Raw genomic sequence first — 72,089 nt, forward strand, 5'->3', positions numbered from 1 at the left:
CATATATTCCTTTTTGATTCCTAAATATTATGAACTTCTTTTCTTAATAAATTCTTTATGATGATATCAAAAAGGAGGATGTTGCATTCTTTTCCAATTTAATCGTTCCCCTCAAGTTTTGCTTTCTGATTCGGACAAACAGTGTTATGGTGAGACGCTTTGTCGGATTGATGAAGAGTCGGGTGGGACGCCACCTAATCATGTGCTGTATGCCATATGGTATGAAAGACTGGCCATCTTAAGTACCAATGTGGTTGTCTCATTTATATTCAAATCATTACTTCTTCTTTCTTTTCAACTTCAAGTTTATTGAATTGTGAATCCTTCTAGTCATTTTGTTATACCGTCGTTCTTTGCAAAAGTTTTTCAAACAAAAGTCAACGTATTATGAACCAAGCGGGCAAAGTTTTATCTACCTCTCATGCATGAAAATGAAACAAGGGCATATGGCGAGGATTGCAAATCACTATCCCCAGTCAGGGATGCACTAAGAGCCAAGGGAATCTACTCCAACAAGGAATACGTCTCCAAGAACGAGAGTTTATGATTTGTCTGTGAAATATGTTATTCAGAATACATATGTGGTGACGTGAATGATTAGTGTGAATACCTTATGCGTTAAAGTATTGAAAGATGTGCGAGCAACTTGATCGTTTATCTCTCAAGGTTTTGTTGATAAAATGAATTACCCTGTTGAATTGATCAGATTATGATTAATGGACTAGCAAGTCAAGAACGTGTAATTGTTAAATAAGTGAGTACCAATGGTGGGATTGAGATTTCTGGCAATAAGTTTGTGAGGATTTGATATTATTTAAGATAGGAGAATTTGACATTATTCTAAGAAATGGATTAACTATTTAAGCGTGATGCCCAGATAGACTGTCTTGATGAAAAGATAATTCTGAAGACATTAACTAAGAATATAATGAGGTATAAAGGAAAAAGGAGGGTAAAGAATTTGTTAACGATGATTACGGTGATCATGATGTGAGCATTATGGTGATTATGTGATAAATAAAAGTCAGAAGCAAACAAAATTTGAAGATTTTATAGAAATTAAGGAGTTTCAAGATATGTTTCCAGATAAGTTATCAACACTTTGTTACAACCGGTATTTTCGTGTAATATTATTTATGGATTTGGTATAATATTAAAGCCGAATGAAATATATTCAATGATTGTACGTTTGTGTGAGTGAAAATTTCTGCATTATAAATTTGCTTTATGTAGTATATGATTTTTTCAAAGCAAGAGTTTATTTAATTTCTTTATTTTTGATTTATAAGGAATATTCTAAGCCTTGGAAATTTTTTCTTTTAAAAGGTATTTTGTTCACAAATTTTGAAAATGATTTTATAAAGTCTCTAAAAATCCAAGTTATTTTATGGTATAAATTTTATAATTTTTGAACTTGTATTTTATTTTATAAAAATAAATCATTATAAATTTTAGTTGTCATATTTAGAAAATTACAAGAAAGCCCTTGCATGCAAACCACCCTCTCATTCTTTTCAAGGACAAAGAGGACAATTCCAACCCCACTAACTCTTATTTTTCTAGCCAATTTCCTTCTTTACCCTTGCATGCAAAATGAACCAAGTATAAGTGGAGGGATAGTCTTGTCAATTCTCCTTTCCACTCAAATTTTGTCAAATCAAATACCATAAAACAAGCAAAGTGTCATGATCATTTTCATACTCCACCCACACCTCACTCTCTCCTCCCTCCCTTCTCCCTCCACTCGGCCCTCCTTCCCCCTCACTCTCGGCTTTTAGCCGAGAACCACCCCTCCCCATTTTTCTTCATTCCTCAACCAAGCTTCTACTCTTTATACAAGTAAATGTTATTTCCCATACCATGATCATTCATATTTCAAAGAGTTTTGAATAGAAAGTTTAAGTTTTGAAGTTGCATGTTAAGGTTCTAGTTGAAACTCAAAGTACAACCTTGATTCTTGTGAGTTTAGGGTTGTTTTTAAGAGGACTACAAGGAATGGAGAAGTGCCAAGTCTTGATAGGGAAACTCTTGATGATTAAATGGCCATTCCCATCCATTTCATTCGGCCATGACCATATGGGAGCCGAATGAATGGTCCTTAAGACTATTCTTGTTGCTTAAATCAATTTTTGTATATTTATGTGATAATGACTTGAATTTTGTGGTGAAAATTTGATAAAACTCTTTGCATGCTAAGTGATCATCTAGGTATAGCTTATGCTAGGCTTGCATGTCAATTTTATGATAGAATATATGTAGAAAATGTGTTTTTTTGGTTTGCAAAACCCGAAGACATGCATGCATGTGGATTTCTCTTAGAATGTTGTAAGATTTTGATCATTTGGAAAGATTTTGTTAGTGAGCCTTAATTTCAGTAGGAATAATGTGTTAATATTTATTTATGCTTCTTGTTGCATGGTAATAATTCATGGTTATCTTTTATAAAAATGCATATCTTGTTGTTTCAAAAGCATGAAGATTTGTGATTTATGAAGTGTAGTTTCTTTTGTTTTGCCATAATTGTACCTTAGGTAAGGATGATCTCACCCAAGGTTATTTTGAGAATAAGGGAGTTAGTTCAGTAGATTACCATGTTTAAGTCTTGGTTTGAGTATTGGGATGTTGGTAGTTGAGTTTGTCAAGTCAAAACCTTGGGGAAAGGAAAGTTATAGTTTCTGCAGAAAATCAGTTTAGAACCCTGAGGTTTAGAGTGAGTTTTGATCATGTCATTGATGTGCACTTTGAGGCCCAAGCCACCAGAAGTTAGTATTGGGAGTATATAAAAGGTTTTAGGTGTTGGTTGGAGGTTTGCATGTCATTTGGTTAGGTGCACAAGTAGAATAACAAAATCTGTCCAGTAGGGGACAGTTTTGTTGCAACTTAGAAATAGGGAGATTTGACCATGTCATGGGTAGGCCCTCATTAGGCCCTGTTGGGCCTTAGTTAGAGGGAGTGTCAGAGAAGTTTTTCCAACCATAGTTCCTTGGATATGAGTTAGAACCATGTGTCACAAGTTAATTCAAGTCAGGGCGTTTTCTGCCCAGAAAAACAGGGGAACCTTGGACTTTTAGCTTAGGCCCAAGCCAGGCCCTTGAGCCACATCAAGTTTTTGAGATGCCCTTAGGTCAGGAGAGTCTTGTGTAAAAGTTTTGAATGAAAACTTGTAGTTTAAGAGTGTCTAATGCACTCAAGAAACCATAGTTGTCATTCTGAAATTTGTACCAGTGAGCACTTTCACTTATCACATAGTTTTAGAACACTTAGAAGTGAGTATTAGGTCGACCACCATAGTTGTAAGATAGTATAAGGTCAGCAGAGAAAAAGGCACAAGTGAGAGTCAATAGGTTTTGGATAGTTTAGGAAAGGCACATCGAGTTAGGAAGCCAAAATTAGAAGACCTTGTCTAGTTTAGCGACCAAGTGACTTAAGTTGTGAGTCGAGATCATCCAAGCCTAGTGTTGCATTATGGTATATATGGTGTTATTGGTATTAATATATGATATGTGATTATGTGGCTATGTGTGTACTTTCATAATTTAAAAGTGAATATATAATTAGGTGCATATAGGCCTAAGTGCCATCCGTGTTTAATTTCGGGTTGTAAATAGGTTAAGTTAGTGAGAATATATTATAATGAGGATTATTATTTATGTAGGATCTCGAGACGAGGGAAAACTTTCCATAAAGGTCGAGTGAAGCTCCAGTTGCTCCTACCAGTCAGACCAGACCAGCCTTTCTCAAGGCAAGTGATTCAACTTGACCTTCGTATTTACTGCTAATAATTCATACATTGCTACAACTATCCCTGTCATTTGATATATTAAATCAAGCGTATCTTACGTTTATCTTTGAATCATATAGAAATGCCATGAACCCTCGAGTACGTATTGCAAGTAGTTCAAAAGTCTTATTCATGATAGTATACTAAACTAATTTGAATGTCATGATTAAGGAAAGAGTAGTTACCACTCTTACTTGATTCTCTTGATTAACATGCTGATGATTCCTAAGTATTGATATCTCATCCTGATACTTGAACCCCTATAGAACCTTACCTTGAACCCTGAAAGTCAGATACTTATCAAAGTGATCCCTCATTGATTGATACCCCTCTTTCCTATCCTAAAGCTTGATAATTCTGATATATCCTGAGCTAAAAATCATATCTTCATACCTTAACACCCTTAGTATTCATGAAGCTTACATCCTTGAAGATCCAGCACTTGAACCTTGATGAGAAACCATTGCTTTAAGCCCAATTTGGCATTTCCCTTCATGATATCCAATAGCCTCACTAAATTGCCTTGTCCAAACTTTGATATATGAAAACCATTCAGTTACTTTAATATAGTATAGTTTTGTGAATCGTGGCCCTGAGATTTAATACCATATTTCCCGTATTTCGAGTTGATATATAATCCCTTGATAAAGATGTTTACTGTAAAAAGAGATTTTGTCTTAATTCGGCATCAATTTTTTTTTTTGAAATGAATAAAATGTGGGTTTTCAGTCAAAGGGGGATAAATGTTTTCTTTGAATGGTGGATTTGGACTGAGACGCGAGTCATTTCCACACTTATATTAGGCTTAAAAGTTGCCTAGGGATTCCCATTAATGTTTTAGAACCCAGCGAGGTTCGGGATTACTTCGCGGCTGATCACCTGCTGTAATCCGTAGCGTCCTAAAATGATTTTGATTAAGACATAATTTTTGAAATTTATTTTGATACAAGTAAAAATGATGCCATTACCCAATGTTTTATCTCTCGTTATCTCAGATTATGTCTTCCCATTGACATTCTTTAATTTATATCTCGATTTATGTTTTGTATCGTACTGTTAGCACCTGTTGAGCATTTGGCTCACTTCTTGCTTTACCCTGATATTACAGCTAGCAGTTATGGTTAGATTCAAGCAGACCGCCCGTAAGACCTGTGATGCTGATGCTTATGTTCGAGCTCAGGTAGAATAAGTAATAATAGTTTGTGTGAGGACTCGGTATTTAAAATCAAATGTAATAGTTGGTAGTGTTGGGCTGTTCCAAACCCTAAACTGTAAGATCTTGGAGTTGGTTGTGTATTCTTCTTTTAAAAATGTTGTAATAGTTAAATTTAATTTGTTGTTTAAGTTGGGGGCGTGACACACTTCCTCCAGATAGAGAAATGAAGCTCGCGATTGACTTAGCATCTGAGACGAAGCCAGTAACCAAGGCCTTACCCAAAATGGCACCAGTTAAAATGAAGAAGTTAGCAAAGCCGATGCAAGAGATGTTAGAAGAAGAAGCGATTAGACCCAGTGTACCCCATAAGGTGCACCGGTATTATTTGTTAATAAGAAAGATGGAAGTATGAGATTATGTGTTGACTAGTGAAAGCTCAACAAGTTTACTATCAAGAGCGAGTATCCGTTACCTCGAAATAATGATTTATTTGATCAGATGAAAAAAGCAGAGTATTTTCTAAGATAATTTGAGCTTTGGATGTTATCAATTGGAGATTGAACCTATGGACATATCAAGGATAATTTTCAAAACTAAGTATTACTGCTATAAAATTCTAGTATTGTCATTTGGATTAACCGATATACTAGTAATATTTAAACTTGATGAAATAATCTTGAAGGAAGATCCGAATAAGTTGTATTTATGTTACTTAAAGTCAAAGAAGGACCATGCAAGTATTTAATGATAGTTGGGAAGTCGAAGAAGAAAGAAGTTGTATGAAAAGTTTACAAGGTGAAAGTTTTGATGGTAGAAAGCATAAATAGTCAATGAGGAGGAGATCAAAGGAGATCCAGTAGAAATTAAAGTTACTATGAATAAAGAAAGACCAAAAGCACCAACAAAAGTAAGAAGTTTTACCATGGACCGGTTATTATTGAAAATTAGTGCAAGATTTCTTGAAAGTTGCAATACCTTTGACAAAGCTAACCAGGAAAAGCAAGAAGTTTATATGAAATGGAGAAGGGTGAAGATAGTTTTGCGGAGTTAAATAAAAGAATGGTTACAGCACCTACTTTATCACTTTGAAAGTATCAAGTAAATTTGGTAGTTTATAGTGATACTTCTCATAAGGGAATATGATGTGTGTTGATGCAGCATAATAAAGTTATTGTATATGTATCCAGACAACCGAAACCTTATGAGCAGAAGTATCCTACTCATAATTTGGGACTAGTAATAATAATATTCGCTTCGAAAGATTGGGAAACATGATATGTACGGAGAAAGATGTGAGATCTATACGGACTATAAGAGCTTGAAGTATGTATTCACAAAGAAAAGCAAATGTAGTGTCAAGCGATAAGCAAAAAAAAGAGGAGAAAACGAACATAAAGACTGCACCAGAAGAATTATCTATGGAATTTTAGAAGTTGGAATTGGAAGTCAGAATTCATAATCCAAAAGGAGCAAGGATGGATAGTATGACCTTTCAGTCAAAATTGTTAAGGAAAGATAGGGATATATCAAGAGAAGATAATGGATCACGATGTTAGCAGTTAGTAGAGGAAATTTATGCGCCCAGGAGAACGATCACGATATTCCCAAGTTTTCTTCCAGCACTTGGATGTTACAAGTAAAAGAATTAAGAGATGAGATCCTACAGGGAATTCACAATATAATGTATTTAACTTATTGAAGAAATGCCAAGATATACGGAAATTTAAAGAAAAATAGTGATAACCAGGTATAAGAAGGAAATTTCAAAATGGATTAGGAAGTGTTGGATATGTCAAAGAATTAAGGCGAAGTATTGGAGGCCTAGTGGATAAGGCAGACCAAGGAGTGGTTTTACAAAAAGCAAATCGTAAAGTGTACCAGTGATGTTGAGGGAGACAAGGAATGAAATTATGAGAGTATGTACTGATTATCGGTAGTTTAACAAAACAACGAATAAAAAAAAGTGACCCCTATAAGGAATTGATTACTTATGAGACCTAATTCAAGAAGTGTGTTATGTCTCGAGGATTAACTTAAGATCTGACTTGAAAGCATATTAGAGATTACGAATAAAATGAGTTATGAGCATTGCAAGCTCTGGTGATTTTATGTGAAATAACAAGTGTATCAGCTGTCTATAAGAAATTAAGGAACATGGTGTATAAGGAATACTCAGATGAGCGAATTGTATTTATTGACAACATCCTCAGCTATTCAAAGAATAAGAAAGTTTGTGTGGAATGCCCAAAGATTTTCCTCCAAATATTAGAAGGAAATCGATTATATGTTGAGTTTTCAAGTATGAAATTTTGACCGAGGATTAACAAAAGATTCTGAATTAATTCATTAACAACTACCTAAACAAAGCCGTATGGTAACAGATGCCTTGTGCAGAAAGAAAGGATTGGATGTAATTAAGATCATTGAGGAGTTAATAAACGAGTTGGAAAGAATGGAATATGAAGTTCAAATACCTAAAGGTGATAATAAGTGAATATATGAGATTACTTTTCAACCTTAGCGGATAGAAACGAATAGGAGATGTTTAAATGTTTGAAAACTAAGTTGAAATTGAACACCACTTATTATCCTTAAACGAAGGGTCAAAGTGAGGAAGCGATTCAGGAAAAATAAGATATGTTGAGAGGTTGAGTTTTAAGGAAAACTGGGATGATCATTTACCATCAATATCAACTTTAGAATGCCACTTTACCAAGCTTTATGTGGACGCAAGTATAGGTCCCCACTATATTGAAATAAAATGGGAGAAAGGAAGTTGTCAAATTCTAAGTTGATTCAGCACACTAAGGGCATAGTGATGTTGATTGAAGCAGCTCAAAGTAGACAAACAAAGAAGGCGAAATGGTATCGAGAGAGAGTATGAGTAGAGAAATAGGACCAGTAGTGTTAGTACAAGTTTCATCTTGAAAGAGACTGGATAAGTCTGAGTAGAAGAGGCAGGTTAAGTCCTAAAATTTGTGAACCATTCGAGGTATTAATAAATATAGATAAAGTTGTTCATGAGTTGATGTGACCATCACAACAGTGTGTACATATAATGTGTTTTTCCTGTCAATGTTAAAGCGATAAGTATCTGATTTAAATTAAGCGATTGATTAGGAGCCAATGGGCTCTTGTCCAAGTTTGTTCTGCATATAGTGATCGATCCAAATTCTTGATCGTTAAAGGCGAGTTCTTGGAAATGAGAGTATATCCATACTAAGTACGTTTGAAATCCTCGAGTAGAATAGTCTACTTGGGAATTAGAGTCAGATATGCTTGACAAATATCCTAACTTGTTTTGTTAGACCAGATTCTGAGGGCAGAATCTTTTTAAGGGGGGGGGGAAGGATATAACGACTCGTGTATTTTTAAATTATTTAATTATGTAATTGTGGAAGTGTCACACCCCCAACTTAAATAGCAAAATAATTATAGCTATTACATCATTTTAATGAGTATTGTACAACCATAATCCAAGATCTTTACAGTTTAGGGTTTGAAACAGCCCAACACTACCAACTATTACATCTGATTACAAATACCGAGTCCTCACACAACTATTATTACTTATTCTACCTGAGCTCGAACATAAGCGTCAGCATCACAGGTCTTACGGGCAGTCTGCTTGAATCTAACCATGGCTGCTAGCTGTAATATCAGGGTAAAGCAAGAAGTGAGCCAAAAGCTCAACAAGTGCAAACAATACAGCGCAAAGCATAAATCGGGATATACCTTTAGGAATGACAATGGAATGACATAATCAATGATAATCGAGAGATAAAACTTACGTGAGTTGGCATCATTTTGCTTGCATCAAAACAAATTTTAAAATCATACTTAATCAAAATCATTTTATGACGCTACGGATTACAGCCGGTGATCAGCCGCGAAGTAATCCCGAACCTCGCTGGGTTCTAAAACATTATTGGGAATCCCTAGGCAACTTTTAAGCCTAATATAAGTGTGGAAAGGACTCGCGTCTCAGTCCAGATCCACCATTCAAGAAAACATTTGTCCCCCTTTGGGACTGAAAAATCCACGTTTTAATCATTTTAAAAACTGATGCCGATTTATGACAAAATCTCTTTTGACTGTAATTATTTTTATCAAGGGATTATAGATCAACTTGAAACACTGGAAATATGACACTAAATCTCAGGGCCATGATCTACTAGACTTTACTATATTAGGGTAATTGAGAGGTTTCCATAAACAAGAACTTAGACAAGGAAATTAAGCCAGGCTATTGGATAAGATGAAAGAGTAATGCCAAACTAGGCTTAAAGCAATGGTTGTAGACAAGGTATAGGTATTGGAACATCAAGAAGATAGGCATCACTGGTACAAATAGGATAAAGGTGTTAAAATATAAAGAAAGTGATCATCAGCTCAGTATATAACAGGATATCAAGCTTTAGGGTAAGGATAGGGTTATCAAACAATCATGAATGTATTTAAGAAATGATTGGCTTTAAGGTATCAAAATAAAGTTTCTATCGAGGTTATTTCAAGAGTTGAATTCAAAGCATCAGGGTGCAACATCAAGATTTCTCAGGGATCAATAGCATGATAAACAAAAGGGATTAATAAGATATTATAACGCATCTCTAATTTATCATGGCATTAAACTATCATGAAAGACTTTTGAACTACTTGCAATATGTACTCGAGGGTTCATGGCATCTCTATGTAACAAAAGATACTCTTGATTTAAATATATCAAAATGACTCAGGATAATTGCATCGATATATATATATGAACTGTTTACAGTAAATGCGAAGGTCAAGTTGAATCACTTGCCTTAAGATAGACTGGTCTGGTCTGACTGGTAGGAGCAACAACTGGAGCTTCACTCGACTTTTATGGCAAGTTTTCCCTCGTCTCGAGATCCTACATAATAATAATAATCCTCATTATAATATATTCTTTCCATCTTAACCTATTTACAACCCGAAATTAAACATGGATGGCACTTAGGCCTATACGCACTTAATTCATATCCACCTTTATATTTTCAAATGTACACATGTAGCCACATAATCACATATCGTATATTAATACCAAATAACATCATATACACCATAATGCCACACTAGGCTTGGATGATCTCGACTCACCACTCAAGTTACTTGGTCGCTAACTAAACGAAGTCTTCGAATTTGGGCTTCCTAACTCAATGTGCCTTTCTTAAATTATCCAAAACCTATTGACCCTCACTTGTGCCTTTTGTTCTACTGACCTTACACTATCTTACAACTATGGTGGTCGACCTAATACTCACTTCTAAGTGTCCTAAAACTATGTGATAAGTGAAAGTGCTCACTGGTGCAAATTTCAGAATGGTAACTAAGGTTTCTTGAGTGCATTAGACACTCTTAAACTACAAGTTTTTCTTCAAAATTTTTACACAAGACTCTCCTGACCTAAGGGCATCTCACAAGCTTGATGTGGCTCAAAGGCCTGGCTTGGGCCTTCTTGGGCCTAAGCTAAAAGTCCAAGGTTCCCCTGTTTTTCTGGGCAGAAAATGCCCTGACTTGAGTTAACTTGTGACACATGGTTCTAGCTCATATCCTATGAACTATGGTTGGAAAAACTTCTCTGACATACCCTCTAACTAAGGCCCAATTGGGCCTAATGAGGGCCTACCCATGACATGGCCAAATCTCCCTATTTCTAAGTTGCAACAAAACTGTCCCCTGCTGGACAGATTTTGTTATTCTACTTGTGCACCTAACCAAATGACATGCAAACCTCCAACCAACTCCTAAAACCTATTATATACTCCCCATACTAACTTCTGGTGGCTTGGGCCTCAAAGTGCCCATCAATGACATGGTCAAAACTCACTCTAAACTCAGGGTACTAAACTGATTTTTCTGCAGAAACTATAACTCTTATTTTCCAAGGTTTTGACTTGACAAACCCAATTATCAACAACTAAATACTTAAACCAAGACCTATACTTGGTGTTCTACTGAACTAACTCTTTTTTTTCTCAAAATACCCTTGGTGAGATCATCCTTACCTATGGTGCAACTATGGCAAAATAAAAGAGACTACTCTTTACAACTCATAAACCTTTATGCTTTTGAAACAACATGATATATATTTTTATAAAAGATAACCACAAATTATTACCATGCAACAAGAAGCATAAATCCATATTATCACATTATTCCTACTGAAATTAAGGCTCACTAACAAAATCTTTTCCAAATGATCAAAATCTTACAACAAACTAAGAGAATTCCACATGCATGCATGCCTTCGGGTTTTTCAACCCAAAACAACCCATTTTCTACATATATTCCATCTTAAAATTGACATGCAAGCCTAGCATAAGGTATACCTAGATGATCACTTAGCATGCAAGGAGTTTTATCAAATTATCACCACAAAATTTAAGTCATTATCACATAAACATGCAAAAATTGATCAAAACAACAAGAATGATTTCAAGGACCATTCATTCGGCTCCCATATGGTCATGGCCGAATGAAATGGATGGAAATGGCCATTAAATCATCAAGATTTTCCTTCTCATGACTTGGCACTTATCCATTCATTGTAGTCCTCTCAAAAACAACCTTAAATCCATAAGAATCAAGATTGTATATTTGAGTTTCACTAAAACCTTAACATGCAACTTTAAAACTTAAACTTTTTACTCAAAACTCTTTGGAATATAAATGATCATGATATAGGAAGTAATATTTACTTGTATGGGAGGTGGAAACTTGAATGTGGAATGAAGAAAAGGGGAGGGGGGTAGGGCTTCGGCAAAAAGCCGAGAGGAAAGGTGGGAGGAGGGAGAGGAGAGGGAGAAAAAATGTAGAAATGGTGGAGTGATCATCTTGATTGTTTGGTTTTTATTTGCCCACAAGTGAGTGGATGTGAGAAATTACAAGAGTAACCCTCTAGCCAAAGTTAGGCAAGTTTGCATGCAAGGTCAAGGAGGTAATTTGGCTAGCAATTTGTGAGTTAGTGGGGTGGTTATTGACTCTTTAGCCCTTTGGTTAAATAGAAGAGAGTTTGCATGCAAGGTTATTCATGTAATTTGATAATTATTAAGCAACTAATTTCCAAAGATTTATTTTTATATAATAAAGTACAAGTTCAAAAATTATAAAATTTATACCATAAAATAACTTGGATTTTTAGAGACTTTATAAAATCATTTTCAAAATTTGTGTACAAAATGTCTTTTAAAAGAAAATTTTTCCAAAGCTTAGAATATTCCTTATAAATCAAAAATAAAGAAATTAAATAAATTCTTGCTTTGAAAAATCATATACTACCCAGAGCAAATTTAAAATGCAAAAATTTTCACTCACACAAACGTACAAGCATTGAATATATTTTTATTTAACTTAATATTATTCACAAATAATATTACATAAAATGCCGGTCGTAACATCCTCTCCCCCTTAAGGGATTCTGTCCCCAGAATCTAAGAGAACAGATGAGGATACCGGGAACGCACATCAGACTCTAACTCCCAAGTCGACTCTTCGACCTTAGGGTTCCTCCAAAGTACTTTCACTAACTTTACTGATTTATTTCTAAGACTCTTTACTTGCCAGTCGAGTACTTTAACCGGTTGCTCCACAAATGACAGGTCTGCCTGAATTTCTACAGGTTCATATTCTATCACATGGCTAGCGTCAGGATTGTACTTCTTAAGCAACGACACATGGAACACATTATGCACATGCTGATACTGAGGTGGTAAGGCCAACTCGTAGGCCACCTTTCCTACTTGACTCAAAATCTCAAAAGGACCTACGTATCTAGGTGCTAACTTTCCTTTCTTGCCAAATCTTATCAACCCTTTCCTAGGTGACACTTTTAGCAACACAGCTTCGCCAATTTGGAATTGAACATCCTTGCGCGCTGGATCCGCATACTTCCTCTGTCTATCTTGAGCAGCAAGCAACCTTTTCTGAATTAACTTGACTGAGTCATGCAACTGTTGTACCAATTCTGAGCCGAGAATTCTTCCTTCTCCTACTTCATCCCAACTTGTTGGTGATCTACATTTTCGCCCGTACAAAGCTTCATATGGTGGCATGCCGATACTGGAATGATAGCTGTTGTTATATGAAAATTCAATTAATGGCAGGTGGTCGTCCCAACTTCCAGCAAAATCGATTGCACAACTGCGCAACATGTCTTCAATGGTTTGAATTGTTCTTTCACTCTGGCCATCAGTCTGCGGGTGATACGCCGTGCTCATATTCAACTTCGTGCCAAGACATTCCTGGAATTGCTTCCAGAATCTTGAGTTAAATCGGGGATCTCTGTCTGAAACTATTGATACAGGTACTCCATGCCTTAATACGATTTCGTGCACATACAGATGAACCAACTTGTCCAGTGACGACTTCTCATTTATTGGAAGGAAATGCGCCGACTTCGTAAGACGATCAATTATAACCCATATTGCGTCATGTCCGGATTTTGTTCGCGGTAGTCCTACTATAAAGTCCATAGCGATATTTTCCCATTTCCATTCTGGAATCTTCAGGGGCTGAATTAACCCGCTTGGTCGTTGATGTTCTGCCTTTACTTTCTGACAAGTATAGCACTTCGCAACCCATTCTGCCACGTCTCGCTTCATATTTGGCCACCAAAAGTTCTTCTTTAAGTCTTGATACATCTTGGTGCTTCCCGGGTGGATTGAAAATTTCGAATGGTGGGCTTCATGGAGGATCTCATTCTTTAATTCAGATACATGGGGAATCCATATTCTGGATGAAAACCTTAGTATTCCTTGCTCATCCCTTTTAGTATTAATCTCTTCTCCAGATAACTGATTTTTCTCTTTTTCCATTACTTCCTCTTGATACTTCTTTATCTTTTCCAGTAGTGTTGGCTGAAAGGTCATTGCATGACAAACTTCTTTGACTTCCCCATAAGCACAAAGTTCCAATTCAAATTTTCCGATTTCTTCAGATAACTCTTTTGATGTTATCATTGCATTCAATCTTTCCTTCCGACTCAGCGCATCGGCCACTACGTTCGCCTTTCCAGGATGGTAATTTATCGAACAGTCATAGTCTTTAATCAATTCCAGCCATCTCCTCTGCCTCATATTGAGCTCTTTCTGAGTAAAAATGTACTTTAAGCTCTTGTGATCCGTGTAGATTTCACACTTTTCTCCATAGAGATAGTGTCTCCAAATCTTGAGTGCGAACACTATGGCGGCTAATTCCAAGTCATGCGTCGGATACTTTAACTCGTGCGGCTTCAACTGTCTTGACGCATATGCTATTACCTTACTGTGTTGCATCAACACACAACCCAAACCCTTATGTGAAGCGTCGCTGAATATTACAAAATTCCCTTGATCATCTGGAAGTACTAACACCGGAGCTGTTACCAACTTTTGTTTTAACTCTTGAAAGCTATTTTCACATTCTGCACTCCATTCAAACTTTTGATTCTTTCTGGTTAACTTGGTCAATGGTGTGGCGATCTTCGAGAAATCCTTGACGAATCTTCTATAGTATCCGGCCAATCCTAGAAAACTTCGCACTTCCGTAGGAGTCCTTGGCCTCTCCCAACTCATAACTGCATCAATCTTCGCCGGATCCACTTTAATTCCATCATTTCCAATAACATGCCCCAAAAATTGAACTTCCTTTAACCAAAACTCACATTTGGTAAACTTGGCATACAACTTCTCTTGTCGGAGTATCTCCAAGGCTATCCAGAGATGCTGCATATGTTCTTCTTCCGATTTAGAATAAATAAGGATGTCATCAATAAATACCACGACAAATTTATCCAAATACTTCTTAAATACTCGATTCATCAGATCCATGAATGCGGCCGGGGCGTTGGTCAATCCAAACGGCATTACTAGGAATTCATAATGCCCATATCTGGTCCTAAATGCGGTCTTGGGAATATCTCCTTCCTTGATCTTTAATTGATGGTATCCCGATCTCAAGTCAATCTTCGAAAAACATTTTGCTCCCTTTAACTGATCAAAAAGGTCATCTATCCTTGGTAGCGGGTAGCGGTTCTTGATCGTTACTTTATTCAACTCCCGGTAATCTATGCATAGACGCATACTCCCATCTTTCTTCTTCACAAAGAGAACAGGTGCTCCCCATGGCGACGTACTTGGTCGTATCACTCCCTTATCCAATAATTCTTGTAGCTGGCTCGCCAACTCTTTCATTTCTGCTGGTGCCATCCTATACGGAGCCTTTGAAACTGGTTCCGTGCCTGGAGCAAGGTTGATCTCGAACTCAATTTGTCGATCTGGTGGTAAGCCTGGTAGTTCGTCGGGAAACACATCGGGGAACTCATTTACTACAGGAATATCCTCCATGCTGGGGCTGCCTCTCTCTGAATCCACTACATATGCTAGGAACGACTCACAACCTTTTCTAAGTAACTTCTTAGCCTGAATAATTGTAAGAAATAGTCGCTCTTGCCTCTGTCCCTTAAATACTACCTTCTCTCCACTCTTCGTCTTTAAATTCACTCTCTTGGTCTTACAATTTATCTGCGCGCTATTCTCTCCTAACCAATCCATTCCTAAGATTATGTCAAACTCTCCCAGCTTGAAGAGTATCAAGTCGGCTGAGAACTTATATCCCGAAATATCAATCTCACATTTTGGACAAAATTGATTCACAGGAATCTTCTCTTGGTTCGCAATTACCACATTTACTACCTCACTCATAACCGTTTTATCACATTGGATCTTATCAACAAAGGATTCTGATATGAAAGATCTTGTGGCTCCCGAATCAATCAATACTTTGGCTTTGACATTATTGAGTAAAAGTGTACCTGCTATCACCTCAGAATTCTGAACAGCATCTTTCATCTTCAGGTCAAATGTCCTTGCTGTTGCTTGCGGGGTTGGTGCGGGTGGTGGAGGTAATGCCAATACCTCAGCTGGCACGCTTGCACTGGTACTTGCCACGTTCATCAGAGCTCTGACTGGTCCTGTTGCCTTACACTCCCTAGCCATGTGTCCAGTCTTCCCACACTTGTAGCACGTAACTCCTGGCCTCGGCATCTTGCACTCATTTGCCAAATGTCCCTTCTGATTGCACCTATAACAGGTCATACTCAGCTTATTGCATACTCCGGGGTGCCTTCTTCCACAGTGCTTGCATTCTGGCCTCTGGAACCTGTTTTCTCCAACTTGCCCTTGGCTTGCCTGATTGTTCCCTTTTGATTCTTGCCTTTTGCCCAAATTTCCTTTCCTTTGAAAATTTCCGCCCTTCTGGAAACCAATCCTCTTTACATTCCGATCTTGCGAACTTCCAGCTTCAGACTTTTCTCCATAAAATGGAACCTTCCTCTTCTTGTTATCCCTCTCTTTCCTTGACTGCATCCCATTATTCTCAATCAGAGCAGCTTTCTGTACTACTCCCGCATAAGTTTCAAGCTCAAACATAGCCACCCTATCTCTGATCCAAGGCTCCAATCCTTGCTGAAATTTCTTTGCTTTTTCTTCCTCAGTGCTGGTATACTTTGTCACAAACCTTGACAACTCAGTGAACTTCTTCTCATATTCCAGTACAGTCATGTTTCCTTGCTTTAACTCAAGAAATTTTAGCTCCATCTGATTCTGCATGTACTTAGGGTAATACTTGTCCAGAAATAACTTCTTAAATCTCTCCCAAGAAATCTGCTGAGTGACTTCCATAGCTTTTACTGATTCCCACCAATAAATGACTTCTCCCTTCAAGAAGTAAGTGGCATACAGCGTCTTCTGATCGTCCCCTAACTGTACCAACTCAAAAGCCCTTTCCATCTCCTTGATCCATGTGTTTGCTATCACTGGATCAGTGGTATCATGAAATACAGGTGGATTCACATTCTGAAAAGCCTTGAAAGTGACAATTTGTCTTGGTGGTACTGGTGGTTCAGGTGGTTGATATGGCTCACGGTTATCTTGGTTTTCAATTCGTTGTTGAAGAGTTAGTTGTTGTTGAGCTATAGCATTGGTTTGCTGTTGCAAGGTTTCCAGTAGTTGAAGAATATTTGGGTCTGTGGTGAAGGTGGTTGTTGGATTCTTCTTTTTGGGAGGCATGATCCTGAAATAAGAGTTGTGTTATAACAAATATGAATGATAAAATGATTCGAGGGTATCGCATGGCATTCTTGTTTACATATGGGGTCAAGTTTCCAGATATGATGACAAAACATAAAATAACAGTTGAGAGCAATTGGAACAATAGCACATAATTATTGAAATTTTAAAGGTCACAGTACATAGGATTGGGACATAGTCTGATTCTAGAAATAACAGGCTTATTTAAAGGAAAGACAGAAACAACTGGGGATTCCTTAGAGTTTGATAGTACAACAACATGAAAGGTAAATGGAAAGAACTAAGGCTCCACTCCATCTGAACGGGGCTTGGTAGACTTTTTCTCTCGAAGCGTCTTCGCAATGCTCTGGAGCTCATCCGCCACCATCTGAATGACATACTGGCTGGTACGGTCCCGGTGCGCTGGCATCTCTTCAAGCTTAGTGTTGACGTACCCAACCAAGGTCTCAAGTCTCGCAATCATCTGCTCCTTGGGCTTCCCTTCGTAGTTTCGGCTGTCCGGATACACGTTCTTCAGTCGGTCTATCAGTCGGTCGTACTTGCCCTGAAGCATGTCGAACTCGCGCCTCAACTCAGCATACACGGAGAAAGCAATAGTGTCGTCCGACCCAGAGGATGACGAGGAATGCGCCCTTTGCTGACAACCAATAAGAGGAGTATTAATAATAATTTACTTTACCTACTCTCTCGCATAGTATCTATAACCTACTCACAAGTCCTATAACCTATTTGGGCTGTTCAGGGACTCTAAACCGTAGCTCTGATACCAAAACCTGTCACACCCCCAACTTAAATAGCAAAATAATTATAGCTATTACATCATTTTAATGAGTATTGTACAACCATAATCCAAGATCTTTACAGTTTAGGGTTTGAAACAGCCCAACACTACCAACTATTACATCTGATTACAAATACCGAGTCCTCACACAACTATTATTACTTATTCTACCTGAGCTCGAACATAAGCGTCAGCATCACAGGTCTTACGGGCAGTCTGCTTGAATCTAACCATGGCTGCTAGCTGTAATATCAGGGTAAAGCAAGAAGTGAGCCAAAAGCTCAACAAGTGCAAACAATACAGCGCAAAGCATAAATCGGGATATACCTTTAGGAATGACAATGGAATGACATAATCAATGATAATCGAGAGATAAAACTTACGTGAGTTGGCATCATTTTGCTTGCATCAAAACAAATTTTAAAATCATACTTAATCAAAATCATTTTATGACGCTACGGATTACAGCCGGTGATCAGCCGCGAAGTAATCCCGAACCTCGCTGGGTTCTAAAACATTATTGGGAATCCCTAGGCAACTTTTAAGCCTAATATAAGTGTGGAAAGGACTCGCGTCTCAGTCCAGATCCACCATTCAAGAAAACATTTGTCCCCCTTTGGGACTGAAAAATCCACGTTTTAATCATTTTAAAAACTGATGCCGATTTATGACAAAATCTCTTTTGACTGTAATTATTTTTATCAAGGGATTATAGATCAACTTGAAACACTGGAAATATGACACTAAATCTCAGGGCCATGATCTACTAGACTTTACTATATTAGGGTAATTGAGAGGTTTCCATAAACAAGAACTTAGACAAGGAAATTAAGCCAGGCTATTGGATAAGATGAAAGAGTAATGCCAAACTAGGCTTAAAGCAATGGTTGTAGACAAGGTATAGGTATTGGAACATCAAGAAGATAGGCATCACTGGTACAAATAGGATAAAGGTGTTAAAATATAAAGAAAGTGATCATCAGCTCAGTATATAACAGGATATCAAGCTTTAGGGTAAGGATAGGGTTATCAAACAATCATGAATGTATTTAAGAAATGATTGGCTTTAAGGTATCAAAATAAAGTTTCTATCGAGGTTATTTCAAGAGTTGAATTCAAAGCATCAGGGTGCAACATCAAGATTTCTCAGGGATCAATAGCATGATAAACAAAAGGGATTAATAAGATATTATAACGCATCTCTAATTTATCATGGCATTAAACTATCATGAAAGACTTTTGAACTACTTGCAATATGTACTCGAGGGTTCATGGCATCTCTATGTAACAAAAGATACTCTTGATTTAAATATATCAAAATGACTCAGGATAATTGCATCGATATATATATATGAACTGTTTACAGTAAATGCGAAGGTCAAGTTGAATCACTTGCCTTAAGATAGACTGGTCTGGTCTGACTGGTAGGAGCAACAACTGGAGCTTCACTCGACTTTTATGGCAAGTTTTCCCTCGTCTCGAGATCCTACATAATAATAATAATCCTCATTATAATATATTCTTTCCATCTTAACCTATTTACAACCCGAAATTAAACATGGATGGCACTTAGGCCTATACGCACTTAATTCATATCCACCTTTATATTTTCAAATGTACACATGTAGCCACATAATCACATATCGTATATTAATACCAAATAACATCATATACACCATAATGCCACACTAGGCTTGGATGATCTCGACTCACCACTCAAGTTACTTGGTCGCTAACTAAACGAAGTCTTCGAATTTGGGCTTCCTAACTCAATGTGCCTTTCTTAAATTATCCAAAACCTATTGACCCTCACTTGTGCCTTTTGTTCTACTGACCTTACACTATCTTACAACTATGGTGGTCGACCTAATACTCACTTCTAAGTGTCCTAAAACTATGTGATAAGTGAAAGTGCTCACTGGTGCAAATTTCAGAATGGTAACTAAGGTTTCTTGAGTGCATTAGACACTCTTAAACTACAAGTTTTTCTTCAAAATTTTTACACAAGACTCTCCTGACCTAAGGGCATCTCACAAGCTTGATGTGGCTCAAAGGCCTGGCTTGGGCCTTCTTGGGCCTAAGCTAAAAGTCCAAGGTTCCCCTGTTTTTCTGGGCAGAAAATGCCCTGACTTGAGTTAACTTGTGACACATGGTTCTAGCTCATATCCTATGAACTATGGTTGGAAAAACTTCTCTGACATACCCTCTAACTAAGGCCCAATTGGGCCTAATGAGGGCCTACCCATGACATGGCCAAATCTCCCTATTTCTAAGTTGCAACAAAACTGTCCCCTGCTGGACAGATTTTGTTATTCTACTTGTGCACCTAACCAAATGACATGCAAACCTCCAACCAACTCCTAAAACCTATTATATACTCCCCATACTAACTTCTGGTGGCTTGGGCCTCAAAGTGCCCATCAATGACATGGTCAAAACTCACTCTAAACTCAGGGTACTAAACTGATTTTTCTGCAGAAACTATAACTCTTATTTTCCAAGGTTTTGACTTGACAAACCCAATTATCAACAACTAAATACTTAAACCAAGACCTATACTTGGTGTTCTACTGAACTAACTCTTTTTTTTCTCAAAATACCCTTGGTGAGATCATCCTTACCTATGGTGCAACTATGGCAAAATAAAAGAGACTACTCTTTACAACTCATAAACCTTTATGCTTTTGAAACAACATGATATATATTTTTATAAAAGATAACCACAAATTATTACCATGCAACAAGAAGCATAAATCCATATTATCACATTATTCCTACTGAAATTAAGGCTCACTAACAAAATCTTTTCCAAATGATCAAAATCTTACAACAAACTAAGAGAATTCCACATGCATGCATGCCTTCGGGTTTTTCAACCCAAAACAACCCATTTTCTACATATATTCCATCTTAAAATTGACATGCAAGCCTAGCATAAGGTATACCTAGATGATCACTTAGCATGCAAGGAGTTTTATCAAATTATCACCACAAAATTTAAGTCATTATCACATAAACATGCAAAAATTGATCAAAACAACAAGAATGATTTCAAGGACCATTCATTCGGCTCCCATATGGTCATGGCCGAATGAAATGGATGGAAATGGCCATTAAATCATCAAGATTTTCCTTCTCATGACTTGGCACTTATCCATTCATTGTAGTCCTCTCAAAAACAACCTTAAATCCATAAGAATCAAGATTGTATATTTGAGTTTCACTAAAACCTTAACATGCAACTTTAAAACTTAAACTTTTTACTCAAAACTCTTTGGAATATAAATGATCATGATATAGGAAGTAATATTTACTTGTATGGGAGGTGGAAACTTGAATGTGGAATGAAGAAAAGGGGAGGGGGGTAGGGCTTCGGCAAAAAGCCGAGAGGAAAGGTGGGAGGAGGGAGAGGAGAGGGAGAAAAAATGTAGAAATGGTGGAGTGATCATCTTGATTGTTTGGTTTTTATTTGCCCACAAGTGAGTGGATGTGAGAAATTACAAGAGTAACCCTCTAGCCAAAGTTAGGCAAGTTTGCATGCAAGGTCAAGGAGGTAATTTGGCTAGCAATTTGTGAGTTAGTGGGGTGGTTATTGACTCTTTAGCCCTTTGGTTAAATAGAAGAGAGTTTGCATGCAAGGTTATTCATGTAATTTGATAATTATTAAGCAACTAATTTCCAAAGATTTATTTTTATATAATAAAGTACAAGTTCAAAAATTATAAAATTTATACCATAAAATAACTTGGATTTTTAGAGACTTTATAAAATCATTTTCAAAATTTGTGTACAAAATGTCTTTTAAAAGAAAATTTTTCCAAAGCTTAGAATATTCCTTATAAATCAAAAATAAAGAAATTAAATAAATTCTTGCTTTGAAAAATCATATACTACCCAGAGCAAATTTAAAATGCAAAAATTTTCACTCACACAAACGTACAAGCATTGAATATATTTTTATTTAACTTAATATTATTCACAAATAATATTACATAAAATGCCGGTCGTAACAGGAAGTATTAAATAAATAAAATACGTGTATAGCTTCTGTCAGCTTGGTGTCATTTTATTATTATCTATGTGTGATTTATGGTGTACCGGGTTGTTCGCGTAATTAATTATGGAATTGTATTGCATTGTTTTCACTTTTAAAAATGGATTTAATGCAAATTTATTTTTATAAATACTTGGATTGTCTGTAAAATTGTTTTTATGATTTTATAATTTCAATAATTATTTTTGGGATTTTATAAAATTTAGAAATCAATATTTCATCAATTATTTAGCCTTGTATGATTTTCTGATTATGTTTAAGTGTAAATTCCATATTAAATTCAAAAATATCTCAAAAATCGTGAAACCCGTATTTTATTAAGTTTGGGTTATTCCGGGAATTTTAAAATTATTTTGGAAATTTTTGAGATTAATTTCACCCGCATGTTGATTCGTTTAATTGATAAAAGCGGGTATAAATTGCTTTTCAGAAATTATTTTAAAATTATGAAAATTACGTTTTTATTTACTCCCGAATATTTCTGACATTTTAAGACTGTTTTGGATTTATTTCGATGTATTTTAACCACACCTTGTTTCGTCCAATCGCTAAATCCGGGTTTTTATTGCGCTCCAAAATTTGTTTTAAAATTTCGAAAGTTATGTTTTTACTAACTTTGCGGTATTTATAATATTTCAAGAATGTTTTGGTATTTTTTTTAAAATTGTTTAAGCGTGACTCTGTCTGATAAATTGCGAAGTTGGGGTAAAGTTTCGATCCCCGGATATTCAGGGACACGTGTCAAATCCTTATTAAAGAATTTGACACATATCCGAATTATTGATACGTTCCCTGTGTAAACTAAATATGCAGCAAGTCATTTTCTTTATTTCTTTTACATCAATCTCTTTATTCTCTGTTTTCTCTCTGTTCATCTCTTCCTTTTCTCTTTTTCTCCTCCCTTCCCTGTTTCCTCCTCTCGGCTGTTCCTGTTCGCTGCCGTTTCATTTTTCCGGCCATTCTCGGTGAGCCGCCGCTTGGATCCTTAGCTTGGCTAGTTCTGATTGTGTTGATAATCTGTATATATGCATATATCCATGCTTGTGTGTGTTACCTATGTGTGTGTGTGTTACCTGTGTCGTGTGTGTGTACGGCGGTGGCCGTGTGGTTGCTGGTTGTGCTTCCTGGTTTCTCGTTGGGCTTGTCCTGTTTGCAGTTGTTGGTCCTGTTAAATTGGGCCTTGCTGTTGATGTTGGGCCTCTAACAGTGAGGCCGGTTGTGTGTAGTTGGGCTGATTATTTAATTCTGATTTGATTCTTTTATTTGCAAGAATTATTTGAATAAACATTTGTGATATTATAATTCTTACAGGAATTTATTTCGTAATCGGTGAAATTACGTTGAAAACCCGAAATTTATCGGGTACCCGTAAATTTTACCGCCGTTAACGATGAACTTCGGTGAGTCAACGGTGGACAGTGATGAATTTATTCTGAGTCCTAATTTTATAAAATAAATAAAATGAGTCATGTAATTAGTTTCGTATGTGAATGGTTGTGGAATTGTGATTTGTTGTTACTGACGTCGATTTTGTTCGACGGGTAGTTCGATAAACAAAGGAGACGTTGCCCAAATTCCGGAAGCGTACCCTGTAAAATATCGGGAATATCAGTCGAGTGTACATAGTTATATACTTATAAATAAATGTTGTGCGAGCCTACCTACATATTGTGGTATATGGTTAATAACACTATTTTACGAAATGTACCTGCGTGTCGTAAGAATATATTTTATAAATTATAGCCGACAACCCTGTTTTCTAAAGCGACAAGTATATGTGTTTTCCGAAATCGGTAACCAAGTCGAGTTTTGAGTACGTGAACCCTGATTTCTGTATGCATTATAATAATATATATAATTACGAGTCGGAAATCATTATCGTCTTGGTAAACTCTCTAACGAGGATATGTCAAGCATAACTGGGTGTCTAACATATAGTATTTCGACCCTGTAGGTTCTAGTTGGGAAACCGAAAGTGGATGTTGGACTAAAGATAACCTAATGGTCAGTCGACGAGCTCAGTAGAGTTTCAACAGAAAAACCTGAGTGTCGAAGTCGAATCCAATGTGATCTAGTGGTTGGACGTTAAAGCCTGAGCGGCAGAGTCGGCTCAGAGTTGATCAGTAATAGTTGTAAAGCCCTGTAAGGCAAGTACTTCTAAACCTTTTTCGAAATATAATGCAAATATTTCTAAATTCTCTCGTGACATATTGTTCAGTATTCAAAATAGCTCTGTTTTATATTGTAAGTACTTTGAATCCTTCAGCCTTGAACCCGAGCCACATCATTTAATCTTTGAACCGTAAGCCTTATTTTTTATGAACCATTTCTTGTTGATTTACCAGATACTAAACCACACAAATACGATACTACTCCATAAATATATACCCATCATATATCAAACACTGGAACATAATTGTTTGAACATACATAAACTTTTATACGCAACCATACCTTGTGGCATCAAAGAACTAAACCTTATAAAATCATGGTTCCTCTAAATACCTGATTCTTCTACAGGCTGAAGGCCATTTCTTTTATATACTTTGACATACCCTCGTGGTACCCATGAATTGGATCGGGCTAGCAGGAGCTTATTATGGTAGTGGGATAGTAAGATGGTATGAATAATTTCATTATCAGTTGTAAGTTAAATTAGTTTGGATTTGGTACGTTGTAATAAAAGTTAAGGTTGTGGCTTGTTTTCATACTTTAACCTGTTGCGATCCGTGGTTATGTAAAGCAGGGTCATTGCCAATAATATTTCATATACAGGTTTATATATTGTGTATGTGTTGTGGACCCCAAACTTCTGACCCGGGTTCGGAGGGCGTCACAATATATATACCATATTAACATGCTCCAATATATCGTAAGATTTGCTAATAACAATCATGCACTTATCTCAAGATAATGCATCAATATATTTACATGACAACAACAGTATAACGGGTAGAAAACTTGCCTGAGTATTCCGGGGTAGGCTTAAGCTTAGAGTGGGTCTGGTAACCTATGAATAATAACATAAGCTGGAATTAGACCAAGATTGCTTAAGAAACTTGTCAAAACTCACTCATACCCTAACGATCTCTTATGGTCGCTTATACACTTAACGATTTGCGTTAATCGCTCGCGTACCCTCGGCTCCACTAATTTTAATAAATTAACCGTTATGAATTTTTAGGCGACTCTTTTGCGAATACTCTACCAACTGACCAATTAATCTTACATAATTGTTTTGTACTTCAATTAGTCATCTAAGGACCTTAATCAAGGTTTTTAAAGTAAAGTGAGGGGTAATGGTTCATTCACAAAACGCCGTTACTTAAAATGGTCATTTCTCCTAAATCGTACATCGGAGTGAACCACATACCAAAATGAAGCTTACGACATGATAAAACTAAATATGGCAAGGTTGCAGATTGGTTAGTGAGCTTTCTGTCCCGAACACTAAGTACAAACAGTTGAATAAAAATGGGCATTACGACGGCTATGTTTACGCGAAAACCAATTTTTATACTACTTCAATTAACCACCAAACAACCCATAATCATCAATACAACAAAACCTCATCTAAACCATACCACATCAGCCCATATTCTCAAAGTTTTTCAACTCAATCAACCACAATCAAGACCTATGAACTATAATCAAGATTCAATTACCAAATCACTTCCAAATCAAACCAAACTACTAATAATCATAATCCATGCCTCTCATTCACAAAACCAACCATTAAACTTACTAACAATTAAAGTAAAGGCTAGGGTTTGAAGTTTATACCTTCCTTGGTGGGTGATAAGTTTCTAAAAAGCCTTAGGAGCCTTGATCTAACCTTAAACAAGCTTGGATCTCACAAACAATCAAGAAAACACAAAGTTAGTTTCTTGAAGATACTATTCATCAAGAACTTTGATGAATTGACTATGTTAAACATGGAATCTTGAGCTCAAACTTATGGCTCAACTAAGTTATGAATTATGGAATCCAATGAAACAAACCTCTTGATTTATGATGGAGTGAAGCTTGAGTTTTGATTTTCTTCTTCTTGCCTTTTCATGAAAAAGCCGAAGCAAAAAGGGAAGAAATGGGAGTGAAATGCTTCTTTGATCCTTGCTTGGTTAATTTGTGCGTTGTTTTTATTTACTTGGTTAATTCAACCTTGATTTAATTAACCAAGGTTCCAATACTTGGCCATAATTTAATCTTAGTGAAAAGTGGCATTTTATACCACTTAGAGCGTCTCATAACGGCTTGAATTGGTGTCTTGAACTCGAGTATTTTGTGTATTTGACGCGTTTTCGAGTGTTTTTGTATTTCAGGGTATAACTTGCTTAGATAGGTGGATTTCATCAAAATAAGCTTAAGGAAGTGCTTGGGATCAGTCTAGGGATGATGAGCGAAGAAATCAGCAAAACAGAAGCAAACCAGGGATTTTTCCACAAAGGTTGCAGGCGCCCGCCTGATGGGAGTAGGCGACCGCCTGCTAGCAGGCGCCTGCGTGGAGGATGCAAGCGGCCGCCTGTGTGCGGAAAATTAGAATATGGATTATAATTCGAGTACGATTGGGCTTCTGTTGACGCTGGTTCTTTTGGGTTATTATATAAACCTTATGGGAAGACGTTTTCTTTTTCGAGAGCGAAGGCAAGAAGATCGAGAAGACCGTTTTAGCACGCGACAACGAAGAAGAGGAAGCATATGTTTATCTTGTAATTCTTTTAATTAATTGTAACAGTGGATGCTAGTTTTCTTTATGCTTTGAACCTTAATACTCTTGTGATGTACTTCATTATTTATTAAGTATTTTTATTAGTTTATATCATTGTGTTATTATCATGCTTTCATATAAACCCATGGTGACGATGAGTTCTATTATGGGCTAATCGTGATCATGGGATCCTAGCGGATTTACTATGGATTTCTTTAGTTAATTGTTTAATAACTTGGTATGTGGTGATTGTATGATATCTAGCATAGGTTGTGCTTATTCATCTTATGTACGTCGCGAACATGTAAGATAGCCTGTTAATCTCTTGTGAAGCGACAGTGAATCTTGAGATTTAGAACTTACCATGCTAGCATAGGTTCGTGTATTGTATGCATGATTAGTGGGTAACTCTAACCGTTTTACTTGCCCTGTGTAATCATAATGAATAATTTGTGCTTAAATCGTTATGTTGTCAAATTCTGTAGACATATAGGGTCTCAACATAATTGATGCCTATTCAACTTCTATCTTAATTGTGGATGCTTAGTAGAATGGTATTCGTACAACGAAAGTTGGCATTTATCAGTTTCGTGTTGTTCGATTAATATCATCATCATTACATGCTAAGGGTAATAACAATAACTATTGAATGAAGTAGTAATGAAGTCAGGATCTCATGTGTGTTTAATATTGTTAATTTAAGTGTTTAATTCTCTTAGTAATTATTAGTTAACCAATCTTAATTGTTATTGTCTTGACATTGAAGAATAATCATACATTGGTGAGTAAGTGTTAATTAAATATAATTAATTAGAGTCTCTGTGGGAACGAACTAGAAATCATTCTATATTACTTGCGAACGCGTATACTTGTGTGATTATTTAGCGCGTGCTTTGTGCCTAACAAGTTTTTGGCACTGCTGTCGGGGACTCAGTGTTAATTTGTTTAGTTTATGTACTTGCCATCAGTGGTCATTAGGATTCATTGATTAAGACTTGTTACTTACTACTTCTGGTTGTGTTTCAGGTACTCTAGCGAGCATTTATGCAAACACGTTCTCGCACTCGCAAGAGAAATCTGGATAAAACTGAGGAGACATATACAGCTCTTGACTTTTCGGAGAAGATAGTTTTTGAAGATTCGGATAAAGAGAGTGAAAAGAAAGAACCTGAAACAATGGGTGATCGTGTAGTTCAAGCTGTTCCAGCTCTTATGGACTTTTCTCAGCCTAAAATTGATGACATTCAGTCAAGCATCATTCATCCGGCTATTCAGGCCGATACTTTTGAAATCAAGCTGGGCACTATTCAGATGGTGCAGAATTCCGTTTCTTTCGGAGGTGCTGCGACTGAAGATCCCAACATGCATATCAGGAATTTATCGAGATCTGTAGTACTTTCAAATATAATGGTGTTACTGATGAGGCTATCAAGCTGAGGCTTTTCCCATTCTCTCTGAGGGACAAAGCTAAGGAATGGTTACATTCTTTACCAGCTGGGTCCATCACTACTTGGGAAGATCTTGCACAAAAGTTTCTAGTGAAGTTCTATCCAATGGCCAAAACTGCAACTATGAGGAGTGCTCTTACTCAGTTTGCGCAGCAACAAGGAGAATCTATGTGTGAAGCTTGGGAGAGCTACAAGGAGATGTTGAGAAAGTTTCCACATCATGGTTTGCCTGACTGGATGGTGATCACTTGTTTCTACAATGGTTTGGGGGCCCAATCTAGGCCCATGCTCGATGCAGCTTCTAGAGGCGCCTTGTGGGCCAAAAGCTATACTGAGGCATATAATCTCATTGAAATTATGTCTGTAAATGAGTATCAAAACCCAACTCAAAAGATGATGCATGGGAAGGTAGCAGGTATTCTGGAAGTTGATGCAGCTATGGCTATTGCAGCACAGCTACAAGCGCTGTCTATGAAGGTCTATTCTTTAGCCAACTATGGAGTTCATCAAATAGCTAGTGTATGTGAGCTTTGTGCAGGCTCTCATGCTACGGAACAGTGTTCTCTTGTTAATGAATCTGTTCAGTATGTGAACAATTTTCAGCGACCGCAGTAGCCTGTGCCCGCTACTTATCATCCGAATAACATAAATCATCCCAATTTCAGCTGGAGCAATAATCAGAATGCTGTTTAGCAACCATATTAGCAAGCTACAAGTAAATAGTTTAATCCACCTGGATTCCAACAACCTCAGCAATTTGCTCAAAGGCAATCATATCCTCAACAAGGAGGTGCTACTCCACCTTCTAGTGCTGATTTTGAGGAGTTAAAGCTGTTGTGCAAAAGTCAGGATGTTTCTATCAAGACCTTGGAAAAATAGCCAATGCATTGCTCAATCATCAACCTGGCACACTTCCCAGCGATACTGAAGTGCCAGGAAGGAAGGAAGCTAAAGAGCAAGTCAAGGTTGTCACCTTAAGGTCTGGAAAAGTTGCTGATGCTGAAAAAGCAAAAGAGGTAGAAGTTAAAGTTAAGGATGAAGAAGAAAAGCAAAAGGAGAAAGAGGGGGAACCAGGGAAGACTACTGTTGAACACACTCTTCCTGAGGGTAATACAAGGGCAAAATAGCTCTATCCTCCACCATCTTTTCCTAAGCGATTGCAAAAACAAAAGCTGGACAAGCAATTTGGTAAGTTTCTGGAGGTGTTCAAGAAACTTCACATCAACATACCTTTCGCTGAGGCTCTGGAGCAAATTCCTAGTTATGCGAAATTCATGAAAGGTATTCTTTCAAGGAATGTGAAACTGGATGATCTTGATACCATTGCTCTGACGGAAGAGTGCAGTGTCAACAAAAGTTACCTCCAAAACTTAAGGATCCAGGTAGCTTCACCATTCCTTGCACAATTGGCAAGTTGTCATTGGACAAGTTCCTTTGCGATTTGGGAGCAAGCATCAATCTGATGCCGTTATCAATCTTTAAAAAGCTGAATGTTCCTGATCCGAAGCCCACCTACATGTCTCTACAATTGGCTGATCATTCGATTACATACCCACGAGGCATCGTGGAGGACGTGCTAGTAAAGGTGGACAAGCTCATCTTTCCTGCAGATTTTGTCATTCTGGATTTCGAGGAAGATAAAAAGATTCCCACAATCTCGGGAAGACCTTTCTTGGCTACAGGCCGTACCTTGATAGATGTGTAAAAAGGTGAACTCACTATGAGGGTGCAAGATCAAGATGTGACATTCAATGTGTTCAATACAATGAAACTCCCTATGGAAGATGAGGAGTGCTTCAAGGTGGATTTGGTCAATTCTGCAGTTATTTCAGAACTTGATCATGTGCTAAGGTCTGATGCCTTTGAAAATGCCTTATTGAGGGATTTTGACAGTGAAGATGATGAAGGCAATGAGCAGCTATAATACCTAAATGCTTCTCCTTGGAAACGAAAGCTAGACATGCCATTTGAATCTCTGGGAAATACTTATCTCAAGAATGCTGAGGGAAAGCTCAAATCATCTATTGAGGAAGCACCTACTTTGGAGCTTAAACCATTGCCTGAACACTTGAGGTATGCTTTTTTAGGTGATACATCTACTTTGCCTATTATTATTACATCTGACCTTTCAGGTAGTGATGAGGAAAACCTCTTGAGGATTTTGAGAGAATTCAAATCAGCCATCAGATGGACTATAGCAGATATAAAAGGGATCAACCCTTCGTACTGCATGCATAAAATTCTGCTAGAGGAAGGTAGCAAGCCAACTATTGAGCAACATCGAAGGCTTAATCCTATTATGAAAGATCTGGTGAAGAAAGAAATTCTAAAATGGCTGGATGCAGGAATCATATATCCTATTTCTGACAGTTCTTGGGTGAGCCCCGTGCAATGTGTACCTAAGAAAGGAGGTATTACTGTGGTAGCAAATGAGGAGAACGAGCTCATCCCCACTCGAACAATCACAGGATGGAGGGTATGCATGGACTATAGAAAGTTGAATAAATCCACGAGGAAGGATCACTTCCCTCTTTCATTCACTGATCAGATGCTTGACAGGTTGGCTGGTCATGAGTATTATTGTCTTCTGGATGGCAATTCGGGCTACAATCAGATTTGCATTGCACCAGAAGATCAAGAAAGGACCACCTTCACTTGTCTATTTGGCACGTTTGCTTTTTGCAGAATTTCTTTTGGCTTATATGGTGCACCTGCCACTTTTCAGAGATGCATGATGGCTATATTCTCCGATATGATTGGAAATAATGTCGAAGTGTTCATGGATGACTTCTCTATCTTTGGACATTCGTATGATGAATGCTTAAATAATCTCCATTTGGTGCTCAAAAGGTGTGTGGAAACCAATCTGGTGCTCAATTGGGAAAAATGTCACTTCATGGTGCAACAGGGCATCATTCTTGGGCATAAGGTCTCCAGTAAAGGTCTTGAGGTGGATAAAGCCAGGGTGGGCTTTATTGAAAATCTTCCGCCACCTATTTCTGTGAAAGGAATCCGTAGCTTTCTTGGTCATGCGGGTTTTTATCGGCGTTTCATCAAGGACTTCTCTAAGATATCTAAGCCGTTGTGCAACTTGCTCGAGAAAGATGTGCCTTTCAATTTTGATGATGAATGCTTGGCAGCATTCGAGACTCTCAAGAAGAGTTTAATCACCGCACCAGTGATTACGACACCGAATTGGAGAGAACCTTTTGAGATGATGTGTGATGCAATTGATTATGCAGTAGGAGCAGTTCTTGGGTAGAGAAAAACTAATATCTTTCATGTAGTTTATTATGCTAGTAAGACGCTAAATGGAGCCCAAATGAACTACACCACTACTGAGAAGGAGCTCTTGGCTATAGTTTTTGGTTTCGAAAAATTTTGATCTTATCTACTTGGGACAAAGGTGATAGTGTTCACTGATCATGCTGCCATCCGCTATCTGGTCTCAAAGAAAGATTCGAAGCCTAGACTTATTCGTTGGGTTCTCATGCTACAGGAATTCGATTTAGAGATCAAGGATCGAAAAGGTACTGAAAATCAAGTAGCTGACCATATCTTTAGATTGGAAAATCCCGAGTCTACTTCACATGATAAGACATTGATCAACGAATCTTTTCCAGATGAGCAGTTGTTCGTAATACAAGAGGAAGAGCCATGGTTCGCAGACATTGTGAACTATCTTGTTAGCAATATAATGCCTCATAATATGAATGCGGCTCAAAAGAATAAGTTTCTGCATGAGGTGAAGTGGTACATGTGGGATGAACCATATTTGTTTAGACAAGGAGCTGACCAGATTATCAGGAGATGTATCCCATTCTATGAGATGGAGGGGATATTATGAAACTGTCATTCCACAGTTTATGGTGGACATTATGGTGGTGAAAAGACAACAGCTCGTATTCTTCAAGTAGGTTTTTTCTGGCCTACGTTATTTAAGGATGCACATCAGTTCGTTTTAAGGTGTGATCATTGCCAAAGAGTAGGGAATCTTACCATAAAGGATGAGATGCCTTTAAATGTGATGCTTGAAGTTGAAGTCTTCGATGTTAGGGGAATTGATTTCATGGGACCATTTATCTCGTCCTGCAATAATCAGTACATCTTGCTGGCAGTTGATTATGTCTCGAAATGGGTAGAAGTCAAAGCTCAACCAACTAATGATGCAAATGTAGTATTGAGTTTTCTTCATAAGCAGATATTCACAAGGTTTGGAACGCTATGAGTTATCATAAGTGATGAAGGGTCGTATTTCTGCAATCGTAAGTTCACTTCTATGATGCAACACTACAATGTGAATTATAGCATTGCTACTGCCTATCATCCGCAAACTAATGGTCAAGCCAAAGTGTCTAATAGAGAGATCAAGCGCATTCTAGAGAAAGACGTTTGTCCATCAAGGAACGATTGGTCTTTGAAGCTCGATGAAGCTGGTTGGGCTTATAGAACAGCATACAAGACTCCACTTGGGATGTCCCCGTTTCAACTTGTCTATGGTAAGGGATGTCATTTACCTGCGGAGCTTGAACATAAGGCTTATTGGGCATGGCAGAAGTTAAACCTTGATCTAGATGCAGCTGGGAAGAAGCGAATGCTTCAGTTAAATGAACTTGATGAATTTCGACTTCAAGCGTACAAAAATAACAAAATATACAAGGAAAAGGTAAAAAGGTGGCATGACAGGAAGCTATCGCCTAAGTCATTCATGCCGGTGCAACAAGTTCTTCTATTCAACTCTCGTCTCCGACTTTTTCCTGGAAAGTTGAAATCAAGGTGGTCTGGACCATTTATCGTCAAACCTGTGTTTCCACATGGAGCGATGGAGATTTCTGAGAACGATCCGGGCCAAGCATTCAAAGTAAATGGTCAGAGATTGAAGCACTATTATGGGGATACGGCAAACCGTGAAGTGGTTAGTGCGGTTTTATTGACAACTTGATCGCATTACTCTACGTCAAGCTAATGACATAAAATAAGCGCTTCTTGGGAGGCAACCCAAGATATGAGACCATAGGACACCATAGAATTTAGTACTTCATCCAAAAACCCAAAAAACACAAAAAACAAAAACAAAAACCACAACACCCATTACCCCATTAACCCACGATTTCTTCCCCAATATTAGCCACAATTTCCACTCCTAATCAAATTCAACCCCTAATCTTGATATATATATACATACAAGCTCTCCATACACATCCCATATACTTTCAACTCTACAAAATCTCTCCTACACACCCTCCAACTCTTATTCTCAGTTTTCATGGCCCCAAAGAGATCACGAACTGTGGGTAGCAACAGCACCAATCCGACTGCTACTGATTCTTCGATGAATACTGCTGCGAGGCCCCGATTGTTGGATGGGGCTGCTGAAGAAGAGTACACCAAGCTTCTGACTAAGCCTATTATGAGGGAGAGGGGGTTCTTTCCATCAGGGAGGGATGGTGATTTGTTACTGATGATTGCTGAGAAGGGATGGATTACATTCTGTGAGTCACCTGAGCCGGTTCCGATGAGTATCATTCGCGAGTTCTATGCGAATGCCAAGGCCGACAAGAATGGATTTTCTGTTGTTCGTGGGCTTACTGTTGATTATCAGCCCGAGACGATTCACCGGATAATTGGATAGCGATAAAGGAAATTACAAGAGGAGCATTGGAATGAAAAGTCCCCTGAGGACTTTGATATGGACTTGATTATTGCTACTCTCTGTCGGCCGGGCACGGTGTGGAAGTTCAAAAGGGGAACCAACGAGTATCGTAATTTCCCTGTTGTCACGATGAACAGGTATGCTCGTGCTTGGAATGTATTTATGTGTGCTAATATTCTTCCTTCTGTGCATTCACATGAGGTTATAGTGGAGAGGGCGAGGTTGTTATGGGGAATTCTGAATGATAAATATTATGTGGACCTTGGTGAGTACATCTACCAAGGGATTTTGAAGTTTTTGAGGGGGAAATCGCAGTACTCTATCCCGTATGTCTCTATTGTCACAAAGCTTTGCAAGGCATGTGGAGTCCAGTGGCCTTCTTATGAGCAGCTGCAGATGCCGGCCGCTCATATTGACTCATCAACGTTGAATACAATGCATGGGTGGATGGGTGGAGAGCCCGAGTCACATGGTTTGGGGTATCACCTTCCGGGAGGAGTTCCAGTAGCTGGTGCTACCATGGCTAGGCCCAGTCAGGCTCAGGGAGAGGCAGGTTCTTCGAGAGCCCAGGGAGGAGATGATTCGGGATTGGCTAATGTCCAGTACAGGAGGCTTTCCAGGAGGATGGATGCGATGTATGAGTCGCAGAGTCGGTTTGCGCAGAAGCTCACCCAAGTACTTGGGACTGCATTTAGAGGCCTTGGAGCTAACATCCAGTGGCCTGTGTATGGTGAGGATTCTGCTTATCCACCTCCTGACACCCCACCCTCTGAGGGTGATGATGATGATTCGTCTGAGTAGGTATACCCTGTGTTCCTTTCTATTGCCTTCACTGGGGACAGTGAAGATTTTAAGTTTAGGGGTGGTAGTTAAGGAACATATTTGTGTGTGCATCATGTAGTTGCATATTTTTGCGCATATTTTTGCCATATAGTTTTTTTATATAGAGTTTTTTTTATCTTTTAGTTTTAATTATCATGTCACATAGCTCATGCATATACCATGATCCCCTTGTGTTGCTTTACCGATTAATATGTGATATTGATGCGAGTGTAGTGATAGCGTTAGAGTGATGTTAAATCTTGTTAGGTTGACATGCATGCTAGAAACACTTGTAATTTCACTAAGTCTTAGAGTATGCTTAAGGACTAGATTGTTATCATGGTTTGATGGTTTTTGAGGTTAATCTATTGCTTATGCTTAGAATGCATGATAGGCTCTTAATGATAAAAGACATGAAAAGACAAAAATTGGAGAAATTTTTTTTGGAATTCATCGCTAGTTGTGGCTAGGCGTCAAATGGCTAGTAGCCGGCTCGTATTGTATACGAGTAGTCTAGGGTTGATGCCTATTCAACTTCTATCTTAATTGTGGATGCTTGGTAGAATGGTATTCGTAGAACGAAAGTTGGCGTTTATCAGTTTCGTATTGTTCGATTAATATCATCACCATTACATGGTAAGGGTAATAACAATAACTATTGAATGAAATAGTAATGAAGTCAGGATCTCATGTGTGTTTAATATTGTTAATTTAAGTGTTTAATTCTCGTAGTAGTTATTAGTTAACCAATCTTAATTGTTATTGTCTTGACATTGAAGAATAATCATACATTGGTGAGTAAGTGTTAATTAAATATAATTAATTAGAGTCTCTGTGGGAACGAACTAGAAATCATTCTATATTACTTGCGAACGCGTATACTTGCGTGATTTATTTAGCGCATGCTTTGTGCCTAACACTTAGCTAAATATCTTTTCACCATGCTTGCATCATCAAGCCTATGTCATCCTTTTAACACATGTTTCTTCATTGTGGTTTGATGATGTCATAATCCTTGGCTTCTTGTACAAGCTTGTCTCTTGGTCGCTTATTTGTTCTATAGTTCGCTTAACTCTCGTTCTCGTTAATAGTTTGAGGGATCATATCCGGGATCTTATTACTTGGGCTTCCCTGAACCTTTATTAATTTCTTATATTCCTTTAATGATCCTCTTCTATAATCCTTAAATAAAAATTCTTTTAATTATGTTACCTTATACTTAATCCTTTCGGTATCTAGTGGATTTTCGGGAAAAACCAAAGTGTTCGAATCCGAATTCTGACGACCTTTACATACACTTATTTACTTTATGAAATACTAATACGATCTCAGAATTTTCATAACAGTACTCCTATATTGTGTGGTTTGATAATTTGTTACTATTTATCAGGGTTTCAAATATTTCCAAAAATTGGGGTTATTACATGTATGCTCCCAATCTTGGCTCACTAACAGTCTTTTTACAAAGGTGAGTTAGATGATTTGTAGAGCCACATTTATGACACTGTTTCCTAGGAGCATCTGTAATAGATGGAAAGTTGTTACTTTTGTTTATTTCAACCTTCCCATTTATGTTTTCTTCTTCTTTCATGCATTCTCAGTCTTAACTTCCCTGATAGATTTCTTGGGAGTTTGTTTTACCATGGGCTTCTTCTCAGTTTTAAGAGTTGGGGTTGTTTCTGTGCATTTCTTATCATTGTCCTCATTAGCCAGTTCTTGCTTTATGATCAAATCTTCTTCACTAAAATTTACTTCACATACTTTGAACAGTGGTGAATCAACCTTTCTCAGCATAACTGAAACATCTTAATTTATAGTTGTCTTTCCCTTGTCACCTTCAACTTTCTTGTTGATGTTCAATGCATCATAATACAATCCAATAGCTATGTTAGCACATGTCTTGTTCTTCTCATGGTATTGACCAACTAGTTGAGATGCATTCCTGAATGACATCAGTTTCACCTCATCTTTCTCTATCTTTTCTCTTAACGCAACTTCTATTTCACTAGCATAATTGAGCTTGTTCTTTAGATATTTATTTTCTTGCTTGACTGTCTCAAGCTCCACAAGCAATAGCTCAAACTTTTGTTTCTCACCCTTAAGATTCTCATTAGCTTTTGATAACCTACTGACCTCCTCAATAGCTGCAACCATGCTAGTATGAATGTGGAACATTTATATACTCATCTTTTCAACAGTCTCCTTATATTGACTTTTATTTAAATCAATAGTGGTAAGAGTTGGTAAATGTGATTTTGATGAGGATGACTCTCCTTGCTCCAAGGCCATGAGTGCATAGTTTCCTACTTTCTCATCATCACCATTATCTGAATCATCCCAACTCTTTCCTTCTGCAATATAAGCTTTACCCTATTGCTTTCTTAGAAGAGCCTCATATTTTACTTCCAGTTCTCGATAGGCCTTGTCATTTTTCACTTTCTTTGGCTTCCTGCATTCTGTAGCAAAATGGCCCAATTCATCACAACTGAAGCACCTAATCTTTGGCATGTCAACAGATCCTGTTTTGTAGCCATTTTTGCTGCCAGAGTTATAATGTGTCTTTGTCTTCCAGCTGTTGTCCTTGTTGGATGTTTGTCCCTTATTTTTGAAGAACTTTAGCTTTTTTACTCTGATGTTAGAGAATTTCCTTGCTAAGTAAGCCATGGCCTGATAACTCATCCAGTTCATCCAAGGTATAGAATTCATCCTCTTCTAATACAAGAATAACTTGCTTCTGTGGTTCCTTGTTCTTTTGCTCATTTCTTGAAACAATTGGAGTCTGGATTTCTTGTTCATCATCAGATGACTGGCTATCATTAACAACTAGGAAACTTGATCCATCAGCAATGTGCCCTTGACCAGCTCTTAAAGATTTTCTTTGAATCATTTCCAGTTCATAGGTTTTTAGAATTCCATACAAAACCTCCAGTGTCATTCTGCTCAATTTTCTCCCTTCTTTTATAGCTGAAATGTTTTGTTCTAGATGGTCAGGAAGGATGAGCAAAAACTTTAAGTTAACTTCCTCAACTTCATAGTATTTGTCATGAAGCTGCAAGTCATTAATCAGCTTGTTTAATCTTTCAAAGACATCAATTATGCCCTCCTTTGGTTTAGCCATAAAATCCTCATATTGAGATACCAAAATCCTCATTTAATTTGACCTATCTTCCTCTGTTCCCTCACATAGAATCTCTATTTTCTCCCAGATCTATTTAGCTTTGTCACAGTCGATAATGTTATTGTACATTACATTGTCAAGTGACTTTATCAGAATTAGTTGCAAGCTATTATCCAGAGAGATTTTCTCCTTTTCAATCTCAGAGTACTTTGAGGGATCCTTAGGAGCATAATGAGCTGGGATGACCATGTCTCCATCTATAGATTCCTCAACTCTTTCCATGGGAGTGAAAGGGCCATTCTTGAGAATCTGAACATATAATGGGTTGGCCATCTTTATAAACAACAATATTTTCTTTTTCTATAATGTATAGTTGGCTTTGTCAAAGGCTGGTATCTTGATACTACTTAGCTTCTGTATATTCATTCTTCCAAGATCTTTAATCTGTTTGCTTTCAGATTTTGCTCTGATACCACTTGTTAGGTAATGAATACAACACAGGGGGGTGAATGTGTTTTGGCTAATTTTAAGGCTTTTTGAATGTTTGTTTCTTGGTTAACAAAGCACATTAGAAATGCAGTAATATTATGTTAGCTGAAAAAAATAGTACACATAATATTTCAAAACTCACTGAATTTTGTATTAAAATTAAGCTAGTGTTCTGCTACAAATCCTGGGTTCTTTGTAAGTAAAGAACTCAGCTTCTTCCTTGAGAGTTACAAGAAAAACTAGATATGTTTGATGCAATTTGAAAGCAAAGAACCAGTGTTTACTTTATTGATTAGTAAACACAGGTTTACACATCATGCAATAAGATGTACTAAACCCTACTTTAAGTTATCTTTTAAACTTTCCATTTCTGGCTTAGTGAATCCTTGCATATCTTGTAGATCTGTGAGTTTCCTTTGTTAGTTAATCTTGGCCTTTGATCTTGTACTCTTCAAACTGCTTTTGTAGACTTTTCAATCTAAGTGATTAGATCGTTTGTTGATTGATAATCTTGAATATTTAACTTGTCTGCATTATGTACTTGAGGTTCATATCAAGATCTCAAATTTGTTCTAAAGAGAACTGACATCTCGATAAGAATAATGGCTTATCGAGATCTCTTAGTTCTCTATAAGTGTCTTTGACTTGTCGAGGTTTCTTAGTTCTCTATAAGTGAACTTGGCTTGTCGAGGTCTCCAAATTTCTGCATGTAGAAATGACTTGTCGATATCTTTAAGATCTCTATAAGCATTTTGATTTGTCGATATCTCTGAGATGTCTAATGAGAAAATTGACTTGTCGGTATCTCCAATCTTCACATCTTCATTTTGACTTGTCAATATCTCCGAGATCTCTAATGAGAAAATTGACTTGTCGATATCTCCAATATTCACATCTTCATTTTGACTTGTCGATATATCAAAGATCTCTATATACATTTTGACTTGTAGATATCTCTGAGATCTTTAGTGATAATTTGACTTGTCGATATCTCCGATCTTCATGTCTTCATTTGGTTTGTCGATATCTCTGAGACTTCTCGATAGGCTCATTTGGACTTCTCGATAAGTCATTCTGGAGTTCTTGAATGACATCTCTATATAACTTGATTTGTGGCTTGTAGATATCTTGACTTAGAACATTTGCCCTAAAACAGATTTATTCAACTCCAAGCTTCTTCACAATTTCTCTGAGGCATGATCTTCTTGATCTTCTTCCAGAGTTTATTCTTAGGCTTGAGACTATTTACAGAAAAATACTCCAGTCTAATCTTTGACATATTTACAGACTCAAGTAATACTCTAAAAAATATAAATTTAGATTATCTTACAACTAATTCTTAAGGCTGTCATTTTGACTTAGTCTTGTTATGACATAGGCATGTCTTGCACAACAATATCATTACAAGAAATAAAGCAATACTGGTTGCAAAGGGCTATTCACAACAAGAAGGCATTGATTATGATGAGACTTTTGCTCCAGTTGCAAGGCTTGAGGTAATCAGAATTTTCCTAGCATATGTTGCTCACATGAAGTTTAAAGTGTTCCAGATGGATGTGAAGAGTGCATTTCTGAATGGTGAACTTGAAGAGGAAGTTTATGTTGAACAACCTCCAGGGTTCATTGATCCAAAATATCCTGATCATGTCTATAAATTGGATAAAGCACTCTATGGACTAAAACAAGCTCCAAGGGCCTGGTACGAAACACTTGCGCTATTTCTATTAGAAAGTGGTTTCACAAGAGGTACGATTGACAAAACTTTATTTAATAAATACCATGGTAAGGACTTGTTATTAATACAGATATATGTTGATGATATCATTTTTGTTCTACTAATGATAAACTCTATGAGAGGTATGCAAAGCTAATGCAGTCAAGATATCAAATGAGTATGACGGGAGAATTGAGTTATTTTTTGGGTTAACAAGTAAAAAAGACTGATGAAGGGATCTTCATAAATTAATTCAAATACACTAGGAATTTGCTCAAAAGATTTTGAATGCAAGAAAGTTCAACTGCAATTACTCCAATGGCCACTGCAACCAAGTTAGATTTAAATACTGGTTCATTAGTAGATATAACTAACTACAGAGGTATGATTGGCTAAATCCTATATTTGACTACTAGGACACCTGATATCATGTATACTACCTGTCTCTGTGCAAGGTTCCAAGCTGATCCAAGGGAACCACATCTATTAGCTGTGAAAAGAATTCTTAAATATCTCAAAGGAACCATAAATCTTGGATTATGGTATCCTAGAGATTTAGACTTTAAGGTAATTGTATACTCAGATGCTGATTTTGCAGGATGTAAAATAGACAGGAAAAGCACTTCTGGAAGCTGCCAATTTCTTGGTGGCAGATTGGTTTCTTGGTTTAGCAAAAAATAAAAGTCAATCTCCACATCAACTGCAGAAGCTAAATATATTGTTGTAGGAAGCTGTTGTGCTCAAATTATATGGATGAAGAATCAGTTACTGAATTATGGGTTAGAGTATTCTGCAATTCCTATATATTGTGATAATCAAAGTGCTTTTACAATGACAGGAAATCCAGTATAACATTCAATGACTAAACACATCAGTATTAGGTACCATTTTATAAGGGAACATGTGATGGAATGTGCAGTGATAAGTAGATTTTATATCCACTTGGAATGCTTCATTACAAGCTTAAATTGGTGTTTTGGACTCAAGTTGTTGGTATTTTGATGTGTTTTTATGTTATTGCATTTCAGGTATCAGTTAAACGAAGAAAGGAGCTTTTAAAGGAAATATGATAAAAAGTGATCAGAATTGAAAGCCTAGGCCATTGTCAAGTTGTAATTAGCTTCGCGTGGACAGTTGAATCGCCTAATTCTGACGAGTAGAACTTAAGTTAAGGGCAAAATAAGATTCATCAGAATTTTTCCAGAAAGGCTGCAGGCGCCCGCCTGCTGCTGCAGGCGCCCGCCTGCTGATGCGCGGCTGATTTCACTGAAAAAGCCTTTTTGAGTAGAATTTGACGATTTTAAGGGTCCAGGTCCAATATGGGCTTATATATACTTTAAAAAAAAGGATTTTCATCATCCGGGAAGATAAGGATACCAAGGAGAAGACCTAGAAGCACAAAACAACTCCAAAAAAAAAGATCTTATTTTCAACTTGTGATTCTTTGAATTAGTTGAAACTTTGGATGCTCGTTTTCGTTCTTGTTGAACCTATATCTCATTTATTTGCACTTTAATTATTATTTAGTTTATTAAGACCTTGTTTACACCATGCTTTCATTGGAACCCATGATGACGATGAGTTCAATCATGGGCTAATCTCATTTACTTATGAATTTTAATAGTTAATTGTTTTGATATCTTGGTGTGTGGTGATTGATTAATATCCTAGTATTGGTTGTACTTATTCGTCTTATGTGCGTAGCTAACATATAAGATAGTGTGTTAATCTCTATTGAAGCGACAGTGAATTTAGAGATTTAGAACTTGCCATGCTAGCATAGATTCATGTATTTGTTATGCATGATTCATAGGTAATTTTAACAATCTTACTTGCCCTATGTAATCAAGATAGATAACTTGTGATTAAACCGTTATGCTGTCAAATTCTATAGACATATAGGGTCTCAATATAAGTGGTGCCTATTCAGCTTCTATCTCTTTTGTGGATATCTGGTAGAATGGTACTCGTGCAACGAAAGTTGGCGTTTACTAGTTTTGTGTTATCTGATTAGTGTCATCACCATTACATGCTAAGGTTAAGAACAATAAGGCTATTGAATGAAGTATTTAATGAAGTTAGAATCCCATGTTTGTCATATATAGTAATTCAACCTCAATTCTCTTAGTTAATGTTATTTAGTATAATCTCTTAGTTTAATAAAAACCCAATTTGTTATTTGTCTTAGCATTGAGCGATAACCATACATTGTTGTATAGGTGCATAAATTGAACTTAACCTAAACCAGTCTCTGTGGGAACGAATCTGATTTATATCTTATACTACTTGCGAACGCGTATACTTGTGTGAATTTTAGCGCGTGTTTTCGCCCTAACAAGTTTTTGGCGCTGCTGCCGGGGACTCGGTGTTAATTTTTAGTTTATGTGCTTGTCATCAGTGGTCGTTAAAGTTCACTGACTCGGACTCTTTGACTCTCACGGTTTATGTGTTTGTGTTTCAGGTACTCATTAAAATGGGAGATCTAGCAGCACGAACGAAAGCCTTGATGGATTTTTCTCAACCCAAAATCAATGACATTAAATCTAGCATTGTCAGGCCAGCTATCATAGTTAATACCTTTGAGATCAAGCCTGGCATAATTCAATCGGTGCAGAATTCAATCCAGTTTGGGGTTCTTTAACGGAAGATCCCAATATGCACACTAGGGATTTCATTGAGATCTGCGACACCTTCAAGTTCAATGGTGTTTCTGAAGATGCTGTGAAGCTGAGACTATTTCCATTCTCTCTGGGAGACAAGGCTAAGAGCTGGTTACACTCTCTACCAGCTGGTTCAATTACTACTTGGGAGGATCTTGCTCAGAAATTTCTTACTAAATTCTTCCCTATGGCGAAGATAGCTGCAATGAGGAATGCTCTTACTCAATTTTGCGCAGCAAACGGGAGAATCTTTGTGTGAAGCTTGGGAGAGCTACAAGGAGATGCTTAGGAAGTGTCCTCATTATGGAATGCCAGATTGGATGATCATCAATTGCTTCTATAACGGTTTGGGAGCACAATTCAGACCCATGCTCGATGCAGCATCAGGCGGGGCATTATGGGCAAAGAGCTATGAGGAAGCTTCTGATCTAATTGAACTGATGGTTGCTAATGAATATCAGTATCCAACCCAGAGATTACCACAAAGCAAGGTAGCAGGAGTTCTTGAGGTGGATATAGCTACGGCAATCACTGCTCAACTAAAGGAGTTGTCTATAAAGATCGATTCTCTGGCTAACTATGGTGTTAAGAAGATAACCAGTGTTTGTGAGCTATGTACAGGTTCGCATGCGATGGAGCAATGCGTTATATCTAGTGACTCAGCTCAGTTTGTGAGCAACTTTCAGAGATCACAGCAACCAGTTCCAGACACTTATCATCTTGACAACTGGAATCATCCTAACTTCAGCTGGAGCAACAATCAGAATGCAATGCAACAGCTGTTCCAGCAGTTTGGAAATAAGCTATTCAACCCTCCTGGTTTTCAGCAACAAATTACACCAAAACAACAAACTCTTGGTACATGTCTATCTTCGAATGAAAAATCTAAATTGGAGGAGTTGCGGCTTATGTGCAAAAACCAGGCTCTTATATGCCAAAGCCAGGCTATTTCTATCAAGACTCTGGAGAACCAAATAGGGCAAATTGCTAATGCCTTATTGAATCGACCACCAGGAACGCTTTCTACTGATATAGAAATAAATCCAGGCAAGAGGGAAGTTGAAGAACAGGTGAACGCCATCACCTTAAGGTCTGGAAAGGTCGCAAGCCCCCAAATTCAGCAAGGGGAAGAGCCTAAAAAATCTCAAGTTTCAGAAAATGCAATTGGGGCTGAAGAAGAAGTGCAGAAGGAAGTAGAGGTGGAACCAAGGAAGACTACTATGGAACACACTCCTCCTGAGGGTAATACAGGGGAGAAACAGATCTATCCTCCACCTCCTTTTCCTAAGAGGCGGCAGAAGAAAAGGCTGGGTAAGCAGTTTGAGAAGTTTTTGGAGGTGTTCAAGAAACTTCATATCAACATACCTTTCGCTGAAGCTCTTGAACAGATTCCTAGGTATGCGAGGTTTATGAAAGGTATTCTCTCTCGAAAAGTGAAGTTCGATGACTTAGAGACCGTTGCTCTCATGGAGGAATACAGTGTTATGCTGCAACATAAGTTGCCTCCGAAGCTTAAAGATCCTGAAAGCTTCACTATTCCTTGCACCATCGGAAACTTGTCATTCGACAAATGTTTATGTGATTTAGGAGCTAGCATCAATCTGATACCCTTATCTATCTTCAAGAAGCTCGGTCTGCCTGATCCGAAACCAATATACATGTCATTGCAACTAGCTGACCGTTCCATCGCTTATCCATGAGGTATAGTGGAGGATGTCTTGGTCAAGGTGCATAAACTCATCTTCCCTGCTGACTTTGTAATTCTTAATTTCGAGGAAGATAAGAAGATTCCCATCATCTTGGGAAGACCATTCTTGGCTAAATGCCGAACTTTGATCGATGTGCAAAAAGGAGAGCTTTCGATGAAGGTTTATGATCAAAAGGTCACTTTTAATGTGTTCAAGGAAATAAAGTTGCCCACAACTAAAGAGAAGTGCTTTAAAGTAGAGTGGGTAGACTCTGTCGTGAATTTGGAGCTTGAGCAATTGCCAAAGTCAGATACCTTAGAGAGATCCTTAATAGGGGAATCAGTTATTAAAGATGAAGAAAGAGCAGAGCAATTGCAGGATTTGAATTCACCTCCGTGGCTGAGGAAGTTGGATTTGTCATTCGATTCTCTTGGGTCAGCAGAGCTGAAAATTTCTCAGGAGCGTTTTGAACCATTTATTCAAGAAGCTCCCACACTTGAGCTCAACAGAATGTCAGATCACTTGAGTTATTCATTCTTAGGTGCACTCATTGATAAGGGGTTGAGATATATTTTTGATGATGAAGAGAGTAGATGGACGGATATTCATGTGCCTACAGAGGGTTCTTCTCATGTGCAATAGGTAGTTAATAGGACTGGTATTGGTGATTCCCAGTATAGAAGATTGACTAGGCGTATGGAGGCCATGCATGTCATCCACCGATATTTTGTTGAAGATTTGACAAAAGCTTTCGGTACTGTTGTTCGAGACACTGGTGGCGAGGTTGATTGGCCACCTGATCCTCCACCCGACAAGGGTGACTCTCCCACTAATTAGGTATGCCTAAAATCCTTATTATTACCTTCAATGAGGACATTAAAAATTTTAAGTTTGGGGGTGATAATGTAAGGATTAGTAGTGTGTGTCCATATAGATTCATATAGAGTCATATTGCATGTTTAGTTATAGTTCATTCATATTTTTGCATGATTGTTCATTTAGGACATATTTGTTTATTTTTATGTGATTTCGTATAGTTTCATTTGCATGCATATTTAGCATGATCCCTTAAGATGAACTATGATATTTGATTAGTTGATGTTGATTTGAGTGTGGTGATGACGAATAGAGGGATGTTTAAGTCCTAATGAATTGATTTGCATGCCAGAAACAAATATTTTCACAAAGTATTATAGGGTTGCTTTTGATCTAGATCATGATCATACTTGTTTGTTATTGAGATTTAATCACTTGGTTATATTTAGAATTTATGATATTCTCGTAATGACGTAAAAACACTGATTTTTTTATCTAGAGAAAAACTTAGATTTTATTGCTAGTTGTTGTATGGCTAGTAGTCGGCTCATATTTTAATGAGTAGTCTAGGGTTGAATGAGATGGATCCAAACACACTCATTCAGAAATTAAAGAAAAAAAATGAAAAAAAGAAAAAAAAGTATGTGTTTATGCATAATTGATCAAGAGTGAGCTCTTTAATACTCGAGTTATTAAGTTCTAGGGGACTTTGTGCCTAGTGACCTAAGGCTTTTATAGTCTGGGATCCGCTAACCTAACACGCGCTATATAGGTATTATTGCATAAGTCTTTTGGGACCTCATTCATTGCACGGTTAAATAAGCATTTTTGTTATGTGTTCAATAATAGTGTGAATCCTTGTATAACTCTAGTAGAAAGGAGGTGTTGTGAGTCATACTGCGTTTATTATCTATTCTCTTTATAAACTTTTGATTGTTTCGATGATAGATAAGTTATGGTTATTGATCTAGTATCGAGAGATATCTGTTAAGCATTCCACACACGTACATTTCTGGTTTGTGAGTTGGTTTATGGGATTTATTCAAACTCTGTTTTAAGTCATTGGCTTATTCATTTGGTTATGGTTATTCTGAGGGGATCGATTGCATTATCATTTAGTTGCATTCACGTAGTTGCATTCATGCATTAGGTTTGCTTTGAGGTTTTGAGTCTGTTTATGCTTGAGGACAAACATCGATTCAAGTTTGGGGGTGTGAGATAAGTGGATTTTATATCCACTTGGAACGCTTCATTACAAGCTTAAATTGATGTTTTGGACTCAAGTTGTTGGTATTTTGATGTGTTTTTGTGTTATTGCATTTCAGGTATCAGTCAAATGAAGAAAGGAGCTTTTAAAGGAAATATGATAAAAAGTTATCAGAATTGAAAGCCTAGGACATTGTCAAGTTGTAAAGAATCTTGTTAGCTTCGCGTGGACAGATGAATCGCCTAATTCTGACGAGTAGAACTCAAGTTATGGACAAATTAAGATTCATCAGAATTTTTCCAGAAAGGCTGCAGGCGCCCGCCTGCTGATGCGCGGCTGATTTCGCTGAAAAAGCCTTTTTTGAGTTGAATTTGACGATTTTAAGGGTCCAGGTCCAATATGGGCTTATATATACTTAAAAAAAGGTTTTCATCATCCGGAAAGATTGGGATACCAAGGCGAAGACCTAGAAGCAAAAAATAACTCCAAAAAAGAATATCTTGTTTTCAACTTGTGATTCTTTGAATTAGTTGTAACTTTGGATGCTCGTTTTCATTCTTATCGAACCTAGATCTCGTTTATTCGTACTTTAATTATTATTCAGTTTAATAAGACCTTGTTTATACCATGCTTTCATTGGAACCCATGATGACGATGAGTTCAATCATGGGCTAATCGTTATCATGGGATTCTAGCGGATTTACTTATGGATTTCAATAGGTAATTATTTCGATATCTTGGTGTGTGGTGATTGATTGATATCCTAGTATTGGTTGTACCTATTCGTCTTATGTGTGTAGCTAACATATAAGATAACGTGTTAATCTCTACTGAAGCGACAATGAATTTAGAGATTTAGAACTTGCCATGCTAGCATAGGTTCATGTATTTGTTATGCATGATTCGTAGGTAATTTTAACCATCTTACTTGCCCTATGTAATCAAGATAAATAACTTGTGCTTAAACCGTTATGGTGTCAAATTCTATAGACATATAGGGTCTTAATATAATTGGTGCCTATTCAGCTTCCATCTCTTTTGTGGATGTCTGGTAGAATGGTACTCGTGCAATGAAAGTTGGCGTTTACTAGTTTCGTGTTATCTGATTAGTGTCATCACCATTACATGCTAAGGTTAAGAACAATAAGGCTATTGAATGAAGTATTTAATGAAGTTAGAATCCCATGTTTGTCATATATAGTAATTCAACCTTAATTCTCTTAGTTAATGTTATTTAGTATAATCTCTTAGTTTAATAAAAACCCAATTTGTTATTTGTCTTAGCATTGAGCGATAACCATACATTGTTGCATAGGTGCATATATTGAACTCAACCTAAACCAGTCTATGTGGGAACGAATCTGATTTATATCTTATACTACTTGCGAATGCGTATATTTGCGTGAATTCTAGCACGTGTCTTCGCCCTAACATGTAGCGGAATTGATTTTTGTTCCAAAAGATCAACAATTAGCAAATATATTCACCAAGCCTCTCTTTGAAACTACCTTTACCAGATTAGTGAATGAATTGGGAATGATATCAGGACATTTCTCAAACTCTGAAAATTTGGAATAACTACTGATAATTAGAGTATGATGTCTTTTTATTATGTATCAGTACTTGTTAAATACTGGTTATAGTGTTAAACTCTGATGCCATGACAGTATGTAATTAGCTTCTATTAATCCCATCCAGTAGCTGTATGTTAAACTCTGATTATCTGTATAAGCTCTAATATTGGTCAACTTGTATTGATTGATAAAACCTGATAGTGGCGGGTTAAACACTAAAATTGGTCAAACTCTGAATGACCATTATATTCTGATGATATTTTTTGAATATATTTATATATTGTTTTAATCAGTATTTTAATTACAGTGGTGAAGTAATATGCAAGTGGGTAATTATGAATGATTAAAGTTGTTCACTGATGGCGTGAGGATAGGTAAAAACGTTTGAGTATACACAAAACATTATTCCGGGAAACTGTGCACGCAATAACTACCTTTATTACACGTTTACATGATTGTTTTTACAGTCAATAGCATGCTACCACGTGTCCCACTAAACTGAAATGTTTCTGACTTAGTGGAGTGATTTCTTAAACAAAATCAAATTTTAATTTCAAATGAATACTTTATCTAATCTTTATTATCTTATTCTCTGCTAATTCACTCTCTCTCTCTCTCTCACCCATTAACTCTGAAACCCTAATTTCTTCTCGAAACTTTTTCTTGCAAATTAACCATGACTTCACCAGTTGCTTCTAAACCTTTTACTTATGGTGGTGCCAAGTTTGTACTAACAATTACTCGGCTATACTGGACAACAATAGTGTCAATATTGATTTTCATATCTTTCAGGACTTTTTGAGATCCAGTGAGATTGAGTTTGCTCTCACAGCTCCACCCACAATCTCTGGTGACCAGGTTCTAGCTATTTGGAAGCCTAGTGTCTATGATGATGGAGGAGCTATTGGGACTTCAAATCTTGTGTTTGAGTTTGATAATAAAACAAGGATTGTAACTCCTCAAACTGTAAGGGATGCATTGCAGTTGCCTGCTCATAACTCCTACTCAACTTTTGTGGGAGATGCTGAGATGAGGAGGTTTTTCGCTGAGATAGGCTATGACAAGGATTTGAAGAACCTTGGTCAGTTGAAAAGAAATGGGTTTAGGAAGAAATGGAATTTCTTTTTCGATTGCATCACAAAGGCCTTCAACAACAAATCTTCCAACTTTGATGCTCTGCCTATCATGACACAAAAAATTGGGTAATCTCTAATTTATGGTCATCATTATGATTTTGGTAGAGTAGTTTTATGTTTCATAGGAGATAGGTTAAAAGCTGATAGGCATACAGTGTACTATGCTAGATTCTTTCAGTTAATTTTCAATATCTGTTTCCCTGATACCCCTATCCCCCAGTAATCAAACTGTGTCAGTATTTAAGCTTAAAATAAGGGATTTATCTGATCTCATTTCATAATATGAACATAAAGAGGAATTAGCTCCTTTGAGGTTGCCACTGGTTGCTAGGAACTTGCTCATTGCAAGGCTCCCTGTGACTTATGGTTTTCCCTATAAGCAGAGTGCTAAGCTGCAGGAAATCACCATTGGGAAGCCCTCTATAGCTCACCCTAGCACAACAACCTAAACACAACCACAAACACAAACTACCTCAGGTGTCTCTCAAAAGACACCTGTTGTAAAAAGAAAAAAAGGCTCCAGTTGAGAAACCCCAAGAGGGTAGGAGATCAGCTACTATAAATACTGATGTAGCTAAATTAAAAGCTGATGCAACACAAGTTCTTAAATATTCTAAACCTTCAGAATCTGTTAGGAGGAAGCTTGTGCTTGCAAGGATTGGAATCAGATGATGATGAGGACAATGTTACCTTATCCTCCAAATTTCCAAGCTTAAAATATGATTCTTCATCAAGACCAGTTAATAAGTGGATTTTTTATCTACTTGGAACGCTTCATTTCAGGTTTAAGTTGGTGTTTTCGACTCAAATTTTTGGTATTTTTGATGTGTTTTTGTGTTTGTGCATTCCAGGCATCAGTTTAATGAAGAAAAAAGCTTTTTAAAGAAATATGCTGAAAAGAGATCAGAATTGTAAGCCTAGGACATTCTCAAGTTGTAGAGAATCTCGTTAGCTTCGCGTGGGCAGTTGAATCGCCTAATTCTGACGAGCAAAACTTACGATACGGCCAAAAGAAGAAATGTCATAATTTTTCCCGCGGCCGCGCCAGAACCAGCGCGCCCGCACCGCTGAAAACACTATTCCAGCGTGGCCGTGCCCGAAAATAGCGCGCTCGCACCTTGTTTCTGCCCCAGAATCCTGATTTTAGTCAAAATTGTAGATTTTGAGAGTCCTGGTCATCCTGGAGCCTATATATACCAATAAAAAGACGTCTTAACAACAAAGAGACCTGAGAGAGCAATAAGAAGGCCTAGAGAGCAAGAGACGGCTACGGAGAAGAAGACTTTTATTTTCTTTGATATAGTTGATACTTGGATTGTGGCGCCCTCCAAACCCGGGTCAGAAGTTTGGGGTCCACACACACACCTTAATTATAACCTGCTTTTAACAATAATAAAGATAATAATAATATATGCAGTGACCCTACTTATCAACCACCACGGACCGCAACAGGTTAAAGTATGCACACAAGCCAAACACACTAATATAACAAACCATTCAAATCCCAACTATTTCAAACTCACACTGAGTATCAAACATTAATACAAACTTTTACAAACTTAAATTATCCCAAAAGAAGCCTACTAGCTCAGCTTCCTCAACCTGAACCCCTAGCTCTCACGCTGGACTGGGGATTCTCGCTACCAACTGGTTCCTTTTTAACTGGAAAGAATATAAACAACATCGCACAAATGAGCTAACTAGCTCAGCAAGTCAAAATGACAAAACTGAGAATAATGATCATCAGGTGACTATGATTATGATAACAAGTGAACATTGGATTATGATTTAGAATTGGATATTATACTTTTAATTTAAAAACCAAAGTTAGGCTGCTGATCAGTCACGCACTAACCCCGAGCAAGGCACACAGCATTGCTCTAACTACTGGATCCAAGGCACACATTGGCCTAACTTGACCATTATATGGTCTGACCACGAATCTGGTCCACAATTTTATAAAAACAATCCAATTCTAACATAATAACAGAATATACAATAATAAACAATAACCGAAATCATTAACAACAATAAATGTTTAACAATGAAAGGGTTTAAATCCTTGTAAGGATCAACAAGGTACTTTTAAAGCTTGAATGCTGGGTAATGAAAGAATTGGATAACAAAGGAATCAACATTTCAGGGTCTCAAAGATTTGGGCTTTCAAAGCATAAGATATCATGGATTGAGTATATAATAATTCAGTTCAGTGTCTGATATTTAGTTTGTATGTATTTGTGGAGTAGTATCGTAGATTTGTGGTTCGTGTTTGGGTATACAATAATCAATGGCTTAGAAAGAATATGGTTCATAGCTCAGGAACAATAACTGAAATCAGGATTTAGGTTTCCGTGCTTCAAAGCACTTGCAATGTCAACAAGACTATCAAGAATTACAATATCTCGAGAAAGTTCAGAACACTTGCCTGGTATTAGGTTACTATCCTGCACTTGCTTTCAATCACAATCGTCTTACTCCTCAACTACCTGTTTCCCTTTCCTACGTCTTGCCTCTTCTGCTCACATATCATAAGTATCTATCAATAATTTACTCATGGAATTCTATTCAACACATACTTCTATCTACCCTTCGTTTTACCCAAATCCGATTAACGGATTGAAAGTTATGCAATAATCAAGTAAACATCGAATATATAGACCGATAGTCAAACAACAGGTCACGTATAACACATAATACATCACGTAATCAATGACATATCATCTATGAAGAAGTCTCGGGTCATAAATATGCTTTCGGGTATTTAAAATAATTTTTAAAACATTTTTCGGAATTAAAACGGGTCGTTGGATCAATTTCGGGTTAATAAACAGGGTTCGGTTGGCCAATTCTGGCTCCGAAACAATTTTAGAATAATTATCGAGCCTTGAAAATAATTTAGAATAATATTTTAAAGCTCGAAACTATTTTTCAGAATTCTTAAATCATTTTTAATAATTAAATCTAATTAAATAATTAATTAAAAATAAATTAATAATTAATTAAATCAATTAATCAATTAATTTTCAAATTAATTGACTAATTAACCAATTAAAAATTAACTGAAATTAATTAACTAATTAATTCAGATTTATTTGTGAATTAAAAATAATTTTCGGAATTAAAATAATAATTTTTAGAATTTTCAGAAATTAAAAATGAATTTTTATAATAAAAATAAATGGGAAATATGATTTTTAAACATTTTTAAAATAGGAATCCTATTTTTGCAAAGTCTGGAAACTTCAGGGACCTAACTGCATCGTTTTTAAAACTACAGGGGCCTGTTTGCAATTTTACCAACCCCGTCGTCGACTTCGCCGGAGTGTGGCCGGAGAACACGATTCCGGCCACCTCAGGCCACCAAACTGTCCAGATCACAACTACACCTCACCAGGAACATATTCATGCAATCAAATCATTATAATCATTCATGTTTTGGCCGGAAATTGGCCAAGAACATCGCCGGTTTCCGGCGAACATCGAAAATATTCAAAACACAACTCCCTTCTCTACAGACCTCGTTGGTTCATGAAACTTTTACGACTGGATTGCTAATTTCACAAAGAACACAACCCACTATAACACAACATCAATCTATCACAGAATAAGAAACCTCCAAATTTCAATTAAGAACATTCATACGGGTTATAAACCCTAATTTTAAAATTCGAAAATCAAACTCAAATTTGAACATGTTATTGAACTCCAAATCAGACGTATGACATATGAAAATCATCAGGAAAACAAGCTCTACAACATGCAATCATCAAATCATACAAACAATCATCCGAACAAAAATTCATATTTTTAATAAAATAAATTCGAAAATAAATAAATTTTTAGAAATTAAACCTTTGATTCTGCAGTGAAACAAAGCTCAGAATCTGATAGAACACCTCAAATCCTTCGTTTTGGTTACTCAAGCTTTGAAAACAGAGATCGGTAACGCCTTTGTTTTGCTGTTTGATTCTTAGAACAGTTTATGAATATAAGATTTTTCTCTGTAAAATTATATAATTATCTGTCTGCAAATGATTTCTATACGAAATAAAATACGGTAAAAGGCTATTTATAATTATGAAAAATTAGTATCTCGTTGGATCATTCCGGATATAAAACGGTACGTTTATTTGTAAAAACTGATCCAAACGGTATCGGTTTTCGGGATAATTATCCAAATCAGTACAATTTGTACTGCAGTCTTGGTCTCAGCGCCTGGTTACACGTATTACGAAGTGATAATTGGGATAGTTTAATAAAAAGCTCCCGTTTATCGAAAATACGGGTTTTATTGATTTACCGAAACGAATATTGTATCGAAAATGTTGCGCCGGGACCCGCGTAGGACAAACCGTAAGCCGGATCGAAAAAGTCGAAACATGGAATATGCTCGGAATATTATAATTAGGTTAGGAAGGAGTTCTCGAAAGAGTTTCGGGTTCCAAAAACGTAACAACGGTTGACGTCGGTTGGTTCCCGTTTTTATAAAATAGATTTTAATTACCCGGAAAAAGATTTTAAAAATTTCATATGATTCTTATAAATCTATAAATCAACATAAAAATAATTAGGAAGATATGACAATTATCTATATTTTATTTTGGACATAAAAAAATTAAAATACTCAACTAATATTATTTTTGAATATACAAGTACATATATCACTTAACAATTAACTCACAGAATAGATACTGAACACACATATTAATTATTTAATAGTAAAAATAATTACACGTTATATCCCGGATATTACATCCTTCCCCCCTTAAAAGGATTCTGTCCTCAGAATCTCCTAAGAAAACAAATGAGGATACTTTTCTCTCATATCACTTTCTAACTCCCAGGTTGACTCTTCAACCTTTGGGTTTCTCCACAATACTCTTACTAACTTTATCACTTTATTCCTCAATACTTTCTCTCTTTCCTCTAAAATCTCTATTGGATTCTCTACATATGATAAATCTGCCTGAAGCTCTATTGGCTCATATTCTATTACATGCCTGGAGTCTGGATTATATTTCTTGAGCATCGATACATGAAAAACATTGTGAATGTGCCCCATGTGCGGAGGTAACGCCAATTCGTAAGCGACTTTGCCAACGCTCTTTAGGATCTCAAAAGGTCCGACATATCTTGGGCTTACCTTCCCTTTCTTCCCAAACCTCGTTAGTCCTTTCCACGGTGATACTTTCAATAATACCAAGCTCCCTTCTTTAAATTCCATGTTTTTCCTTGACTGGTCTGCATATCTCCTCTGACGATTTTGTGCGGCTATTAATCTCTTCTGGATAATTTCAACAACTTCCTTTGTCTGTTGCACCAATTCAGGTCCGAGTATTTTGCGTTCTCCTACTTCGTTCCAATATAATGGAGATCTACATTTGCGTCCATAAAGGGCTTCATAAGGTGGCATCCCAATGCTGGCGTGATAACTGTTGTTATAAGCAAATTCTACCAGGGGTAAATGCTCGTCCCAACTTCCTTTGAAATCAATAGCACAAACACGTAGCATGTCCTCGATTGTCTGGATTGTTCTTTCACTTTGGCCGTCCGTCTGCGGGTGATAGGCCGTACTCATATTCAATTTTGTTCCCAAACATTCTTGAAAACTCTTCCAAAATCTTGAATTAAACCTTGGATCTCGATCAGATACGATAGACACTGGAACTCCATGATGAACTACAATTTCTTTTAGGTACATATGGACTAATTTGTCGAGCGAAAATCTTTCATTTATAGGCAGAAAATGAGCTGACTTGGTAAGTCTATCCACTATAACCCAAATGGCATCATTATTAGCCCTTGTCCTTGGTAATCCAATTATGAAATCCATGGTAATATGTTCCCACTTCCATTCTGGAATCTCCAATGGCTGTAGCAATCCGCTTGGTCTCTGATGCTCTGCTTTAACTCTCTGACAGGTATAACATTTGCTAACCCATTCCGCAATTTCCCTCTTCATATTTGGCCACCAATAATTCTTCTTTAAATCTCTGTACATTTTGGTACTCCCTGGATGGATGGAATATCTTGAACTATGTGCCTCTTGTAAAATTTCATTCTTTAACTCCGTCACTGGTGGAATCCAAACTCTTGAAGAAAACCTAAGAATACCTTGATCATCTTGTTGCGTGCATAATTCCTCACCTACTAAACTATTTATATCTTGATCCATTACCTCTTTCTGGCATTTCTTTATTTTCTCCAATAACTTCGGTTGGAAAATCATACTGTACACTTTTGCTTCCTCAGGCTTGCAAATTCTAACCTCCAATTCTAATTTCTGAAATTCTTTATATACTTCTTCAGGTACAGATAACACATTTAACCTTTCCTTCCGACTTAACGCATCTGCTACAACGTTCGCCTTATCGGGATGATAATTAATCGAGCAATCATAATCCTTGATCAATTCTAACCATCTCCTTTGCCTCATATTAAGTTCCTTCTGGGTAAATATATATTTCAAACTTTTGTGATCCGTGAAAATCTCACACTTTTCTCCATACAAATAATGTCTCCAAATCTTCAAAGCAAAAACTATAGCTGCTAGCTCCAAGTCATGAGTAGGATATTTCTGTTCGTGTGGTTTCAATTGCCTTGACGCATAAGCAATCACCTTGTTGTGCTGCATAAGAACACATCCTAATCCTTTATGAGAAGCATCGCTATAAATTACGAAATTCCCTTGATCGTCTGGAAGTGACAAAACAGGTGCCGTGATTAATCTTCGCTTCAACTCCTGAAAACTTTCTTCGCACTTGTCATTCCATATAAACTTTTCATTCTTTCGTGTAAGCTTTGTTAATGATGTGGCAATCCTTGAGAAATTCTGAACAAATCGACGATAATATCCCGCCAATCCTAGGAAACTTCTTACCTCAGTGGGTGTTCTCGGTCTCTCCCAATTCGTAATTGCTTCGATCTTTGCCGGGTTCACTTTGATCCCTTCGTTACTGACTATGTGTCCTAACAACTGAACTTCCTGTAGCCAAAACTCACACTTTGACAGTTTAGCATATAACTTCTTTTTCCTTAAAATCTCCAAAGCTGTTCTCACATGTTCCTCTTCCGTCTTGGAATAGATTAAAATATCGTCTATAAACACAATAACAAACTTATCCAAATACTCCTTAAAAATTCTGTTCATCAGGTCCATAAACGCTGCTGGGGCATTGGTCAATCCAAAAGACATCACTAGAAATTCATAATGCCCATACCTTGTTCTGAAAGCTGTCTTTGGCATATTTTCTGGCTTGATCTTTAGTTGATGATATCCCGATCTTAAATTAATTTTGGAGAAGTACTTGGCTCCCTTCAATTGGTCAAACAAATCATCGATTCTGGGTAATGGATACTTGTTCTTGATTGTCAGCTTGTTGAGCTCCCTATAGTCAATGCACAGTCTCATGCTTCCATCTTTCTTCTTCACAAATAATACCGGGGCTCCCCACGGGGATACGCTGGGTTTAGTACTCCTTTCTCTAACAATTCTTGCAATTGCCTTGCTAGCTCTTTCATCTCAACAGGCGCCATTTTGTACGGGGCTTTGGACACCGGTTCTGTTCCAGGTTCTAAGTCGATCGCAAATTCAATTTCTCTATCTGGAGGAAGTCCTGGTAACTCGTCGGGAAATACGTCTGGAAATTCATTCACTACTGGAATATCTTCAAGTTTTGCTGGCTCCTGACTTCTGTCGATTACATATGCTACGAAATGCTCACATCCTTGTCGTAGTAACTTCTTGGCTTGAATTATTGTTAAGAATTTCTTTATTTGTTTCTGACCTTTGAACGTTATTATTCTTTCGTCTGGCGTTTTCACCATTACTTTCTTATTTCGACAATCTATCTGAGCATCATGCTTAGATAACCAATCCATCCCTAATATCACATCAAATTCTCCTAACTTAAATGGTATCAAATCTACATAAAACTTACTACCAGAAATCTCAATCTCACAATTTCGACAAACTTGGTTTACAGTTACACGTTCTTGATTTGCTAATTCCACAGTTATTATTTCATTTAAGCACTCAACAGGACAGTTTAATTTACTAACAAAATCTTGTGAAACAAACGATCGAGTTGCTCCCGAGTCTATTAACACTTTGGCACATAAAGAATTCACATTAAGCGTACCTGCCACGACATCCGTATCCTGGATCGCATCCTTCACCGACATGTCAAAAACTCTAGCCCTTGAAGTCTCATTCACTGTTGGGGTAGATCCCATAATCCTCAATGCATTACTGACTGGGGCTGGTGTCTTGCAATCCCTGGCCATATGTCCTGGCTTCCGACATTTAAAGCATGTAAATCCAATGACTGGAACCTTCACTGCTGGATTCCGGATAGGCTGATCCTTATTTGCTGGCTGATTTCGGCACTCCCTTGAATAGTGCCCTTTCTGGTTGCATTTAAAACATACCACATTCAACTTGTTACAAACTCCTCCATGCTTCTTTCCACAAACTTGACAATCTGGAAAAGTTAATCTCAACTGATTCGGCTGATTCACATTAGCTGGACGATTGCCCTGGCCTCCGTCTCCTGCATTTTGTCTCCTGAAATTAAAATTTCTCCCTGGCTGAAACTTGCCCTTCTTAAAATTTGGAAACTTCCCTGTTTGTGACTGACCCTCACTTCCCTCAACTTTCCTTTTCTTGCTTTCCTTATCTTTCTGGAACATCTCCCTCTCTGTCTCTGTGATCATAGCCTTCTGTACAACCCCGGCATAGGTATCCAATTCAAAAATAGCTACCTTCTCTCTGATCCATGGCTTCAAGCCTTGCTGGAATCTCTTAGCTTTCTTTCTATCAGTATCAACATACGACGGCACATACCTTGACAATTCCTCAAACTTCCCCTCATAATCTGTTACCGACATATTCCCTTGCTTTAACTCTAAAAACTTCAGCTCCATTTGATCCTGAACAAACTGAGGGAAATACTTTTCTAGAAACAATTCCTTGAACCTTTCCCAAGTAATAACATCCGTACCTTCCAATGTCTTCACCATCTCCCACCAATAGGTGGCTTCATTCTTCAGATAGTAACTTGCAAACTCAACCTTCTGTTCTTCCTTTACTTTCACTAAGGCAAATGCCTTCTCTATTTCCTTTAATCAAACATTTGCTTCAATTGGCTCTAAGGAACCCTTGAATTCTGGTGGGTTTATTGCCTGAAAAGTTTTGAAAGTTACCTGGGGATTGGTCTGTCTTTGTTGTTGTTGTGCTAGGTGAACTGTTTGTTGGGCCAAGATTTGAAGAATCTGGGCTATTGCTGGGTCCATAGGTCCTGGGTTCACATTCGGGTTTGTATCATCTTGATTGTTGTTGTTGTTGGTTTCTTCATTTCGGGTGTTGGTGCGGGTATTTCTTTTGGGAGGCATTTTCTGTAAAGAATCAATCAATTTATTTAGCTTTTGAATCAAATATTTGCATAAAAGAAAAGTTTTGTAAAACAGGAATATCTCTTTTTGAAAACAGTGGTAATTAAGTAAATTGCATGCTTCTTTACAGAATATAAACAGTTATGGAAAACAGGGTACATGGCATCACAGGGTATAACTGGTGCAATAAATAAGGTAAGGTAAAACAGGTGCAATAAAATAAATGACAGTGCTGGAAAGGAAAAAGGTACTGATATATATAGATCAAAAGTTTTAGGGTAGTACAAGCGTAAAGACGCTTCGAAAGTAAAAGCAAAAAGGGTACAACAACCTACTCACTAGTCAACATAGCTAGTCTATAAATACAACTCAAAAGTCTACTGATACACACTACACACTACTGTACATGCTATATAACCATACAACACTGCTCCGCATCTCCATCTCTGAATCTCTAACTCAGCTCCAAGGAAACTCTGGTCCTGCCAGCCTCTCAAAGTCCTCCATCACCTCAGTAGCCCAGCCCATCAGTGCATCAGGGCCTCTGCCAGGTAGTGTAGCTCCATATAGCCTAGCCTCAAGAACCCTCCGTGTCACATGAATCTCCTCTCGAAGCTCCCTCACACCACGATCAACATTTGTAGTCCTGATGATATACTGTAACTCTCTGATCTGAGCCAACAAGGAATCACGCTCCAACAGAAGAGCCTCATACCGGTAATAAGGAACTGAGGGCAATGTAGACTGGAATGGGGCACTCGCAGCTGAATGCCCAGTGGAATCTGAATCAGCTGGTGGGGGTCCTCTAACAGGTGGCCTCATGCCTGGAGGTGGAATAGCCTGCAGTGGCACGGGCTGCAATACCGGTGGAGGTAGAATAGCCAATGCTGGTGGAACAACAGGACGTGGATGCGAAAACGGCACTCCAACTGAAGGCTCTGAGTGATCAGCTGATACGGGAATAAAAGAGTCGGCCATCTCTGCTATCTGAAATCATATCGCAATATAAGAATCTCGTTCCATAACGCAAACTATAATAATACCTGATATACCGAAGCACTCAACCTCTCAACGATCTTTCATCCTATGCCTTACTTCTAATCTTAACCCTCTACCCATTCCCGTTAACCTAGGCTTGTGTCAGTGACTTATAACCTGTAGCTCTGATACCAAACCTGTGGCGCCCTCCAAACCCGGGTCAGAAGTTTGGGGTCCACACACACACCTTAATTATAACCTGCTTATAACAATAATAAAGATAATAATATATGCAGTGACCCTACTTATCAACCACCACGGACCGTAACAGGTTAAAGTATGCACACAAGCCAAACACACTAATATATTACAAACCGTTCAAATCCCAACTATTTCAAACTCACACTGAGTATCAAACATTAATACAAACTTTTACAAACTTAAATTATCCCAAAAGAAGCCTACTAGCTCAGCTTCCTCAACCTGAACCCCTAGCTCTCGCGCTGGACTGGGGATTCTCGCTACCAACTGGTTCCTTTTTAACTGGAAAGAATATAAACAACATCGTACAAATGAGCTAACTAGCTCAGCAAGTCAAAATGACAAAACTGAGAATAATGATCATCAGGTGACTATGATTATGATATCAAGTGAACATTGGATTATGATTTAGAATTGGATATTATACTTTTAATTTAAAAACCAAGGTTAGGCTGCTGATCAGTCACGCACTAACCCCGAGCAAGGCACACAGCATTGCTCTAACTACTGGATCCAAGGCACACATTGGCCTAACTTGACCATTATATGGTCTGACCACGAATCTGGTCCACAATTTTATAAAAACAATCCAATTCTAACATAATAACAGAATATGCAATAATAAACAATAACCGAAATCATTAACAACAATAAATGTTTAACAATGAAAGGGTTTAAATCCTTGTAAGGATCAACAAGGTACTTTTAAAGCTTGAATGCTGGGTAATGAAAGAATTGGATAACAAAGGAATCAACATTTCAGGGTTTCAAAGATTTGGGCTTTCAAAGCATAAGATATCATGGATTGAGTATATAATAATTCAGTTCAGTGTCTGATATTTAGTTTGTATGTATTTGTGGAGTAGTATCGTAGATTTGTGGTTCGTGTTTGGGTATACAATAATCAATGGCTTAGAAAGAATATGGTTCATAGCTCAGGAACAATAACTGAAATCAGGATTTAGGTTTCCGTGCTTCAAAGCACTTGCAATGTCAACAAGACTATCAAGAATTACAATATCTCGAGAAAGTTCAGAACACTTGCCTGGTATTAGGTTACTATCCTGCACTTGCTTTCAATCACAATCGTCTTACTCCTCAACTACCTGTTTCCCTTTCCTACGTCTTGCCTCTTCTGCTCACATATCATAAGTATCTATCAATAATTTACTCATGGAATTCTATTCAACACATACTTCTATCTACCCTTCGTTTTACCCAAATCCGATTAACGGATTGAAAGTTATGCAATAATCAAGTAAACATCGAATATATAGACCGATAGTCAAACAACAGGTCACGTATAACACATAATACATCACGTAATCAATGACATATCATCTATGAAGAAGTCTCGGGTCATAAATATGCTTTCGGGTATTTAAAATAATTTTTAAAACATTTTTCGGAATTAAAACGGGTCATTGGATCAATTTCGAGTTAATAAACAGGGTTCGGTTGGCCAATTCTGGCTCCGAAACAATTTTAGAATAATTATCGAGCCTTGAAAATAATTTAGAATAATATTTTAAAGCTCGAAACTATTTTTCAGAATTTTTAAATCATTTTTAATAATTAAATCTAATTAAATAATTAATTAAAAATCAATTAATAATTAATTAAATCAATTAATCAATTAATTTTCGAATTAATTGACTAATTAACCAATTAAAAATTAACTGAAATTAATTAACTAATTAATTCAGATTTATTTGTGAATTAAAAATAATTTTCGGAATTAAAATAATATTTTTTAGAATTTTCAGAAATTAAAAATGAATTTTTATAATAAAAATAAATGGGAAATATGATTTTTAAACATTTTTAAAACAGGAATCCTATTTTTGCAAAGTCTGGAAACTTCAGGGACCTAACTGCATCGTTTTTAAAACTACAGGGGCCTGTTTGCAATTTTACCAACCCCGCCGTCGACTTCGCCGGAGTGTGGCCGGAGAACACGATTCCGGCCACCTCAGACCACCAAACTATCCAGATCACAACTACACCTCACCAGGAACATATTCATGCAATCAAATCATTATAATCATTCATGTTTTGGCCGGAAATTGGCCAAGAACATCGCCGGTTTCCGGCGAACATCGAAAATATTCAAAACACAACTCCCTTCTCTACAGACCTCGTTGGTTCATGAAACTTATATGACTGGATTGCTAATTTCACAAAGAACACAACCCACTATAACACAACATCAATCTATCACAGAATAAGAAACCCCCAAATTTCAATTAAGAACATTCATACGGGTTATAAACCCTAATTTTAAAATTCGAAAATCAAACTCAAATTTGAACATGTTATTGAACTCCAAATCAGACGTATGACATATGAAAATCATCAGGAAAACAAGCTCTACAACATGCAATCATCAAATCATACAAACAATCATTCGAACAAAAATTCATATTTTTAATAAAATAAATTCGAAAATAAATAAATTTTTAGAAATTAAAACTTTGATTCTGCAGTGAAACAAAGCTCAGAATCTGATAGAACACCTCAAATCCTTCGTTTTGGTTACTCAAGCTTTGAAAACAGAGATCGGTAACGTCTTTGTTTTGCTGTTTGATTCTTAGAACAGTTTATGAATATAAGATTTTTCTTTGTAAAATTATATAATTATCTGTCTGCAAATGATTTTTATACGAAATAAAATACGGTAAAAGGCTATTTATAATTATGAAAAATTAGTATCCCGTTGGATCATTCCGGATATAAAACGGTACGTTTATTTGTAAAAACTGATCCAAACGGTATCGGTTTTCGGGATAATTATCCAAATCAGTACAATTTGTACTGCAGTCTTGGTCTCAGCGCCTGGTTACACGTATTACGAAGTGATAATTGGGATAGTTTAATAAAAAGCTCCCGTTTATCGAAAATACGGGTTTTATTGATTTACCGAAACGAATATTGTATCGAAAATGTTGCACCGGGACCCGCGTAGGACAAACCGTAAGCCGGATCGAAAAAGTCGAAACATGGAATATGCTCGGAATATTACAATTAGGTTAGAAAGGAGTTCTCGAAAGAGTTTCGGGTTCCAAAAACGTAACAACGGTTGACGTCGGTTGGTTCCCGTTTTTATAAAATAGATTTTAATTACCCGGAAAAAGATTTTAAAAATTTCATATGATTCTTATAAATCTATAAATCAACATAAAAATAATTAGGAAGATATGACAATTATCTATATTTTATTTTGGACATATAAAAATTAAAATACTCAACTAATATTATTTTTGAATATACAAGTACATATATCACTTAACAATTAACTCACAGAATAGATACTGAACACACATATTAATTATTTAATAGTAAAAATAATTACACGCTATATCCCGGATATTACATGGATGCTTGTTTTCGATTTGTCTCTGAACCCTAGTACTCTTATATTATTTATTATCATGCTTTCATTGGAACCCATGGTGACGATGAGTTCGGTTATGAACTAATCGTAATCGTGGGGATCTAACAGATTTACTTATGGATTTCTATCATTAATTTATTTCAATATCTTGGTATGTGGTGATTGTATGATAAGCTAGTATTGGTTGTGCTTATTCGTCTTATGTGTGTAGCTAACATATAAGATAGTGTGTTAATCTCTATTGAAGCGATAGTGAATATAGAAGAGTAGAACTTGCCATGCTAGTATAGGTTCATATGTTATTGTTATGCATGATTTGTAGGTACTTTTAACCATCTTACTTGCCCTATGTAATCACGATAGATAACTTGCGCATTAAAACATTATGTTTTCAATTCTAATAGACATATAAGGACTAAGCATAATTGGTGTCTATTCAACTTCTATCTCTTGTGTGGATGTTTGGTAGTAGGGTATTCGTACAACGAATGTTGGCGTTTACTAGTTTCGTGTTATCTGATTAGTGTCATCACCATTACATGCTAGGGTTAAGAATAAAAAGGCTATTGAATGAAGTATTTAATAAAGTTAGGATCCCATGTTTGTCATACATACTAATTCAACCATTCGTGTTCTCTTAGTTATAATTGTTAGTGTAATTATTAGTTATAAACAATCTCAACTTGTTATTTATCTTAGCATTAGATAATAACTATATCATTGTTGTATAGGTGCATATTCTTAAATTAACCAAAGAGTCTCCGTGGGAACGAATTTGATTTATATGTTATACTACTTGCGAACCCGTATACTTGCGTGAATTTTAGCACGTGTTTTCGCCCTAACAAGTTTTTAGAGCCGCTATCGGGGACTCGGTGTTGTTAATTGTTTAGTTTATGTATTTGTCATCCGTGATCATCAAAGTTCAGTGACTCTGATATTTTACTTACACGGGTACTTGTTTTGTTTCAGGTACTCTAGAGAGCGTGTATGAGAACGCGTTCTCAATCTCGTGTCTTTGTTGAGGAAAAAGTTGAAGAAGAAGTTTTTGATGCAATGGGAGAACCAGCAGCGAATCCAAAGGCTTTGATGGATTATTCTTAACCGAAGATCAATGACATTCAGTCTAGCATTGTCAAACCAGCCATCTCGACTAATACTTTTGAAATCAAGTCTAGCACGAATCAATGGGTGCAGAATTTAATCCAGTTTAGGGGTTCGCCAACGGAAGATCCCAATATGCACATTAGGGATTTCATTGAGATCTGCGACACCTTCAAGTTCAATGGTGTTTCTGAAGATGCTGTGAAGCTGAGACTATTCCCATTCTCTCTGAGGGACAAGGCTAAGACCTGGTTACACTCTCTACCAGCTGGTTCGAATACTACTTGGGAAGATCTTGGTCAAAAGTTTCTCATTAAATTCTTCCTTATGGCAAAGACAACTACAATCAGAAATGCTCTTACTCAATTTATTCAACAATAAGGAGAATCTTTATAGGAAGTTTGGGAGTGCTACAAGGAGATGATTAGGAAGTGTCCTCATCATGGAATGCCTAATTGGATGATTATCAATTGTTTCTATAACGGGTTGGGAGCACAGTCAAGACCCATGCTCGATGCAACATTAGGTGGAACATTATGGGCAAAGAGCTATGAGGAAGCTTATGATCTAATTGAACTGATGGCTGCTAATGAATATTAGTATCCAACCCGGAGATTTCCACAGGGCAAGGTAGCAGGAGTTCTTGAAGTGGATACAGTTACAGCTATCAATGCTCAACTAAGGGCGTTGTCTATGAAGATCGATTCTCTGGCTAACTATGGTGTTAATCAGATAACCAGAGTTTGTGAGCTGTGTGCAGGTTCGCATGCGACGGAGAAATGCGCTATATCTAGTGAATCAGATCAGTTTGTGAGCAAATTTCAGAAATTGCAGCAACCAGTTCCATACACTTATCATCCTGATAACTGGAATCATTCTAACTTCAGCTGGAGCAACAATCAGAATGCAATGCAACAGCCATTCCAGCAGTTTGGGAACAAGCAATTCAATCCTCCTGGTTTTCAGCAGCAATTTGCACCAAGACAACAACTCCAACTTCAATAACAAACTCATGATTCAAGTCAATCTTCGAATGAAAAATCTGAATTGGAGGAGTAGAGGCTTATGTGCAAAAACCAGGCTCTTATATGCCAAAGCCAGGCTGTTTCTATCAAGACTCTGGAGAACTAGATAGGACAAATTGCTAACACCTTATTTAATCGACTACCAGGAACGTTATCTAGTGATGCAGAAGTTCTAGGCAAGAAGGAAGCAGAAGAGCAGGTTAAGGCAATTATATTGAGGTCTTGGAAGGTTGCAAGCCCTGAAAAATCTCAAGTTCCAGAATCTGAAGTTTTGGCTGAAGAAGATGTGCAGAAGGAAGCAGGAGTGGAATCAAGGAAGAAAACTGGGGAACACACTCCTCCTGAGGGTAATATAGGGGAGAAATAGGTCTATCCTCCACCTCCTTTTCCTAAAAGGCTGTAGAAGCAGAAGTTGGATAAGCATTTTGCTAAGTTTCTGGAGGTGTTCAAGAAACTTCATATCAACTTACCTTTCGCTAAAGCTCTTGAACAGATGCCTAACTATGTGAGGTTTATGAAAGGTATTCTCTCTCGGAAAGTGAAGCTCGATGACTTAGAGACCGTTGTTCTTACAGAGGAGTGCAGTGTTGTTCTGCAACAAATGTTGCCTCCGAAGCTTAAAGATCCTGGAAGTTTCACTATTTCTTGTACTATTGGAAACTTGTCGTTTGATAAATATTTATGTGATTTGGGAGATAGCATCAATCTGATGCCTTTGTCTATCTTCAAGAAGCTTCGTCTACCTGATCTGAAGCCGACATATATGTCCTTGTAGTTGGCCGATCGTTCAATTACATATCCACGAGGCATTGTGGAGGATGTGTTAGTCAAGGTGGACAAACTTATCTTTCCTGCTAACTTTGTAATTCTTGACTTTGAGGAGGACAAGAAGATTCCCATTATCTTGGGGAGACCATTCTTAGCTACTGGCCGAACTATGATGGATGTGCAAAAAAGAGAGCTTACGATGAAGGTTCACGATCAAAAGATCACTTTTAATATGTTCAAGGCAATAAAGTTACCCACATCTAAAGAGGAGTGCTTTAAAGTAGAGTGGGTTGACTCTGTCATAAATTCAGAGCCTGAGCAATTGCCAAACTCAGATACCTTAGAGAGATCCTTAATAGGGGAATCAGTTATTGAAGATGAAGAAGGAGCAGAGAAAATGCAGGTTTCGAATGCACCTCCGTGGAAGAGGAAGTTGGATATGACATTCGATTCTCTTGGGTTAGCAGAGCTAAAAAATTCTCAGGAGCGTTTTGAACCATCTATTGAAGAAGCTCCCACACTTGAGCTCAACCGACTTCCAGATCACTTGAGTTATTCATTCTTAGGTGCACCCCATAAAAAGGGGTTGGGATATATTTTTGATGATGTAGAGAGTGGCTGGACGGATCTTCCAGTGCCTATAGAGGGTTCTTCTCATGTGCAACAGGTAGTTGATAGGACTTGTGTTGGTGATGAGCAGTACAGGCGAGTGACTAGGCGTATGGAGGCCATGCACGACATTCTCCATCATTTTGCTGCAGATTTGACACAGGCTTTGGGCACTATTTTCTGAGCCACTAGTGTCGAGGTTGATTGGCCATCTGATCCCCCACCCGAGGAGGGTGATCTTTTCGACGATTAGGTATGCCTGAAATCCTTATTATTACCTTCAATGAGGACATTGAAAATTTTAAGTTTGGGGGTGATAATGTAAGGATTAGTTTATGTGTGTCCATATAGTTCATATAGATTCATGTTGCATATAGTTGTATTTCATTCGTAGTGGTGCATGAAGCTTCATACATGACATATTTGTTTATTTTTTTTATGTAATTTCATATAGTTGCATTTGCATGCATATTTAGCATGATCCCTTAAGATAAAATATTCTATTTTATAAGTTGATGTTGATTTGAGTGTGGTGATGATGAATAGGTGATGTTTAAGTCTTAAAAAAATTGATTTGCATGCCAGAAGAAAATTTTTCACAAAGTCTTATAGGATTGCTTTTGATCTAGATCATAATTATGTTTGTTTATTAGTTAAGATTTAATCACTGGTTTATATTTAGAATTTTTGCTATTCTCGTAATGACAAAATAACACTGAATTTTTAAACTAGAGAAAAGCTTATATTTCATTGCTAGTTGTTGTAAGGCTAGGCATCAAATGGCTAGTAGCCGGCTCATATTTATATGAGTAGTCTAGGGTTGAATGAGATGGAGCGAAACACACTCATTCAGAAATCTTTGAAGAAAAAAAAAGAAAAAATAAAATAAAAGAAAAGTAAAGTATGTGTTTGTGCATAATTGATCAAGAGTGAGTTCTTTAATACTCGAGTTATTAAGTTCTTAGGGGACTTTGTGCCTAGTGACCTAAGGCTTTTCATAGTCTGGGATCTGCTAACATAACGCTCGCTACATGGGTATTATTGCATAAGTCTTTTGGGACCTCATTCATTGTACGATCAAATAAGCATATGTGATATGTGTTTAATAATAGCGTGAATCCTCGTATAACTCTAGTAGAATGAAGGTGTTATGAGTCATTACGCGTTTATTGTCTATTCTGTTTATAAACTTGTGATTGTTTTGATGAAAGATAAGTATGGTTATTGATCTAGTATCGAGAGTAAATCTATTAAGCATCCACACACGCACGTTTCTGGTTTGTGAGTTGGTTTGTGGGATTTAATCGAGCTCTGTTTTGAGTCATTGCATTCTTATAGGCATTGGCTTATTCATTTGGTTATGGTTATCCGGAGGGGATCGATTGCATTATCATTAGTTGCATTCACGTAGTTGCATTCATGCATTAGGTTTGTGCATTCCAGGCATCTGTTAAATGAAGAAAGAAGCTTTTTAAAGAAATATGCTGAAAAAAGATCAGAATTGTAAGCCTAGGCCATTCTCAAGTTGTAGAGAATCTCGTTATCTTCACGTGGGAAGTTGAATCGCCTAATTCTGATGAGCAGAACTCAAGATACGGCCAAAAAAAGAAATGTCAGAATTTTTCTAAAAGGTCAGCGCGGCCGCGCCAGAACTAGCACGCCCGCGCCGCTGAAAACACTATTCCAGCGTGACCGCGCCCGAAAACAGAGCGTCCGCGCCCTGTTTCAGCCCCAGAATCCTGATTTTAGTCGAAATAGAAGATTTTGAGAGTCTTAGTCATCCTGGAGCCTATATATACCAATAAAAAGACGTTTTTAACAACAAGGAAACCTGGGAGAGCAATAAGAAGACCTAGAGAGCAAGAGACGGTTACGGAGAAGAAGACTTTTGTTTTCTTTGATATAGTTGTTACTTGGATGCTTGTTTTCGATTTGTCTTTGAACCCTAGTACTCTTATATTGTTTATTATCATGCTTTCATTGGAACCCATGGTGATGATGAGTTCGGTTATGAACTAATCGTTATCGTGGGGTTCTAGCAGATTTAATTATAGATTTCTATAGTTAATTTATTTCAATATCTTGGTATGTGGTGATTGTATGATAACCTAGTATTGGTTGTGCTTATTCATCTTATGTGTGTAGCTAACATATAAGATAGCGTGTTAATCTCTATAGAAACGACAGTGAATATAGAGGTTTAGAACTTGTCATGCTTGCATAGGTTCATGTGTTATTGTTATGCATGATTCGTAGGTAATTTTAACCATCTTACTTACCCTATGTAATCACGATAGATAACTTGCGCATTAAATCGTTATGTTTTTAATTCTTAAAGACATATAAGGATTAAGCATAATTGGTGTCTATTCAACTTCTATCTCTTTTGTGGATGTTTGGTATTCGTACAACGAAAGTTGGCATTTACTAGTTTCGTGTTATCTGATTAGTGTCATCACCATTACATGCTAAGGTTAAAAACAAAAAGACTATTGAATGAAGTATTTAATGAAGTTAGGATCCCATGTTTGTCATATATATTAATTCAACCATTCTTGTTCTCTTAGTTATAATTGTTAGTTTAATTCTTAGTTATAAAGAATCTCAACTTGTTATTTGTCTTAGCATTGGATAATAACCATATCATTGTTACATAGGTGCATATTTTTAAATTAACGAAAGAGTCTCTATGGGAATGAATTTGATTTATATCTTATACTACTTGCGAACGCGTATACTTGCGTGAATTTTAGCGCGATTTTTTGCCCTAACACCAGTTGTTCTACCAACTGATGAGGGCACAACTATTGATGATGTTCAAGGTGCCAGAGATACTGATGAAACTGGTACAAGCCCAAGGCCAAAGAAAAGAAAGCTGACCAAAGCCTACTATACTCAAAATCTGATCAAAATTAAGAAAGAAATTGCTGAGGAGACACATAGTGCATCTACTCCAACAAATCCTGAATTCCAAATAAATCCAGATGCACCTGTGGAATTGTCTGATTCTCCTGTGAAGCCAACTAAGAAAAGAGTAAGGGAAATTACTCATGAGCAAGTAGAGGAGAGTGTCAAGAGGCTACAGAGAGAAGGTCTTTTCCCTGGATCAAGTATACATGAACCTGTATATCAAAGGGATACAACAACTACTACACATTCTGATCCAATCCCACAAGAACCCGCAATTCAAAGTAGTGTCGCAGATGTTGAAGAATAAGAGCCTCTTGCCGAAAAGTCCATTCAACAATGGCATGATGATGAAATTGCTAGAATCAAAGTTGAAGTTGCATGGGTTAAAGATATCTATCACACTATTGAGAAGCATATTCAAAGCATAGAGTTGGCCTCAAGCTAGGAGCTGCATAAGAGTCAGAATCTGAATCTGAGGATAAGAGTACACAAGAACCTGGAAGTCAAAGTCATCCAACAACTTCTGAATCTCATGCCCCACAAGAACCATTGCATCAAAGTTACAATGAAGGCTTAACTCCTGAAGCAGTGGTATTGGTTTAGATGTTGAAGGCAGGATTCATCCATCACCACCATCTACTGATATCTTATTAGTACATCCACTTGATGTCTTCAAACCATCCGAGTCTTCAGAATCACAAAGTATAAATATTGATTCCACTTTATCAGTAATTAATTTAAATACTGATTTTGTATCCTGTTTGTATGATTTTATGTAATAACCCCAATTTTTGGAAATTTTTGAAACCCTGATGAATAGTAATTTTTTTCTGATTATGTTGATTAAGGAAAATTATCATACCACACTATATAGGAGTACTGTTATGGAAATTCTGAGATCGTATTAGTATTCCATAAAGTAAATGAGTGTATGTAAAGATCGTCAGAATTCGAATCCTAACACTTTGATTTTTCCCGAAAATCCACCAGATGCCGAAAGAATTGAGTATAAGGTAACATGATTAAAAGGATTTTTATTTAAGGATTATAGAAGAGGATCATTAAAGGAATTTAAGATATTAATAAAGGTTCAGGGAAGCCCAAGTAATAAGATCCCGTATATGATCCCTCAAACTATTAACGAGAACGAGAATTAAGCGAACCGTAAAACAAATAACCGACCAAGAGACAAGCTTGTAGAAGAAGCCAAGGATTATGACATCATCAAACCACAAGGGATTGACACATGGCAAGAAATGGAGAAGATATTTATTCAAGGAAATCAAAGAAGCTTTTCCATTTTTTCTATTTCATCATTTTGCTCTCGGCCAAAATAATACCAGCAACTTCAGACTACCATATCTCCTTCAATACTCACTCAAATATTGTGTTCTATAGCTCGTTGGAAATGTATTAAGATGGCCTACAACTCTTGCTCACAAGTCTCGTCCAAATAATCATGGTAAGACCTTCAGTTTTAGAGTTCTTTAAATCGAACTTTTAGAAATTTCAAAATCTAACTTTATGTTTTCTACGTTGTTTGAGAGATCCAAGCTTGTATAAGGATTGATCAAGGTTTTAAGGCTCCCTAGAAACTTTTCACTCACAAATTAAGGTATAAAAACTTCTTGACCTATAGTACTAAGCTTGATTTTTTAATTTTTTAGATGAATTGGTAAATGTATAGTTAGATCCACGCTTAGTAGTAATTTTTGTGAGGTTGTGTTGATTTTGAATGGTAAATTTGTAGTGATTGAATGAGTTGTTAAAACCTTGGAGTGTGGACTGATTTTTCAGTGGTTTAAGTTGTATTTGTTGTGTTATTGATTGTTGGAGGATGGGAGTGAATTGATGAGGATTTAGAGTGGTAATTATTTTGAGAATCGCGTAAATATAGCCGTCGTAATGCCCGATTTACCTTAGACTGCTTTTGTGCTTAGCTTTAAGACCCGTGAACTCACTGTAAGATTCTGACCTTTTCCAGGTTTAGATAGATCATGTCGTAAGCTTCATTTTGGTATGTGGTTCGCTTAGATCGGATGTACGGTTTAGGAGAAATGACTGTTTTAAGTAACGGCGTTTTGCGAGCGAACCATTACCCCTCGCTCAATTTTGAAACCTTGTTTAAGGCCCTTAAAAGACTAATTGGATTACGAAGAAAATATGTAAGGTGGATTAGGAAGTTGGTAAAGTATTCGCGAAAGAGTCACCTTAAAATTCGTAACAGTTAATTTATTAAAATTAGTGGAGCCGAGGGTACGCGAGCAATTAATGCAAATCGTTAAGCGTATAAGTGACCGAAAGCGACCGTTAGGGTATGAGTGATTTTTGACTAGTTTCTTAAGTGACCGTGGTCTAATTCCGGATATGTTGTTATTCATAGGTTACCGGACCCACTTTAAGCTTAAGTCTACCCCGGAACACTCAGGCAAGTTTTCAACCCGTTATACTGTTGTTGTGATGTAATATATTGATGCATTATTTTGAGATAAGTGCATGGTTATTATTAGCAAAGTCTTGCGATATATTGGAGCATGTGATATGATATTTATATGCATGCCTGTTTCATAATCTTGATATTCTATTATCAATTCAAATGCTTATAAGTTGCATAATACCTATGCTAGAGATAAGCAGTAGTTGTGTATACCCTTGGTATAGGGGACCCAAAGGTGAACATTTTCTAAACCGGGAGTCGATGTTCCCGAGTATAATACATATATATATATAGCTTTCTATAACTATTAATCGAA

At 37.0% G+C, this 72,089-nt stretch overlaps 3 non-coding genes across 3 annotated transcripts; all 3 read right to left on the reverse strand.

Moving 5' to 3' along the window:
* Positions 1 to 28,137: 28,137 nt before the first annotated feature.
* Positions 28,138 to 28,244, reverse strand: LOC141683169 (small nucleolar RNA R71). The gene has a single exon (XR_012560148.1). It is a non-coding gene; the product is annotated as a small nucleolar RNA R71 (small nucleolar RNA).
* Positions 28,245 to 42,675: 14,431 nt separating this feature from the next.
* LOC141683148 (small nucleolar RNA R71) lies at positions 42,676 to 42,783 on the reverse strand. Its single transcript, XR_012560136.1, has one exon. It is a non-coding gene; the product is annotated as a small nucleolar RNA R71 (small nucleolar RNA).
* A 21,583-nt stretch (positions 42,784 to 64,366) lies between these two features.
* Positions 64,367 to 64,473, reverse strand: LOC141681015 (small nucleolar RNA R71). The gene has a single exon (XR_012558480.1). It is a non-coding gene; the product is annotated as a small nucleolar RNA R71 (small nucleolar RNA).
* Positions 64,474 to 72,089: the final 7,616 nt, after the last annotated feature.

Source organism: Apium graveolens, chromosome 1 (assembly GCF_009905375.1).
Source record: "Apium graveolens cultivar Ventura chromosome 1, ASM990537v1, whole genome shotgun sequence".
NCBI classification, from domain to species: Eukaryota; Viridiplantae; Streptophyta; class Magnoliopsida; order Apiales; family Apiaceae; genus Apium; species Apium graveolens.